The 72,089-nt window shown below is 43.4% G+C and overlaps 1 protein-coding gene across 1 annotated transcript; it reads left to right on the top strand.

Annotated features, from left to right (window-relative positions):
- Positions 1-27,515: 27,515 nt before the first annotated feature.
- Positions 27,516-62,450, top strand: PTCHD1 (patched domain containing 1). Its single transcript, XM_061355138.1, has 3 exons — positions 27,516-28,360; positions 41,409-42,069; positions 60,749-62,450. The coding sequence occupies exons 1-3, from the start codon at positions 27,932-27,934 to the stop codon at positions 62,401-62,403; spliced, it is 2,745 nt and encodes a 914-aa protein (XP_061211122.1). The 5' UTR covers positions 27,516-27,931; the 3' UTR covers positions 62,404-62,450.
- Positions 62,451-72,089: the final 9,639 nt, after the last annotated feature.

Genomic DNA, 72,089 nt, shown 5'->3' with positions numbered 1-72,089 from the left:
CATGCTTGCTCCAACGCCACTAGCATCTCTCAGCCTCCCATGGTTCACTGACGCCCTGGCTTGGGTGCCACCTGTGACCCTCCCCCATCCCTTAACAGGGTAATGAACACCTATGCTGTTATATCTTCGAAAGAAAAAGAGGCTTCAATTCCAAAATCACCCAACCAGTGAAATCCCCAGGATGCCACTTCTGTAATCTAACTTCTCCTGGTCCCATGAGGACTATAGAGCACACTTTGCTGAAGACTACTTTCTTACTTGGGGTCTCAGGGTTTTTACGGCTTGTCCAGCCCTTTGAAAACCCATGCCTAAGGGCTGCAGTACTCCCAGTGTTGTAGCATATTGCATTAAGACTTGTCATAGTTGAGACATCTTTTTGTCTTACAGTTCAGAAGCACAGTCTGATGCATGTCAGGGTGTTGGGTGACACAGCCCCAGGGATCAGAAAGCTCCAAAGTTTCTTCCACAATAAGTGGAGGAGGGGAGGAGCCAGGCACAGCAAAGCAGATCAGAGAGGAAGACCAAGTGGTTTAGAAGATGGGAGGTTTTGTTTTCCTTGTGACCAGAGAGCTTACACTAGCCACTGCAGGACTGAGTCCCTCGACCAGCCTTGACTGCATACACAGTCAGGAGCAGCAGAATGACTCGCCAGACCCAGCAAGCACTTCACCAGAGGCAGAACACTTTACTGATTTTGTATTAAATGGGAGGCTTGTCGCTTGGGATTACAATTAACGTTAGAAGGAGATCCAAGAAGTTGTAGAAGTTTAAAGGGATGCCTGTCACGTAATATTCTCTTCAATTTAAATTATATTAAAAATCTGGAGCATATGCCCAATAAGTAAGAGCAGAATTAATCCCCTAGCTGTCAGCACAACTGGTCTGAAATGGTGACTTACATCTAATTGTATTTCTTCATAAAGCCTGGTTGCAATCAGTTAGCTTCTGCCCTGGCTCACTCTGAAAGGAACCACTGCTGTGATGTAAGATTACATATACAGCACTATGGGAGTATTTATATCAATTTAGCTACTTAAAACAGGAGGCTAGTCTCCCTGTATTGCCCATGGAGAGATGTAGGGTGCCACAGAGGATAATCCAGAGTTGAAGCTGGGCATGCTGTATTGCCCACTGAAGGAACCTGTCCTCAGGAGAGAGTCTGACCCCCTCATTTGTGTTAAAATAGCTAAATCTGGATGGAGTCAGCATCTCCAAACTCACAGACAGTAGTGCAAAAGTGATAGCACGCAACCAACATCCACCAACACTTTGTGCTCAAGAATGCACATAGGAAAGTTTCTCTCTTTAATGCAATCCTATCACCAATTACACAGTTCAGATCTCTTTCCTTTTTAGCCTCGCTCCCAGCATCTCTGGTTGCCAACACTAACTGTCCAGGCCACACCATAGCAATGAAAGCTGGGTAAGAGACTTCACAGGTTTAGTTTGGGTTTTACAGGGAACCTCTAATACCTCCTAGTAAGGGAGGTTACATAGGAGAAGCTACAAGAGAGCATACACTTTGGCCTTTGTACGGTATTTTCAATAATTTTGTGTTTTCTAAGACATTGCAATACTGAAGCAGTCTAATCATCTAAGAAAAGCCTTTCTGATTTTTCTTGCCTTTTTCTTCTACATGAAAGGAATTTATTTTTCTGGCTTCTTGTGTATTTCCATACCAAGCCCTGGGGGATATAACTTTTTAGCTCCATTTCCTGTTTCAAATGCATGTCAGTAGCAAAAGACCATATCCCTTTATGATCTTTCTTTGAATTAATATTGCAGTAAACTAAAAGAATTTAACCCACGAAATACCTCCCACATTAAGCTAACATTTTGGGTCTACAATTTCAGACTTGTTAGCACCAACCCTCAAAATGGAACTGAGACAAAAAGAACAGTATCAGACCTAAAAGCAATTATTAGCCACAATTAGTCTCAGTATTAAGGTGTACCAACTCAGCTTTCTGTTCATTCCTAGCGGTGTCAAACCGCATCTCGTGGCTGACTTGGCCCACTCTGTTCTTCTGCACACTCAGATAACCCCAGTGAAATGCATTTATTCCAATAAGGCCTGCTGAGATCCACAGTAACTTTTTATAGTGTGTGAAGTAAAGCTGGTGGGGGTAGCCTCTCCCTCCAAGTCACACCAGACAACATTAGATATAAGCCTAGATGGAAGAGCCACTCAAGGGATTCACATTGAAAAATCTGTCTCATTATTTTTGTCAAATATAGTTTTTATTAAATCCCCTCTAGATGCAGCTGATTGGTATTTTTAATAATGTATTCAGCTTTTCTCCCATCAATCATCAACCAGATTACTTTTTTTTTTCATTATTATTAAAAGATCAGCTCTATCAAGCAGCACTAATCAGGGAGGAGGGTTAATTGAAAAGGCAGCATTTCATTGAATAACCATTATTCCCAGTTTTTGCCAGGTTAAGGCAGGCTTCTGCCATTATTTTTACATAACCTAGCCCTTAGAGATAGAAGCAACATCTTGCAGAGAACAGAAATTACTTGCTCAGGAATACGTCTATAAACCTGACAAGCATCAGCACCCAGAGACTGCTCCAGCTCCTGTCCGCGATCTTTAAAGTTTTCAGCTGAACTACAGTGAAGATGAGTTTCTGCAGTGCTGGATCCCAACCAGAGAGAAGAGTTGATACTGCAGGTTTTCAGTCACGAATCTTCAAAAAAAGGCAGCAACAACAACAAAACCTGCCTTGCTTTTATTTGACAAAAGAGCTTGTAGGAACTGTGTAAGAAATGTTATTTTTCCTGGCATTGAGAGTGTAAATGAAAGTTTCCAGTGGGCAGTTTTATCAATATGAACTGATTTAATGTTAGAAGTGTTTTCTGTGCCAACCTGGGAATGCTAGGGGAGAAGTTGCCCACTGCAGCTGACCCTGCACCTAACCCAGGTGAGAGCAAAAAAGATAGGCTATGGGGCTCAGACTAGGCATGGAAACCCAGCACTTTCCCTCTCCCTCAAAAGTGAGAAAGCTGAAGCTGGAATATGGACACCTGGCCACAAATCACACAGGAGCAGTACCTCTGTAGCAGACTGAAGTAACCCTGAAAGAGATATGCCCATTCATTGGTATGTGCCATTGTGCCATTCTGCTTTTACAATATGGGTTAGAAATGCGTCCAAGATACAAAATCTTGCTATCGATTTGGCCTACCTGGCGGGTTACGACCCAGATGTACCAGTAGCTTGAGAAGTCTAAGTTAGGCAAAATAAATTCCTGGGAATGCCTATCCTTCTGGACCTGGCCAGAGGAGCTGCATCAGCCACAGGAGCATCCAGAAGCCCCTTCTGAAGTGGAGGTGGACTGAAGGAGAAATTAAAATAAAACTTTCTGGGAAATAAGGCAAGTTCATAAGGACATCTTGCATTACTTTATAAGGACAAGAGAGCTGAATGGGTAGCCAGTTTAGATCCATAAGTCACATCAACAGCACTCATTCCTAACAGCACTCTGAAAAACTACTCACAGATCTTCTCCCTTGAGTCAGTGGGTCTTCACAAACAAAGGGAAAAGCCTAGACACTCCTAGTAGCTTTATTCCAGGGTTTAGCCGAGGTGGGATAGCACTGCAGTTTATCGTTTGTTCAACGACACAGGAAGAAATTCTCCCTCTCTCAGACAGAAAGCAAGTAGCTGGGATCCAAGAGATGACCAGAGACATTCTAAATACATAAGAAAATGGTAAACAGAAGGACCAGCAAGTTTAGGCTGAAACTAGCCATTAAAAGGAGCAGGTTGCTCTCTGTGTATGTCCATTGCTAAAAATAGATGCCAAATTTCCAACAGGGTTTGCATCACATTACCTTATGTTATACTTAACTATTAATACAAGCAGTTTACATCTGGATTGATGGGGAAATACCACAATACAGATAATTTCATTGATTTTGAGAAACAACGTGAAAATTAATTTCATTAGGGTCAAGGAAGAGCAGATTTTCATTTTTATGCTAATTTCTCCACTTCCTGAAAGCAGGTCCTCCCCATTCACGTACATCCTGAATGAGTCTTCTTCCCACTTCAGATCAACCAAATCACACCTGGCTTTTGCTGGCTCAGGTCACCAGAAGAGAGCAGAGGAATGGAAACACAAGAGTCACAGTGTTCATGTGTCCCTTAGGATGAGCTCTGAGTCTGTCTGTAGGTGGCAAGGAGGCCAAGAATGCTTAACTTAGTTTTCTGCCTTCATAAGTTTAAAAACCTGCTGAGATCACAATATGCCATCAGTTGACATGGCTCCCACTATCTTCAATGTACTCTGGTTCAGGCCTCCAGGGGTTTGCATGTTCTATGCCATTTGTCTCCAAACCTCAGCATCTTTTTTCCCTGAGGCACGTTGTGATCCCCTGGGCAGTTTCCTCCTCTTTCTAGAGGAATCCTGGCACATTAGCTCCATGTCTCTGCAAGGCTCCTGAAGAAAGTTCTTTTGTACAAAATATTGGTCCTGATAACTGCAAATGAAAGACAAATTCAGCAGATAAATGAGCTGGATATTATTCTATTGTAATTTAAACAATCATTTTTGAAGTGTGTAAGATTATATAGAACCTGTAATCAGAGCCAAGAAATGTCACTGAATAATACATGACATGCTATAAATTAAGGAAAGAATGATTATACGTAATAAAAAAATAAGAAATTTCTTCTTGCAGGAAGGATAGGAACCACATTATTACTGAGCAGAGAGCAATAAAAAACCCAACTTTATGAATAAAGCAATGGAAAAAGGAAGTACCAGAGACATTGGAAACAACCAAGGGAAGCTTGGCCAGGAGTTAGTAAGCAAAGTCAGGGTCTTATAACTCTTCCACACAGAGCAGTGCAGTGACGCTCACAAATAATTGATTCAACAACCAATGTATAAACTACATATAAGAATTTTTGGTTTCCAAAGGGTTTTGCTTCCTACAGCTTCTTGTCTGATTAAAAAACAAAAAAAAAAAAACACACGAAAAAACAAAACAAAACAAAACAAAACAAAACTGCCATAACAATAAGCTGAGTGCTAAATAAAAAGTGGAGTGTTAGCCAGCAAAAGAGCAACTTCCCCTGTGCTGGTGTAATTAACCCTGCATAAGGAATCCTGGAACAGTGCACAAGCTACTTAGGGAGAGTGGGGTGACTCATCAGGACTGACACTGTGCTCCCAGACACTATTGCTCTACAGACAAGGTCATCTCCTTCTGAGTCTGCTAATACAGGCAAAAATGCATTCGTTCCATGGAAACTCATGCCTCCACTACGTCTTATATTGAATGGCCATATAATAAAATAAATTGCCTCTGTTCAACCATTCAAGACATGGTGATTACTCACAATATGATAATCAGTCACCTAGGTATAATACCAGACGCTCTAAGAAAGTGAATGTGGCAGCCTCTGACAGCAACAACACTGAGAAGCTTCTGACTTGTAAGGTCAGTCTTAATCAGGACCAGTTCCTAATAAGCTTACACCCCCAAAAACAGCATAAGTGACTGGTACCCTCTAAATCAGACTTGGTGATGGTTGAGAAGTTCTTATAGCATTGAACTACTTTTCACCCAGCTCAGGGGAAAAACAAGAAAAACATAAAGATTTGCCATACTGAAGATAGAAGAGAACCACAACTGTGACTCCTGTCCGCTGGTCTGAGCCTCCTTTGCCTTGCACAGTAAAAAACAAGGTGGTGCCTGTACTCCACCCAGAAATGCTGCCACAAAGGTGAACAGCAGGATCAGATTTGGTAGCACAAAGGGGTGCTTTCTGCAAACTTGAGAGACTACTCAGAGTGTGAAGAGATGGAGAACTAGACATTCATCTGCTGGGTTTGAAAACATTCACCTGAAATCTGGAAGAATTAAGCTCCTGCTAAAGATGAATAAACTACAGTGCTTCCAGACTAGACGTAAAGATGTGACTTCAGCTTAAGAATGAGCAAACTGAAAAAATCACTCTCACATCAGTGTTATTATCCTCATGTCTCTGCACTTTTCTGACCCTCCTATCCTGTAATATGTCAGCCCTTCACAAGTATTTCAGCATAGGTACAACATTCTTTCAATCGTTTTCTTTCTTTGCAGCTGGCAGCAGAAAAAAGCTTATTAGTTTGCAGCTTGGGATGGGAGTAGGAGGAAAAAGGGCTGCAGTGCTCACTGAAGAAAGCTAAGTCAGCAGCCTGAGCCTGGCACTGAGCTGGGCTCCCAGCTATTCTCCCTGGATGAAGAAGCAAGTTCTCCTGGTCCTAGAATATACATTGCAGTAAGTAAAATAAGTTTTATTTTCAGTGCTGTGCCATCAGAAGAAAAGGGAGAAAGGCCCTGTTAATCAGGAAAGAAATGATGTTACCACAGCTCTTTAGCATGAAGGATTGATTTCTAAATGAAACAATACGCAGATTGCACAACACAGCCTGAGTTATTTTACACACAGTACATACATCTCCAAAACTTTCTTAATTATAAAGTATTAGTTCTTTCAACTCCTACAGCCACATTCCCTGCCAGCTGCATATCCATTTTTCCTTCCTCATTATCTGTTTACAATGCAATGTGTTCAACAGGTTATCTGCAAAATGCTATCCTATTTTCCTCCCCACTAATGATGGGGAGTTCTTCCAGGAAACAGAAAAATTGGCATTTACACCTCCATCTTTCTTCATACGTTCATCATTTCTCACCTTCCGCCATGCTTTCCCTTGGCACCGGTGAGATTGGCGTTAGTTTTCTGGCTGCTCTCATTTCCTCTGGTGTAAACCTTGAAGCAACCACAGCAAAACCCTCACAGCTTGCACTGGCGTAAGGAGAGTAAAGGGTAATCTTCAGTGGATGCAGCTTCACATAGTTTATAGTTTATTATTTTTTACAAAGAAGTCTAGACAGAGATTTTTCTGACCAAAAATAAACATTTTCATTAGAAAAATTAGTTCTGTGAAGGCAACTTCCTATGTCCAAGGACGAATTTCTGGAAAAAAAAAAAAAAATATAAATGCTTTTCTGACTACTTCAAGTGGTTGCAGTCTTAAACCCTACAACCGCAGAAATGCATGAGCTCAGTCAAGTACCTTGCAAATTCTGCTTCTCTTTGAAGTGACTGAAACTTTCATTTAAAAGATAAGAAAAAAACCTGGAAATTGTCTTTTCTGACCAGCTTTATTTACTGATCTTTTTTAAAAATCTTCCTTCTTTTTCATGGTAGGCTTGCAAGCTAAAAACATTGAGAATACCTTGCTAAGTAATGCAAATATGAATTTATTTAAGCTTCTTTGAAAGACTCAATGTCATACCATGCCTAAAGAAACCCATTAATCACTTCTTGAAAATTTTCACCCCTTTAAATATCCATGATCCTAATAACTCTCTCCAGGTTTTCTTCATCTCTACTTGGTAAATATTTTGGATTTAATCCTGTTGATAGAACCTAGTAAATCAAAGCAGGTACAAACCAAGTTTAATAATTGAATTATCCTTCTAAATACTATTCTGCACTTGCCTGGTCTCTTTAAGCAGAGATTCGAAAATATTTTATAAGACTGTATTAAATGATTGATAAATTAAGCCTAATAACACCCTGGGAGGCAATACAGTTAGACAAACAGAAACATAGAAAGGTTAATTGTCCAAGGTCACATAGCAACTGATTTGCAAAACCAGGGCAAGCACCTAAGGAGTCCTAACTGCAGTTGCTGCAATTTGCCCTCTGAAATATGTCAAGCCTGATTTTCAATTGTCTTCATCTTTGTGTAATTATTCACTGCAGTGCAAGACAAGTGTAAAACAAGAGTAAAACCAGTGCCAAATCAAAATAACATGGGTATGAAACGATGAACAAGGCAGAATCCCTATATTTCTTGTCCGTCATGACCAACTTGTCTCTGGTCCATTAACTCTCTTGTTTACCTACCAACTTAAATGACAAATTTAATAGTGCTCTGTTGACAAATGGGCTGGCTAGTTATCGTTTTGCTGATGGATGAAACCGCAGCAAATGAGGTGTACTCTAGGTGTCATACCACCTTTTCCTTCTGTTTTTTCAGCAACAACATGTAGGCAGAATTAGAATTCAGGCTTTTTTAGTGCATTGTATCATACCAGGTAGTTAAAATTTGGGTCTTAAATTTAACAGGATTTTTTTAAATGTAGGAGTATATCACATATATACTTATCTGAACTCATATCTTCTTATACAGGCCTAATCTGGCAGTTGTATCATGCCAGACAATATTATATCCAACCTAATTTGAACAAATTAGAGAATGATTAAGGTAACACATTAAAATACTTTTCACTGAAATACAAAATGACTAATTTAGCAAAATGCTTCCCATAATATTATCCTTCCCTGTTATAAGATAGATAATATTATAGAACACATTTAACAGTGACTAAAGTAGCGACTAAAAAATATGCTGAAGTATGGGGGGGGTTAAGAGACAGTCACTACACCCACTGTATTTTGGATTCATCCTACCTAGAACTGGATTAGAAACTTTGTATTGGAAAGACTTTTCCAGCAGATAGCACACATCCCACATAATAAAATATTGGTGGGAAACGGGATATATAATGTTACTTTTTGTTTTCACTAACCACAAAAACTTTTAGAAGCATCTTGATTTAGATAGTACTATTCAGATGTAAATATTTTATTTTGACACAAAATGTTTACATTCTGAAGCAGTCTGGCTGGATTTCACTGTAATGGTACATGTGTTCAGTTCTGGACCCCTCATTATAAGACCTATACTAAGTTGCTGGAGCAGGTCTAGAGGAGGGCAACTAACCTGGTGAAGGGTCTGGAGCACAAGTCTCATGAGGAACAGCTCAGGGAACTGGGGGTGTTTAGCCTGAAGAAAAGGAGGCTCAGGAAGGACCTTATCGCTCTCTACAACTGCCTGAAAGGAGGACGAAGTGAGGAGGTGGCTGATCTCTTCTCCAGGATGAAATGAGGAGGTGGCTGATTCCTTCTCCCAAGTAACAAGCAACAGGACAAGAGGTAACGACCTCAAGCTGCACAAGGAGAGGTTTACACTGGATAGTTGGAAAAATTTCTTCACAGAGGGGGTGACCAAGCATTGGAACAGTCTGTGCAGGGAAATAGTAGAAGCATTGTCCCTTGAAATGTTCAAAAACTCTGTAGACAAGGCCCTCAGTGACATGGTTTAGTGGTGGTCTTGGCAGTGCTGGGGTAATGGTTGGACTTGATCTTAAGGGTCTTTTCCAACCTGGTTGATCCCATAATTCAGTGATTTCCCTGCTGTGAGCTATAGGTCCCTAGCTCACTTTTGTTTGGGCCAGTATTCCTGAGACTCATCTCCCCTGTCACAAAATAGCCCTCTCCCACGACTTGCAAGACCTACATTTTGCTCTGATTGAGGCAAAATAATGACAGTAACACTTTCAATAGCTTATAAAATTTAGAAAAACTGTAATTCAGATAGTGGTTTATACATTCATTTCATTGTTTCCCTATCAGAATTGATTTTCTTTTTATTTTGATAATTTTTCACTTTTTTCTTGTCTCTATAAAAATTAATGTTAAGGAAAAACCCTTCAATTTTCATCGAGCTCTAATCTTACATCTCCGAAACATAAAATAAGGAAAAAAAAATAAAAAAGGCAAATTATTCTTTTATTAGTCTTTACCAAAAAAATAAATAAATAAATAAAACCAAGCCAGCAAGCAAATCACAAATCCAGAAAAGACATTGCAAGTCACTTTTAAAATACCAGCAACTGTAGCTCATACTGCAGAACATGGCATTAAGAAAATCTGTTTTAAAATATAAACACAACTAAGTATTTTTGTGATGATCCTTTGACTAAAGTGCTTTTCATGGTACTGTCCATCCAAAGATCTCACAGCAATTTTCCAACACTGATGTGCTGACTCCCGTGACACTGACCTGACACACCGTTCTTCTGTTTAGCAGTCATAGAAGCTGAGTCACAGAAAATAAACTCTCCCACAGAAAGCCTTACAAGAAGTCAGATTCTCCTAGGTGCTTGTTCTGCAACTCGACAAGCAGGCCACTTCCTCCACCCTGCAGGTACCAAGTTCAAACTCTTCAGTTTCACCTTCACCAGTGTGGGTCCCTCACAGCGCTTCCTTCAAACCTCTGTGACATGAGCTTTTCCTGCAGCCCTCACCACAACTGCTTTGTCAACATTCCCAACCTAAATATCCTTATTTTTTCCTCAATAAATTACGTCTGCCCATAATTCTAGAAAGTTCTAGGTTGAGCATTTTATGTACTCTACTTGAAAGCCACCTTCAGCTGCAGACCAACTCTAGGACAACTGCCTGTTCGTGTCCCTACACCTGGTACCTCTTCCCAAGCTCTTGCATTTTGCTCCACATGCTTCTTTATATTCAGTTCACTCCCAAAGCATCTCTTTTGCCTCACTCTAATTCCCACGCAAGTTGTCTGGAGAGGGGGTGGGAAAGTGAAGACAGGGAGGAGGAAAGGCTGCAATCAAATGGACCCCAAACTTCATTCATGCTGCCTGCCCATGATCTTTATCATAGATTAGGTAACAGTTTCGCAGGGTAAGAAGAGGGACTGTTATTTGGCAGGTATCAGTGGTGCAGCAGCAGCTCACAGCTCTCTCCGTCACCCCAAGCCATGGCTGCTCACCCTGTGCCCTGCCCAGGACATCCCCAAGCAGGTGGTGCACCTTTGCTTCTGTACATCAGGTACCTTGTGTGTTTGGGAGCACAGAGAGAAGAGGCAAGCTCTTCAGCTTGGCAAAGATAGGACTGTGATGACAGAAGCTTGAAAACCTATAATGCTGTTTTCAGTGTTTAACCTTTTAAACTGGCATCAGCCTTGCACCACAATTAGTTTTTAATCTATCACTGCCTAAATCCTTGTATCTACATCCCAGGCATTATATTTGCTTGTAGAAAATGTCTTAAGATCACCTGCTACTACGGAATTACATAACTGAAATGCATTCCAGGGTGTACCCATCCAACATAATAACATATCAACATTTCAAGCAATTTTCATCTCCAAAACAACTTCATGTGTACACAAGCTATGGAGTACATACACCTTGTCAGAGGTGACACTAGTCTGCATAAACCACAATTAGGCAATAATCACAGTGAATAATAACTAGGGCCACAGTACAGACTCATTAGTCTGAGGGAAGATGACAGTGACCAGGGTAAGAAAAAGACACTAATGCCAAAAACCCTTTGCTTGTCCTGCCAGCAAAGGCTGGCAGACAAGGAATACAATGAACTCAAAAGGTACAAGAAACTAAACCTATAGTTGGTTCTTGTAGGCAATGTACAGACAGTAAAACCCCATGGGAGGTGTGTTTGGAGCATGCAGGAAAAAAAAGGAGAGGGAGAGCCTCCCATTAGGTAAATCTTCCTGGGCCATGCCTTGTTTTCCACAAAGGCAGCTAGAAGGGTTGGAAATGAGCTGTGGAAGGCCAGGTCTTCATGCCAGAAAAACATGCAGCAAAACAATGTTTCTTCCCTCCTTACTGGAAAAAAACAGACTTATAAACAAAGCACAGACAAGGGTTACTCCTCAAGGCTTCCTAGCAGGGCTGTGGGAGCTCCCTTTCTGTTCAGTTTTACAGAGCCATGCAGGAAAGGGAGGTGATAATCCCCTGGCGACATTTCACTTAACACTTCTCTGGTAGGCAGAAATTCCTATGTGCCACAGAAACCAGCATAATGGAAGCAGGCTCTGTGTCAGAAAAGGGAGTTAATGTATTTTGCACACAAAGGCACTATTATGAGCTTAATCCAAGTCTTGATGAAAACAATGTAAAGCTCTTATAAGGCCTTTGTGACATTAGGCACTTTTACTTCAGAGCTGGTGTTTGGCAACATCAGCACTGAAGACGCCGAATAAAAGGAAACTCAGGACTGGCCCGGGAACCAGGTAGCAGGATTTCTGCACACTGCAGGTAAGTAAGCCACATCCCTTTCACTGAAGGTGCAGGCAACAGCTGTGACTTGAGTAAATAAGCAAACTTAAGCACGTACACACAAATCCAAAAGTAATAAATGTTCACACTGAAGCTTTTCTAAATGAGGACCATACGATGAGCTTCAGTTGCTAATTAACAACAGCAGATTGAGAACACAAAAAAATGGGGAACTATCCCTCAGCACTTCCTTTTAGGGGCGACTTATTCCCTCCCCAGACATCCCTCAGCAATTTGCATACTCATTCACCTTGCGGGCACAGGTTCTCCTGAGCTTCTTTGTACAACAACCAAGTTTTCTTACAAGCTGATTTCTTTTCACAGTCAGTAACAGTGGTGCTTACTGCAGCCCACAGGCTAACATACCCTTATGCATTTTTAAGGGCTGCTGTCACTAGGACATGTTTCGTGAATAGATAGAGAAAAGAAGAAAGAGCAGGAAAACAGAGCTAAGGGAAGTTGGAAGTGTTAGAATACCAATGCAAAACTGTATCTGTAATGGCCTTTGCTATTTTTAGCTATCATTAGAGAAACAACAGTAATGATGAATACCACCTTTGTACCTCAACTCCTTAATGGCAGGTGCATCCCTTTTCCTTGTGGTTTTACCACTGCTGCACAAGTAGATTATCTTAAGCACACAAGGAAAGCAGAGCAGCTATGCATGGGACTGTGCCCAGCAATTTAGCTGCAGAGCTGCCACTCATTTTGCTGTCTTGCTGTATATAAGCTAATTAGCCACATTGAGAGTCAAGCTTTATTAGCCTGAGTGCACGTTTGTTAACCTTGTCTTACCATCTGGGGACACTGCCTGGCCAGCACAGGACCAAGGGTCCTTGCACTAGGCACTTGCACATAGACATGCCACATGTACTGGGTCTGCCCTGGTTTCCCATTTGCAGTGGCCAGCTGGGGAAAGCAGAGGCATGATTCACTTTGCTTCCCATGTCCTTCCCACCACTCTCATATGCAAGCATGGGAGAGGGCATACACCAGGTCAGCAGAAACAATGTTCTGCCCTATAGCTGCTGCTCACCATAACAGTAAACATACTACATTACAATAGTGGTACTACTTCAAGTTTGGCACAAAGCAGAAACTTACACCCAGTAAACACTGTCACCATGTATTGCACCTACATTCCTGTTACTTCACCTGCTGTTTGGACCCAAAGTGCCAAAGTTACTACAAGCAGAACTTAGGATACCTGGTGATGGACCATGCTTTAAAGCACCTTGCCTGGAGCCTGCCTCTCTGAACTGGATGCAGGCAATTACATGCCCATGGCAAGGCACCGAAGGTGCTCAAGCTTGCTGAATTTTGGTTACTCCCCATGAGCTCATTTTAGTTGCTGAGGATTTCTGGAGCCTGTTGCCCTTCTATACGGAATCAGCTAAACGGATCAGGACCTGGCAACAGAATCCTCTCCATGGCACTTTGAGCCTGCAGGTCTGATTATGGTCTGCCTTCTCCAGCCATCCTGGGTTTGAGTCAGTACATCTCTGCAATGTCTCTAATAGGCACACACTGTCTCTATGGCAATGAGAGACAGGAAGCGCCTGAGAAAGATACTGCAGAAAGGACTGTGTCTGGCACCAGGAGGAGACAGCAGAATGTGCAGAAGCCCAGAGGGAAATGTTCCCTGCAGGCTTAAAAAAGTGATGTGACCACAGGATGACATACGTGACCCAGAGGAGGGTAGCAATACATGTCTGTTTTCTTCAAGTCATGTTTTTTCTTCCCACTGATGTTTTTATTACCTTTTATTTATAACAGATTAAATTTTAATTATGCAGTACTATGAAAAGTGCTTACTGCACATCGCCCAGCTCAATCTTCATCAGGCTCCTGTAAACTAGGAAATGCAACCTTTCCAGCTTTCTAGTGGAGAATTACACAGCACGTTATGTACTTTGTTGTAGCGCAGGAAGGGATGTTACGAAATAACAAGTACTGCATAAGAGTACTTTCAGGTGCTCTCTGTATTTGTGTCAGGCTTTTCCCACTCCAGAACTGCAGTTAAAAGGCATTGCATTAGCATAAAAACCATATTTAACTAAAAACAGATCTACTATTCTGTTTTATGACTGATGATTCAGAACAGGAAAGTAAAACTTCACTCTTCCCCATTTATTGTTTCAACACTTCATTCAGACATGAACAATGAAACAGCCTTGTCAGTCTCAGCCTCTGCTTATGGCTACCTTTCAGCTGAGATGTTACTAGTGCCATCTTGTCTCATATATAGGAACAAGGGAAGTACGTTTAAAAATTTCCGTGTTTTAATTTTGTGAGGATTTGACATGTCACTAGAGAAACTGCAATAAAAGTCTCCGAGCTGCTGTTTCTGCTATAAACTACTGCTCATGATCAAGACAATATGACAGATTATTAGTCATAATAATTGTTATAATTCATATTCAGAAATTAACTTTAATCCTACATATACCTATTTGCTTTCAAAAAACTATCAAGAACAGAAAAGCCTCTTTCATATTTATATCCCTAAAAAGAAGCTAGATACCTATCTAAAAAGCTGCTGCAATTCACCTCTATAATTTCAGAGGGCAGATTAAGGAACTCTGCAAAGTTTTACTTACACCAAATAAAGGATGAAGCAATGCAGTATGTATTTGCAAGTTTATTCACCTGTGCTGCATTCCTACTGTGTGCTCTTTCACAGCCACGTCAAGTGGTGAGGAGAGAGGAGAAAAGTGGGAAGGAATGAAAAACTGGGATGAGGAAAAAGTATATAATCCTGAAGTCACTGGAGAAATCAATGCATTGGTAATATATTAAAGTACCATATGTGTGTAAAAACAAAAGAACAGGAATAAGATATAAATCTGCATATGGAATATGGAACTTTTTCTGGAATGACTCCCTGAGAACATACACTGCTGCCCTACTGCTGCAGTTCTCAAAACCCACATCTTTTCTAAAAGGGAAAATGTCTGCACCTTGCAGATTCGAACTTCGTGTGGGTGTGTAACCGACTTGGTTACCAAAGAAACTAGTCCATGTTCTACCCCACTTAAAACTAATATTACTATTAGAATAAATTATTTGAAGGCGAGGAAAGGAGGGGAGGGAATGACTGCACTGCAGATTTGTAACAACCAATTAATGGCTAGAGAGAGGAATTCCATACCCTTTGTCACAAAATTTTTAGTCTCCCTACACCGTCCAAACAAGCCTTTGCTTTCGATGCAAATATTTCAAAACCAAGCCTACACTGCCGTGTTCACGCACCACTGCACTGCCTACATGACGTGTTTTCTGCATAAGTGAAGGAAAGTTGCAGACATCTTGTACTGTTGCCAAGACACTCTGACACTTGCTCGGAGACACTCTACTGCTGCTGCCGCTGCCTCTGCCGAGCAGGAATGCCCTGACTTCCCACACTTCAGGGCCATACCAGGGCTGTCCCTCACTGCTTATACCTTCAGTCTTGCTTTTCTGTGGCATTGGAGTTGCCTTTCTTCTCTGCAGCAGTACCCACCTGTATCTGATAGGTAAAAAACAAACAAACAAACAAACAAAAACACAAACAAACGAACAAACCCAAACACCTAAAGGATAGAACCTGACCATTTATTTTGGGCTGAAATATCATACTGCTTTGTAGTATTTGATACGCTGGCTGGGTAGCACACAAATGCTTAATGCAGCCTCACACCTGAACAGCAGCTTCTTCAGCTCAGGAGCTAAAGCATCCGATTCGGAGATTCAGGCTTGTTTTCTCAAACGACCCAAGAAGTGCCACAGCCGCGCTCACATCGCAGCCCGCCGCGAAGGCCACGCCTGGTCCCCCGCCGATGTTCGGCGGCCGTTAGCACGCAGAAAGGCATCGCCCGCCAGCCAGCGCTCGTCTGCGCTGTCTGCATAGGGATTAACTTCCACGCCCGTGAATGCAAAGTGGGAGCCGAGAGCGGGAGCCAGAAAGCCGCTCACGGCTGCCCTCGTCGCTGGGCAGGGCCACCTCAGGAGGTGCCACCGGCCCCCGCGGGCATGTAATGGCGTCGCGGCCCCGTGAGGCCTCTAGGCACCGGACCCTCCGTAGCGCCGTCCACCGGCGGGGCAAAGCGGGCAGGAAGGGTGCCGGCACCACCGCCACCGAGCCGGGCAACGGCCCCGAGCCCCGCCCGGCCCTGCTAAACTCGCGGGAGCGCTGCGCAACACCGCCGCCCCGTGGCCGCAGCCGCCCGGCCGCCCTCCGCGACCTCCTCGGAAGGGTGGGAGCCGCTGGCGCCCTCCCTCCCCACCACCCCTTTTTTGCCGTTGTATGCCCGGCAGTCGAAGAACGATGCCCGTGGGCCGTGACAGTGTGAAGGACAACAAGGAAGAGCAGAAAACCCAGAACCTCATAGTGATGTAGGGTACAACAACGGCCTGTGCACAAGCCCAGCAGAAGCAGGGATGTTGTCTTGCCACAGGACTTGGTTGGGTGCATTCACCAGCAAGCTCCTTCGCAGGCTCTTTCCAAGAACTGGAGGCAAGGAATCCACAACATCATAGTCAGTGTACATGGAAGGCACTGTTTTCTTTACAAGAAGTAATAAACCTTTTTTTTCCCAGGTAATCCTCTGTGTTTACAGTCTGTGGCAGCTGATGCATCAGCGGGCTGGTGGCATCCTCCACAACCTCTGAAAGCATCAGAGCCTCAGAAACAGCAAATGGGAAGGAATTATGGAGCTTTACCAAGAGATGGTGGAGTTTAGCAATCTCTCTTGACCTTGAACTCCAACTTACTGAAGGTTTCCCTTTCTCATTACCTTTTTTCCTCACGTCTGTGAGCATGATTGTGCCAAAGCCTGGCCACTCTTCATATTCTGCTCCTTTTCCTCCTCTCTTGATCTGCAGCCAGTTTCACCTCTGTCCAGGCCATTCCAAACCACCTGGATCTCTGGCTACAGACCAGCCACCCAGGGATTAGTGTCACTTATCTTGATTGTCTGTTTCACTCAGAGGATTTCCCAGCCCTGACAAGACAGATAAGAAATTTCAGAAGTCAAGGCTGAGATCACCCACCTTACTGAAGCTCTTCCCCACTCAAGACCTTTCCTCACGTACTTTGACCCAGACAAAACCATACTCCCCAGCTCTCAAGTGCCAGAGTCCTCGGGCAGTCAGAGGGAAGGACAAAATCTGGTATACATCTACGTAACTCATGAATCTTTCCTCTTTCCTCTTTGTTCCACTCACAGCTTCCGTCCAGCACCTACAGCAAAGAACGCAGTGTCTGGCCTCCAGAGAACAGGCTCACTCCATGTGCAATACTGACCTGTTCCTTAATTGATCCTGGACACCTAAAAAGGAAGGGCTTAATCCTAAAAAAACAAACAAACAAACAAACAAAAAAACCACTAAGGTGATACCATGTAAGTAAAATGTGTGTGCACATTTAGGCCAGATGAATGTTAAATTGGCATCTCAAATTAGGTGTTTCTGAACATTGCAGTGCTTGACTCTGCAACCTGAATGCTCTTTAAAAGTAGATCTGTATATAAATTAGGGGAGTGGGAAGGTGCAATTTTAAAGCAAATAGCTTCCCCTCCCCAGCTGCATTCCTGCATGCAGTGTTGACCCATTGGCAGATCTGAACTCCTAATATACAGACTTTGACCTCACAAGCCAAGAGGGAAACTTTCCAAGAGAGGATAAAGCACTCCCCTTTACTGTGATTGTCAATACTCCAGCAGCAGAAGAGACACAGTAATACAAAGATGAGGGATACATAGTAGTGGTTACAGACACATCTTCCTGTTCCTTTGCTGTTCCTGTAAGTAACGTGTTCCCAAGGTTGGGATTCACTATCTTACTGTTATATCCCACCTGCTCCCAGGACCCAATTCCTCTCTGCAGTATTATTCCCCTTCAGCTTCTGAAGACTTCTGTATCTCCATGTTATATTCCACCTGCTCCCAGTTCACCTCTGCAGCATAATTCCCCATCAGCTTCCTGAGGCTTCTGTATCTCCATGCACCTTTGTTCCTCGCCACTCCAGTCAGACTAATTCATCTTCCATGATACAAAAAAATAGAAGATGAAAACAGGAAAACAATCTCCCTCAATTTAACAGAATTGCCAGGAACCAGAGCAGCCCCTGGCTTCCAAAAAAAGCAATTGCAAAGCCCCAAACTGAGCATGCTAAATAGTGTGGTTTAAGCAGCCATCTCTTAGGAACCATCTGCTAAGCATGTGCAAATAGTGACTTTTGAGATTATTATGACTTAGTGAATTTGGGAAGAATTTTATAAGAACAGCAAGAGGAGGCTCTAAGTACTACTGTGACATATTACAGAATAATGAAATACTGATTTTATTCTTAGGAATAACATTCATCTCTCATGAACCAAAATGTAAGCTTGCAGCTGCCTTGAGGAAAAAAAAACAACTCTTAATGATTTCCTCAAATTTACAGTAAATTTCATTGAGATAGATGTAAAGCAGTCTTTCCTCATATGATATTCCCATGCAGTCAAAGCATGTGCTTTCAGGTGCAAATCCAAACTCAATTAGCATTATACACAAACCAGAATATACCCTGAATTCTGATCAGAGGCAAGCTGATGATTCATACTGCCATGGTCTGTACAGTCGTATTTGCTAGGAAAGTCAGTGTACGGCTTGATAAGGGGTTTTGATCCAAAAATAGGCACATATGCGATTTTAAACATTTGCCTTAGAAAATTAGGTTTTGACACTCTGCTTTAATTGTCTGTCATCTAATGCTGATGGGCACTTACCCAGGTAGATCACCAGCTCCTCGATTAAAATGTAGAATAACCTATTAGATTTGCAGGAATAATTCTATATTCATGAGCAGAAAGCGCTGTTTGGGATGCAGCTTTCATAGAAAGCAAACCCCAAATCCCTATAAGGACCAAATGTACATTTTACAGTAGCACAATTCCCTGCTTCTGTTTTTATCTCAGGAACATCAGGATCAATTGGAAAATCAAGCCACTCCTATGTATAAAAGCATGTAAGGTAAAAACGCATCTGATGTTTTCTTACTTGGAATACACACCTCCTTAAATATCTAGTGCTTCTGAACTGAAAATGTATGCCTTAAGAATAAGTGCTTTCTACCAAATGCTCTATGCATATCTCCTGCTCGTAAAATGCACACCTGTGACTTACTGCAGTGGGTTTCTTCCAGCACAGTACATTCCATGCTTTGTCATGAGAGATTTTTAGTGCTTAAAAATACAAACAAGCAGTCTTCCCAAAATTCAGTCCTCAAAGAAATCTTCAGCCTACTGTCTTGCATATTCTTTACATGGCAACCTGGGGTAAGCAAGTAATGGGACATTTTTAAGGGCTATTCAGATATGGCTGTGGTACATTTTTAGTGATTTCATGTAAAATAAGGGATGATGTATGAATGGCAAATCCCCTGCTGTAAAATAATGTGGCCGGTCTGGTTTGTTTGTTTTGCTACTTGTCCTAACTGGTCCTTTTCTACTATTTCCTCCTGACTGATTGTAGCCAATACCTGACTTCATTCATGGGTACTTGCAGCAATGCAGGGGAAAGACATATTTGTGACAGATAGAAGGGACAGCAGCAGCTCCAGACACAGCAGAGAAACAGCATGGAGGTACATACAAACTTTTGCCAAGCAGGTATCTGGTGCAGTTGTCTGGTGTATGTTGAGAAGGCACTGGGGCAGGGCTGTGACAATGGCCATATGAGATCTGTATTTTTGCAGGGAGCTGAAAATTGGATGGTTAAAGAGTAATTACAATTCACCTTCCCTTTATTTTCATTGCATTACTTAGCTCATTTTGACATTGAATAACAGTTGATAAAGCATAACAAAGCATAACATTAAAAATTATCTTACAAGTAAGGGTTTCTGGTCTGGATACTCTATAACTCTGCATTGGTATATCATAATGTATTTCCTAAGTGCTGCTAAATTGCTGATTATGCTCATTCCATTCCCTGTGAGAGGCAGACAACCTTTATCATCCCAGTTATAAAGATGGGGAAAGTGAGACAAGGGAGATTACAGTGAATTGTGTGTGACCATACAGCACTAGCAAAACGTGATGCCTGCAACTTTCAGTCCTTGGTCCATTGTCTGTGCTGCATCCTGTAAACAATAGAAACCTCTGATATTTTCTAAAATCTAGTCAATCTGATATCAGTTCATACACACATTCTGAAAGACTGGAGAAAAATTAAGAGTTGGTTTGGGTTTTTTAATGTCCTTTACTGAAGGTCTTTTACTTTATAGCCAACTACACTGTCAATATGACTCAATGTGCAATCTAGATGCAGGTGGAAGAACGTGACAGAGCAGTATGCAGACAATTCTGAGTCAGTGTGCTGTCCCAAAGCTGCACATCAGTAATTTATATTTAGATAATTGTCTTTACTAACAGCTTTAGAGACACAAAGCCTAGCCAAGGGCTATAAAGTCAAAACATGAAGCAGTAAAGCAGGGGAGAACAGGCTGACTGGCACTGTCTATACAGCTTGGCTGCTCTGCTAGGGACTACTACCAAACCCATGTTTTCTCTTCTTGTGGGTGAGCTAAGGAGGAGCTGTCCTCTGTGCTCAGTAATAAATGTCTCTGCATCTGCAAATCACAGGCTGTTTTCTTACATTCCATCAGATGTGGATGTGTAAAACCTCACCTACTTCTGGGCTATATCCTAGAGACACAGGAAATAATGCTGACTGCCAGAGTCCTCCTTGACACCTAGTCCATTCTTCTACCCCAAGGTGGGATTAGCAATATTTATGTCATACCTTACACATTTACCCAACTTGCTTTTAAAATTCTCCAATACTGGAAAGCCTATACTCTTCCCAGGTAACCCTAGTGCTCCACATTACTATTAGAAAGATATACTTTTAGAAAGCTTTTTTAGTGTCTGACTTAATTACTCCTTTTCACTGAAGCCTCTCTAAGTAAATATATATAAAATCTACATTTACATATGTAAATTTATATGTAAAGCATTTACATTTGAGATCTATATATATGGTGCACTTGAGTGTGTATATTCACACATACATGTACATATCTGTATTTCTAAATCTGAAATCAGATGCTAACCTATTTCAATAATATCTCCCTGTGTTTTCTTCCACTTTCACTTGCAACCTACTTGTTTTGCTGAATTTTGCATGCAGGCACATAAACAAAAAAGACACATTCACACTATTCTAGGAGATGCACTCTGCCAAAAGCCCAGTGCCTGTAGACATATTTACTAAACTCCCAGTTAATGTTTTGTTTTATGCTAAAACTTGTTTGTCTTTTAAAGCAGGGCTTTATTCTTAAAGCAAAGAAGCCATACACTTCATACACTTGACTGTGATAGTGAAATTATAAATTCCTATTTTCCCCATATGATTTATCCACAAATTATACCTCTTTTTTCTTCTGTTCCCTTGACTCCTGAATAATATAGTTGTTTTTCTAGTATGATCAGGGTTATTCTAGCAGGATAGCACATACACAGCTATGCTTCTTCATTGGTTCACAGACTTCTTTCCCAAACAATACATTAAGTCTGTCCTCTTTCTTTAGACAAATTCGTGATCTTGACAAAATTTGTACCTTTTTTTTTTTTTTTTCAGGTGGGGGTAGGGTGAAGGAGGAAAGCTGCATCATCCAGTTATCTGATATAACTGCTTTCAATTAACATCAACCAGACTGGGACACCAGGCAGATTTATTGTGCTGTCTTGTCTGCTTGTTTTGTTTCTTAAAATGTAGTATGAAAGCTGTAAATTGACTCGTCTGCTTATATTAGCTGTAACATTTCAGTACATCAGGGCCATTTAGGCTGCATTTCAAAATAAGAACTTAATCCATCTTTCTGCAAGGAAAGGCTTTTTTTCAGGCCATTATTGTTTACAGCAAAGGAAAGACCCTTCCTTAAGGCTGACAGAAGTGTCAGCAGTCACTGTTTTAAAACAGGTGAGAGACCATGATTAATAATCTAGTCAATAGCAAGTATCAGATGGCCTGGCTGAAAATACAGACAGGGAGAGATGATCCAATGGTTTCAGCTTAAGAAGTAAATCTAGATCTCATGTATTATAGGAGAACCCTAATAAAAGCAGAGCTGTGTTTTGTGCAGCCTATGCCAATATGCGAGGGGACAGACCCATCCTTCATTTCTACTGAGTTTTCATACAAGCAGGTTAAAAAAAAAAAAAAAAAAAAAAGGCACAGGCTTCCTGTAACATTCCAGGGTATCTTTTTTTTCAGTCTGTTCATGTTAATGGTACAATAGGGGATCTCCAGTTTTTGTCATCACTGCCAGCAGCAGGCTAATGGAGCATCTCAGAGACAGACCACAGATCTGCAGCGCCAGCCACAGAGGGCATTTCCCTCTTTTTATTACACTCTATAAAAGATGTCACACACGCTTTCCTCATGAATCAGCAAAGAGCTGCCGAAGAGTGACCACCAGGGCACTTGGGAGAGAATCAGGTGCCAGCTGTCAAAGTATTTCTTGGTGATTTCCATTCTCTTTTTATATCTCTCTATCCAAAAGTAGGAACAGGCCAGCAAGGAGCATTTACATATTTACATTTTACAAGAGAGGCTGCAAAAGAGATGTTGTTATGCAGGAGCAGGAGCAAGGGTTTCTTTCCTTTTAGCTGATGAAAACAAAAGACATTCCAGTTCCTGTGACTTCTCCCAAGATCTGCATTAGCAAGTCCAATTAGAGTATGTATGCCCTGTGACAGGTGGCAGAACGTCAGGGCACTAGGGAGTACAACGCCAAAGCGCATGCACAACCGTAGCTTTCTGTCAGCTTTACCTCTCTCTTCCATTCCGTTTGGTGAACGCTAGGGGCTTACATATGCGGAAGGAAAAATTCCAACACAACTGATTTTGTCAGTAGTCTGTTTCAGGAGGTAAGAAATCAGCCATCTTGAATTCTGGCAATAAAATCTGTGGATGCCTACTGCAAAATGTGTGGCCATCCCTCAGCAGCCTATTGCTTCATGGTTTGTACTTTGGGTTAAGAAGGAAGCTATTGTTCAGATAGCCCCATCCTTCATGCCCCAAAGCACTTGTTCAGAGAGAGATCACACATGCTAAAAATTCTGCTTTGATCCTGTATTTCATTTATGTTCTTTCTGGTTCTAGAGTTTAAAAAAGCACTTTAGTTTTGAGGTTCTCAACCTGTGATCATGCTGTTTGTGCCCATGATGCCTCACTCTTTTTTGCCAGCCAAGAGAAGGTGGGACTGAGAAGATTTAAAGATAAAAGTGAACAGTTTCATTGATTAAATTATATTTTATCTATTAACTATTAGCTAATAGAACAACTAGTTAAACTATTGACTGCACTGAAGCAGTGCAGTCAATAGTTTAACTGTTTTCCATGGTTGCTTCTAGAAAGGCCTTTTCAGCAAATGCAAATTGCCATCCTTGTGAGAGAAGTGCTGCATGTATCAGGGAAATGAGCGATACTTGTGGGTAATCTTCCCACTGTGATGGGATGCAGGCTGGAAATAAGGAGGAGGCCTCCTGCTTTGCTTTTCTGTAACTGCAAATGGACAAAAGCTACAAGTCTGAGGTTCCGTCACCAATCAGCAATGGGAGATTAACTTTATCGTTAACCTTGTCTGTGCCCTAACCGATTTAATTGACATTGGCCCAGGTCCCAGATCTAAGGCCAAGAAAGACAAAGTGGAGCTCAGTCGGGTGATGCAATGAGAGCTACTGCTCTCCCCAGCTATCCTGGGCTGGCTACCTGTCATTTTGTTCCCTTGGCACAAAGCACAGTGTCTTTGGATGTCACCAGCCAGACTTTCAGCAGGTATAAATGAGCATAACACAGAGAACTTCACCGAAAAAGGATTTGCATCCCTTAAGAATCAAGCCATAATTATTAAACTCTTCTTGATTTTTCTCTTTTTAGATCTCTTAAAAAAAAAATAAAATAGCAAAGCCTTTGTTACCCATCTCCTCACTGTGGGTAACCTCATTCTCTCCAAGCTCCAGCTGGAATCTACATCACACATTGCTCAGTGCGCTGTGGCAAAGATCATTCCCCATTCGCAGCACTAAATCCCCTGCACACACTCCTAAAATATCTTCTCTGGTTTCTCATGCCTAACTAAACAACACAAAATCCTTACTCTATGCATACCTCCCACAGCCATCCCAGCTGCTCCTGCTACCTTTCTTTTCCCCAGGCCCTCTTCACTCTGCTGAAGTTACTCATCAGGAATCTTTCCCTCCATCACTTCCTTCAGCTTTTTCTTTCATTAGACCACTTTTGGGGAGGCAGGGGAAAGAGGATAATTTAAATAAAACCTTGTCCACTTCTTACTCTCACATGAGTTTTAAGATTTGCCATCATAACAAGATTCAAGCAGATGAATAGTAGATGCTCATTTCTGGATGCTCAAAGCATCCTGTTTGTGCTGGCAGACAGCTGAAGCCCTGAGGCCTGGGCTGTGGGGTGCTTGACCCGTTCTGGCCTTGCAGACCCCAGGAATGACAGCATGGCTTCATGCAAAGCACCAGATCTGTTTGGCCTTGAGAGCCCCTGAGCATGGGCCAACGTGTTGTCTTTGTGTGAGCCTGAGAGTCATCAAACGTTTCATAGCAGAGAGGCTGGCGCTTGGGAGCAGCCTTGAACCCTGTGCAGGTGCATTCTTTATGACTTCCCTATCTCCCTTTAACACTTTGCCCCCAAAAGGAGCTGCCCTGAGGCGTTCACTATGAAAGGACATAATCATATTGCCCTCCCCTCATTATCCCTCTTCCCAGCATCTGCACCTCATTGTATGGTCATCTCTTCCCATCATTCTCTTCTTAATTTAGTTTGGAAACTCTAGAGCAATGAGACATCATTATCTATTTTGTAAAGTGCCATTCAGAGCAGTAGCAGAGTAGCACATATTAAGTGATGGAAATCCTACCCTTCCATTTCCTCCAAAAGACAGTCAGAGCTGGTCAGTGCTCAATAGGTTGATACACATTGCCTGGCATGTGATCCTGGCAAAAGCTTCAGTCACCAGAGCTTTCCCCTACAACAGAGGTAAGATCTCAGCCATGCTTTGCTCTCCACAAAGTACTGCAGGAGGCCTCCAGCTGCTCCACTCTGGACGACCATAATACCACAGAATGTATTTTGACAGAAATTTTTTGAATACTAGAGCAGTAACAAGGTGATTTCACTATCTGCAGAGTCAGGAGTACATAGGAGGTCTTGCCTTTGGTTTGGTAACAAATGCAAGATGCTCGTGATGTTGCAACATTCTCACTCAGTGTGGTTACAGCACACGCTGCTGAGCTGTGTTTCCAGGAGCATGTTGAGCTGCCTATCCCACTTCTGTACATCTTTCCCCTTCAGGCGCTCCCCTCAGCGAAAAGGCAGGCCAATTCCCTGGGCTAAAGGGAGGCAGAATTTCTGTTAGATAAAAATCGATGACTACCTTTGGAAAGACATCATTTCCACTGCAGCTAACAGCTCAGTCTGATGCTGGTTACAGTAGGCAATAAAAAAGACTCTGCTCTGGGAAGACAGAGGAACACCCAGCAGAACTGCTGATACATTGGCTTTCCTCTCTGCCCCTGCAAAATGGATATATTCTTCATTCATTTTACTGGGTTACCCAGTGTTAACATGCTTGGAACTGGCTGGATATCAGGTCCTCAGACTAGTTTTCCAGAGGTACCTTGAAGGCCTGTGTGTCAGCTACTGGGTGATTGCTGAAATAACTAATAATCCCCTTCATTTTCAATAATGATAAAAAATGTTTAATGGAAACAAAAAAAAAAAACAACAACAGAAAAAAATACCACAAACCAGCACAGGTGATACTGGCAGCAGCAATGACAGCAGCTCTTTACTTGTTGCTAATGACATAAGGCACTCGGTGTATTCTGGTGTTTCTCCTTGATATATAGCAACATGTCTGTGCTTGTGTTGTGATCGGTGTGCAGCTGGAAACAGGCAGCGAGGGGAGAGCACAGGACTGGGAGGCAAGAGATCTGGGCTCTGTGGCCTCACCTGGTACCAAGATTCACCCAGACTTGGCCCTGCTCCTCTCCCACGTCTGTGCTTCCCTTTCCATTGCTGAGGTTCTCTTCCAACTATGTACAAATGATTTTTACTTTTTTTTTAAATCTTAAACTGATGGAGGACCAACACAAGCAGCAGGCATGATCGCGTAATAAACCCCAGCATCCCTGGGTCAGGCACACCAGATGGCAGCCTGCAGGTAGAGTACTACCAGGAGCATTTTCTGGACTTGGGCACAAAACCCAGAAGAACCAGGGAACATGGGGACCTTAGTGGTCATAATGGGACCACTCCATCGAGCCATTCACTCACCATAGTAGAAGCAGTGAAACACAGAAAGAGTTTAGCATTCTATCTGGTGACCCAGCTGCGAGCAAGGAGACGGGAATGATGTCAAGGAGGTTTTGTGCACGAAGCATCTGTGACAAAACATTAGCTTAGGTCAGACACTACTGAAATGTAAAAGGAAGGATGACTGTCAGCTTATCAATAATCAAAACAGGGAGCTCCTGCTGTTTCAAACTGCAACACGTGTAACAGTTGCCAGACAGAAACTTCCTTTTCACCGATTTGTAAAACCACCGGCCCGGGTGGTAAATGGGCTCCCAAAACGGCACCTTCACTCTAACGAACAACAGCTAAGGTCCAGCTGACAGCGGCATAAGCCCGCGTACCCGCCTATGCCAAAGGCCACTGACACGACCAACACGAGCTCTGCCGCTCGTTTCCGTTATTAAACTGCAATTTGCGTTTACGAATGAGGCCGTCCCCCGCGATCGCACCCCGCGGGGACGAGTTATACCTACGCACAGGTGGTAGCCGGGGTTGCCGGCTTGTGTTTAAGGGACCGGCAGTGCGCTCCGGTACCGCACAGCACCGTACCGCATCTCATCGCATTGGCAGGAGCGGCGGCGCTGGCGCGCGGGGCGCTGCCGGGGCAGACCGGGGCGGCTCCGGGGCCGACGCCGGGTGGCGGGGGTCTGCGAGATGGGCCGGGGGAGCCCCGCCGCCGGCTACCGGCTTCCCTAATGGGCATGTGCGGCGTTCGCACATGCCCACTCTGGCCGCGCGGGGCGCGGGGCTATACCGCGCTGCCGGCGCCGCCGCGGTAGGCTGCTCGGCGGGAGCGCAAGGCGCGCCGTCGGGCACCCCGGTCCGCGCCCTCCGCTATCCCCGGCGGAAGCGCGCATACGTCTCTGGCGGCGAGTCCCCGAGCCAAAGACCCCCACGAAACACACCCAACTGCCCTCCACGGGAGGCGGCAGCTCCGCTGCCCCCGCTGCTCGCCCGTCGGGGGCGCGGGCAGCCTGCGCTACCCGGCCGTCCCGGGGGCGGCGGTGCCGGCGGCGGCTGCGGCGGGCGGAGCCGGCCGACAGCCGGCCCGGGCGGGGCGGGGCGCGCCGCCGCGTCCCGAGCGCGGCCCGCGGGGCGGCCCCGGCGGGAGGCGCGGCGCTGCGCCCCGCCGCCCTGTGGTAGGCACCGCCCGGCGTGGCCCCGCGCCCCTGCGCGGAAGGCGGCGGGGGCGCCGCGGAGGGCTTCCCGCGCCCGCCCCGCCTGCCGCGGCAGGGGGATTAGTCAGCAGTCTGCGGGCAGCCCCGCTCCCGCGCGAACTCCGCGGTGGGGGCGGGGAGCGGCGGCGCCTGCCCCTTCCCGCGGCGAGGGGCGGCGGGGCCGCGGCGGCGGGGCTGCCCCCCCCACCTGCTGTCCGCGCCGCCGCTCCGCGGCCGCGGCGAGGGGTGGCGGGTTGGCAAGTGAGGCAACGAAGCGCTGGAAACTCCTCCCGGGCACGGCGGCGTTGCGGGAGGACGAGCGCCCGAGCCGCCCCGCGCACGCAGCCAAGCGGGAGCGCACACACTCGCGCACACCCGCACACTCGCGGCGGCGGCCCCCGGCCCCCCGCTGCCGTTGCCGGCAGTGAGGCGGCGCCCGGCGGGGCTGCCCCATGGTCTTGCGGGGGCCGTGGGGGAGCTGCGGGGGCCCCGGCGCGGCGCTCGCCCTCCTGCGCGCCCTCCGCACTAGGATGTTGCGGCAGGTCTTGCACAGGGGGCTGGGGACGTCCTTCTCCCGGCTCGGCCACTTCGTCGCCAGCCACCCAGTGTTCTTCGCCTCGGCGCCTGTGCTCATTTCCATTCTGCTGGGCGCCAGCTTCAGCCGCTACCAGGTGGAGGAGAGCGTGGAGCACCTCCTGGCCCCCACGCACAGCCTGGCCAAGATCGAGAGGAACCTGGTGGACAGCCTGTTCCCGGTGAACCGCTCCAAGCACCGTCTCTACTCTGACCTGCAGACACCGGGGAGGTACGGCAGGGTGATCATCACCTCCTTCCGCAAGGCCAACATGCTGGACCAGCACCACACCGATCTCATCCTCAAGGTAACCGCGGCGGGTTCCCAGCCCCGGGCACCGCCACCCCCGAGCCTGCCCCGGCTCCCCGCATCCCGCCACTCCCGAGCTCGCTCTCCGCACCTACGCCGGAGTGCCGGGCTCACGGACCCACCCGTGCCGAGGGTGCTGCCACCGCGGATACCCGGTCACCTCCCTGCAACAGTTGGGATGCCTGCCCGTCCGGGAGCCGGCACAGCGCTCCCTGCCAGCGCAGCGGGCTCCGCTGCTTTTCCCCTTCTCTTCCCCCCCCCCTCCCGGTTTTCCAGTCTTTTTCCCCTGTTGTGATTTGACTCGCTTTGGGTGAGCGAGAAGGGCAGGCTGCTGGCTGGAATGATTGTTTGGTGCCTCTGTACTCGCCCTGCAGCCGTGTTCCTGAGTAAGGCGACTCGGGCTTTGATAAACTTCAAAAACAGTTAGGTACCAAGATGCCAAGCTGCCTAGAAGGGGGCTGCTGCTGTGCCTGGACTGCACTTCTACCTGGAGAGGGATCGCACAAAACCCCCTTCTCACCGCTTATGAAGGCAAATGACATAATTCAGCTGATTATTTTTAGCGGGTAGTATTTTTCCCCCCTCCGCTCCCAACCCACCAGCACAGAAAATGCTGTTTTTGTAGCTGAATTAAAACGCAGCTCAGCTGTAGGTTGCAGGCATGGTGCAGCCTGCGCTGCCGGTACTAGTCAGAGCAGGCAGCGTCTTTCCCTGTCACTTGAGCGGCTCAGAGTGTGCGAGTCACAATCTCACAGGACATCTCACCGTACTAGATGTCGTAACATGTCGGAAATATGCATTTTTCTGGAGCTGGTACTGTAGTTTACACTCTGCTAGTTTCGAACAGCCTTGGAAGGAAAAGCAGGGAGGACCGATGCAAAACCTGGCCATTAAGAGGGTCAAGTTCACCCGAGAAAAAAGAAAGGGACATATACAAATAATCAGAGGTGTGGCTAGCGCAGTCCTGCACGTTCTCACTGTTGCCGTGTGGAAACCCCAGAGACTCAGCATTGCTGCTTTCTTTTTCTGTTTACCCCTGAATGTCAAGCTGTCAGCCCACACAAAAAGCCAGGGTTAATTCCTTTTAATCGCTTCAGGGAGCGTCTCTTATAAAATGGGAAAATAGAGGCAAATACCTATTGTAAGAGACTTTGGGGAGACCTCACTCTTTACTAAATAAGGAGATAACTATTACAGTGGGTTTACTTATATTTTATTTCCACTGTATGTACATACAGAACTACAGCACAGAGCCACTTAGTATTTTGTCTTCCTTTTGACATATTACCCAATGGTAATGAGCAAACAGATTTAATGAGCATCGACTCGCTAAGTACAGTAACAGAAATGTTACCAGTGAATGAGGAAACTCCAGAGAGAAGATTTTCATTCCTTCATTTTCTTGTACCATGAATTGTATTCGCATCCAGTATGTGCACATTTACTCAGTCATAGGATAATAATGATACTGGATTTTTTTTCTCTGTACTGCTTTCTCCAGAGATCTGTAGTTTTGTCAATAGCATAGTGACACACAGATAAATGGTATTCAGAATCTTTCCGCAAGCAAACTTCTGCATAAGATGTAGCTCATCAGCGGAAGTACTGTAACTTACAAAGTTCTGTCAGTATTTAACACTGCCTCATTTTTAATAAACAGAATTTGCTAACAAAATGGTTATTTTTCAGTTAGTGATGTAATGAACGTTGCCATTTGACTGTTTACTCTTACTGTTAATCCGACATTGTCAGGCGTGTTTGATGCATTATTTCTAACTCTTATCTAATTAATTCCAGTATGTCTTGTGTAAAACAAATTATGGCCTTTGTCCTAATTATTTTTCTGTTTGTGGGCAAAGCCAGGCTTGGGCAGCTGCCTATCCAACCCTGTGGACACCCCGTGGATCAAAGCACAGGAAAAGAGGAGGGAGGACTCCTATCTCCCAGTATTCTTACATCTGTGGTGATGCAGGGCTACGTCATTTTGTATTAACGTGGCTCACCAAGGGAAAGGTGGCCACCACCATTTTTTTGTATATGTGCAGTTGCGTGAAGGGGAGTGAGGAGCAACGGCATCCCCAGCCTCAGTCCAGAGCCAACCAACTGGAAGTGCAGTGCTTGTAAATAAGTGTCCTAGGTGAAACCATGGAGTAATCCCACCTACATTCCTGAAAATGTGGCTGTGTAGGCAGACTCAGGGCAGAGAAGCTATCCAGCAGCATTTGCTTCTCTTTCATAGAGAAGGATGACCTTCCCAGGGGAGAGGCTTTGCTTTAGAAGAGGCGTCAGGTTGGACACTAGCTCCTCCTGAATGGTTGTTGCTGCATCTCCACCCACTAGCAGGAGGATGGGAGACCCAGGAGGACTGTTGCCCCAAGCAGGCACCAACTGCTCTTGCAACAGTTCTTCTCAGCTTTCTTACCTGCTGTATCCCACCTCATCAGCCAGGGAGAGGAAGGAATGAGCCTTGAACAGTTTCAGCTACCTTAGTCATGTGGCAACGGAAGAAGATTTCCCCTGGTTTCAGCAGAGGAAGAAGTCAGCTTCCTGTACTGTCCCCTTAGTAAAGCGATACAAAGTTTTGGGGTCTGAGCAGTTGAAATTGAAGCATAGCTGGTACTGTCAAAAGTTAATTACTTTAATATCCTAATCAATTAGTTAATGAAATAACTTATTTGGTGGCATCTCTAAAGTACTCTGTCCAGCTTACTGCAATTTCTCATGGGCATGTTTCAGCCCACAAAACTCGCTGTTACCACAACTAATGATACCCTGTTGGTTGCCTGGGAAGACATTTAGGGAAGGGCTCAGCCTCATGGCTGTCTCAGGTGTAGATCTCAAGCAGCACTCCTGGAGCAGGAGCTGCTGTAAGACTCCCCACTGACAGCATGCGTCTGCCAGCACAATGCTGCTGGCACAAGACAGCAGCAGCCCTCTCTGAATGTACAGGCTGCTCCACACAAGGTCTCTCCTGCTCATTAGCGGGGAGGTGTGTGGCTGCTTTCTATAATAGATTTGACTTGGAGATGATGACAAGTACATTTTTATTTTTATTTTGTGTAAATCTCTATCCATCATTCTCGTAACTCCCCATAAATGCTTAAACCATTGTAGGTCTACCATCCCAATGTTGTGTTTGAAGGTAGCATAGTCATTTGCATAAGAAAGGCAGAAACCTAATCATGTCCTGAATCGCTGGCCTTGAAGAGATGATCCAACAAAAAGCCTCAGTAGAGTCTTGGGTATGCAAGAGATGCATCCTGAGACTTGAGATGCTGTGGGAGGACAATAATGAAATTTTACGCACTGCTCAACCTGCTCTGTAGCTGAGCGCAGGGTACCGGCATCTTGTGCTGTTGATGTAGGACTTTCTTCCTCCAGATTTCACTCTTTCCAGAGAGAAACAAGAAATAAAAACGCTTCACTGAATAAAGTGTGCTTTTACCCCTGTATTTCCAAGAAGTACTTGGAGAAACAAGCGTAACTGGGTTATTTGGTGTGGACCATCGTGCAGAAGTTCAGATGACTCAGATGTAAAGTTTGTAGAAATAGTCAAAGCCTATATGCCACATAAATAGTGTTAGAGCAGCCCCCTACCATTTCATTGTGGTATTTCCACTTGCGGCTAGAAACTTGGTAGGTTGAAGGCATACAGAGCACTGGCAACACAGGTCTAGCCAGATTTTTGAGCCCCAGAAAATATATTCTGATTTAGCCAGAATTTGAGGCACCCATCCTTTCGAGCCTGTTCATTCCTCTATACTTACAGTGAGTTAACTGCATTATACTATAAAAGACTTTTTATTTTTTAATGAAAGGTTTCCTTTTCTTGCAGAAGAATATCCTCTCTTCCCTTTATGTTACTGTGTTTGTAACAATAACACAGTACTAATTATTTCTTTGGCAAAAACTCCACTTAAGATGACAAGATCCAAAGATGAAAAGAGATTGAAATGTAACATGCTTTACTGAAGAGCATTGTATTTGCAGTTTGCCTCTATGAAAATCTGTAGATGAGGGTTTATTTTATTTAAAGTAACTTCTGACTATGTATATTCAGACAGTGCTTACACATGGCCTCTCTCATATAAACTAGCCATCAACGGATCTGTAAAACTGATTAAATATCTATCTGAACGTGCAAGCAAATAGTAAAATTGCTTATTTTGTTTTAAGGACACTTTTATTTAAGAACTGCACAACTTCTTTCTGCAGAACAAAACAGTTTAACTTCAAAATTTTACAGACTTCATACTTGTTGGGGTTTTAAATCCTCTCTCTACTCCTTAATTACTATGTCCCTGCATGCTGTCTACAGTCTTCCCAGCTTTCCTCACTTATTTTCTACATGTGAGGAAACTCATGGAGGAAATAACCATATTTATGTTCCCCTGCCTGTATTTCCAACTGCGCTGCTGTGCAAACATGGCATGCTTAAGCCATTATTTTCCAAGTCGGTGGAAGTGGGTTCTGGTTGTTCAGCAGAGCTGAAAGCTGGGTCTGTCGCAATCCTGGCTAACACAAGGTTTTTCATTTTAAAACTTTGACTACTTCTGAATGCCTGGACACAGGCAGGCAACTGTGGGTCTAGCAATAGACATAGTAGGTTTCCACCTTCTCTAGGCACCTCCAGTGCTAAAAACACTTACGGGCAAGCAGTCAGCAGAACAAATTTTGCTAAAAAAAAAAAAACAACCCACAACAATAAAGGATGAAATCATGTCTTTACAGCAAGGCTGGAAGATGAGGGGAAGAGTCCTAATACAAGAAAAACAAGGGTGTGAAAGCAGCAGAAGTGCAAGCCTGTTGTCATAGCAGCACAATGCTGCAGGGCTAAAATGTATCTTATGCGAAAACAGATGAGAATTAAGATACGCAGGTAAAATCTGGGCACAGCCAGGGAAGGGGGAAGATAAATAGCACACAGAGAGGAGAGCATGAAAGACTGTGCAGAACCCCCCCCCTGAGCTCCCGATGTCAGCAGCGGCAGCTCCTCGGTGTGGTTCCTGTGGGCAAGAGAGTTTGATCTCACCTGCAGGCACTGGTCAGTGGCTGGAGCAGAAGTCCTGAAGTTGCTTGTGCCTGGGAGGACAACCGCATCCCACCGGTCCCCTCCACCCCACTCCCCTGCTCCAGCAGTGCTCGCTCGGTTGGAGCCCCTCTGCTCTCCCTCCTGCCTTATGCCATGGTGCAACGCTCCCCTACAACCCTGCGCTCCAAGCTGCTGCCAGCCTGGCAGCCCATTCTAGAGATGCCCAGCACCCCGTGTTGCATCTCCTTTCCTGCCTTGGAAGGTCAGATCTCACCTCACAGCTAACAAATAGAGCGCATGGGGGACAGATTTTCTTAGTGCATGCCTGGACAGTTTACATCATCCCTCCAGGAAAGCACAGCAAGTGGGCAAGGCATTGGAAGCCCCGTGGGTCACAGCCATCAAAACCAGGCCACTGGTGCCGCAGGCAATGCTGCAGGGCTTGAGAGAGCTGCTGGAGCTTCCCAGCAACCACTGCTGGGCTTCCAAAAAGCTGTGGCTGTGCCTTGCCTTTTAAGTTGGGGTTTACAGCAGGAGAACTCCCTCTCTCATACTGGAAGGGAGAACCAGGAGCTGAGTCATTATTTAACACGGTGGGCTGTGACCTTGTAGCTATTGAGGTTTCCCTGTGGTAAGGAAGGGACTGTTTTTCACACTTCTGCTGGAGGAGCCCTTGGCAAGAGCCCACACCATGTCTCCAGCCCCCTGAGAAGCAGTGTAAGGATGGAAGGGTGTTTATGGAGGGATCTGGGGTACATGGGGAAGGCAACTGGTGGTGGAACTGCTGCAAGATTAGCCGCAGGAGCAAAGTTTTCATCTTTTTCTACCATCATGAAAGGTTGCTCTCACCAGGCTGCACAGAGGGGTTTCTGCTGCCCAGTCTCCCTGTCCTCCAGCAGCAGTTGGCCCAAAAAACCAGAGTGGGCTTCTCTCGGTGGGACAAATCGAGGCAAAATCACCATGGCAGTTGTCAGAAGTAAGACGGCATTGATTGGAAAAGCTTCTCCACTTCAGATTAGAAAAGAAAAATCATAGCTAGCAATTTTCTGTAACTACCAAGAAGGCAGATGGAAATGTAAATGCACCAACATCTGCCACTTCGAGCACTAATAGTTGTCCCTCGTTTGATGACTTGTAGTTTGAACAATTTTTAGATTTTATTTACATGAAAATTTTTTGAAGAAAATATAATTCACCATGTTTTGGCAGCTAAAAAAAGTACTAGGAAAAATACATAGCTTGCATCTTAACGTCTCTTCAGGAAACCTGATTGTAGGACTGCTAGAAAAACAGCCCAGCTACCCACAGTGATCCTTGCTGCATGCTCTCCAGCTGCAACTTCCAAGGTTTATCCTGAGCTCTTAGGATCTGCTGGCTTCCTCCATTGGCTGTGTGCATGCTCTCCATCCCTTGGCCAGGGCAACTTGGTCAGGAGGCTGCTGCTCACCAGCCCCCTTTGAACCTCTGCCATGGGTCTCAGACTGATGGCAGGGCACAGCCACATTCTGGAGCTCCCTTGCCTTCCTTCCCTGCATCTTCTTCTGATGAAAATACACCCTTAACAGTTTAATTTTGCCCATGTTTGCAGAGCCCACAATGTTTTCTTTTATCAGTTAAGCTGGGAACTGTTCAAGTCTTTTCCCTCTTACAGCATTTTCACATTTTGACTGAGGCCATCTCTTGAATAAAAAAAGCACTCTGCAAAGATGCAAAATGCCAGAGATTACTGATATCGTAGAAAAAGTGGAGACATTTATAGCTATCCATTAAAGGCTTTTTTTCCTCTTCATTTTCTTTGGCACAAGTTACCTGTAAAAATTACCCAACTAGCAAACCACCTTCACATGAAAATGAAATCTATATTTAAAGTCATTGTCTTCATGCTTTCTAGTTTTTCAGTCCTGAACCCAAAACAGTGATGAGATTTTAAGCAGTAATAGATAATGAGTTCATTCTTCACTTTATTTTTGAGCCTTCTCAGCCTTTTCCTTTATAACCATGAAATCAGACATTTTTATTTTCTTTTAATGAAAACTGAGATTATTATTTTTTTCTTTTAAATCACAATACTCCAGGCTCCAGGGCTCAGAGGAAAAACAGACTTGGTGAAAACCGCAGTAAAAGAATTGTAAGAGTTCACAACACTGAGTAGAGTGATGCTCATTTTTAATTTGAACCATCAGATGTAGACTGAAAGACTAATCAGAGTCAGATAATATCAGGTAATAGCAACAACAAGAAGTAATACAGCATTACAAAGATCTTACTCCTGTGAGTAAAACATATCTATGTGCCAGATCATCTGCAGTACAGGAGGACATCCCATATATCTATCTAGTTTTGTCTAGCTGGCCATTGATCAACTGTATGTCACAGTCAAGTCCCTACAATGAGTGATGTACCCTATAAAACACACCACTTCACTACTCAGCAGCAAAACCAAACACAGTTTTGCAGTATGTATGATAAGTAGAAGGTAGTTGTACACATCCTTAATATTAAAAAGGGTGGCTGTGACTCTGATCCCACAGGAGACGGGAATAGGAGCTTGGCAAGACTGAAATGTCCCTTTCCATGTTGCTGTCACTCTTGCCACAGAGTTTCTGTGGGAGCAAACCTGTGCCACCAGACCCACGTGGGACACCAGTGGACATTGCACTGAGTCCTCATGCCTCGTCCCACTTGCCCATAGCTTTGATGGGGGTAGCAGATTGTATAATGCGGGTTTAAAGGGTTTCTGGGATTGGACCATTTTGCAAATGAATCAGCAGTTTCTAACCTCTCCCTGCTGGGATGGGATCTGTTTACTTCACAGGGAGGCTGCAGACTTTTTTGTTACCTGGTTAAACTGATAGAATTCTGGTAATTCCTGCTCATTTTTAAACTAAAGAAAGGACTTCTGAACAAAGCAAAGGAGCTTGAGGTGTTCCTCACCCTGTTCTTGCAGCTCCCTGCATCTTCTGCGTGGACTTAAGAAAAAAATCAAGCTTTCTCTCCTAAATATACATCTCTAGGTACAACACTGTCGCCTTCAGCTTCAGCTTCAGCTTTGCTGCCACAGCTGAAAGTTGTGCCAAGCTCTGTATAGGGAAGAGCTATCTCACAGAGCCCAGTGCAAGGCTTGGCTATCCCAGGGCAGCCAAACTGAGCCTCCTGTGGGGCTCTGGTTCCTGGCGCCTGCCTTCCTGTGCTGATGGCAGAGGTAGGAGGACCAGCAGCCAAAAACAGCTTGAAGAAATCTTTACAGCCACGGCTCTCTGATGCCCTGGAGCAAATGGCTTAGCCCAGGATAAGTGAAAGGATTTCAGCTTTTGCTTCCTGGCATACCCTCTGGGCCCGCAGGAAAAAAGCCAATGAGGCAGTTCGATTTAACCACCTCTCATCTGTCAGCTGTGCCACAGGCTGAAATCTGGCTTGGTGCGGAGGCATGAAACCAGCACAGCCCTCACCTGGAGGTATTTGCCGAAAGGGATTTGTCTCCTGGTTGAAACCACCTTTCCTGCCTGTCTGAAATAAATAACTAAGTGAGGATGGGACTTAAAGTAAACAAAGACCAAGGCCAAGACATTACCAAACGCAAACAGCTAAAGTCTGAAGGAATAGAAAACACTGCTCTAGAAATCTGTGGTATGATACAGGACACACATACACACCATTTTCGGAAGGGAGAGGGGAATTTCAAGTGATGGTCATTGTTTAAGCAATGATGAAAGGGAGAAGTGAAAGTTACTATTTCATGCCCGAGTGCTTTCAGGGACAGTGTGCCACCGTGGCAAGGGAGCTTAGGCAATGCTGTGCAGTTCTCATACTGCAGTGCTCTGTCATCTCAGCAGCAAACTGCTTTTTGGTTCCTTGCACTGTTAGCTAGCTAAAAAAGCTGTGAGTGATGAGCAAGCAGTGCATGTCTCCCTTCAAGGAAAAATGTTCATTCAGCTCTTGTTATTCTTTTCAATCTCCCTTTCTTCTAATAGGATCAGTAAGGACAAGAAAACAGCTGGATAAATGAGAATCTGGTGGTCAGTCATTTGTCCCAGTACTAGGTGCCAGGTTTATTCAGAATATGGTTACTTGCCATTAAAATCTGCTGCACCGAGGAGTGCAATATGCATTGTGCATTAGCACTTGCTAATGCTGTCCCCATCATACAACAGGCTTTACCATTTCCTGTTAACAAACTGAAGTTTCCTGGGGGACCTCCTGGTGTACCATAGGCAAAACAAATTGCAGACCGTGTAATCCCTTGAACTGGTAGGACATGCCCTTGTAACCTCTCAGACCTCCTGTTTTCTGTGGAAGGCAGTCACCCTGGGCTTTGGGTGTGAGCTCTGGATGCAAGTGGCTGCAGCTGAATCCCCGGCATGGCAGCAGAGAGGAGAGTGCCATGGGACTGCAGCTCTCAGTGCGGAAGAGGCAGCAGCCCTGCAGCACATGGGCTGCCACAGGCAAGCAAAGGGAGAGAGACAGCCTGCAGCCACACTGCAGCACGCCCCTGTCTTGCAACTGAGGTGTCAGAGGAGTTCTTCGAAGGATCTTGTCTGTAAAAGCAAAGTGCAGGTGAAGTGATGCATTTGTCTTGAGGATGAAAGTCTCAGTCAGGCTTCCCAGAGCCGAGTCCTTGGGCATGCTGGGGCAGTGCTCAGCATGCTTTGCTGGAATGGAGGGAATGGCAGGTTTTCCTCCTCTTTGCTTGCCTCCAACTCAAGGCAACCAATTGTGGCCACTGGCAAAGCTCAGAGTACATCTTATAGCTGCTCTAAACTGCACAAGCTTGCAGCCGGCTCTGGGGGCCGCTTGGCTGCTGGGATATGCCATGACACAGAGCTGGCTGCCTGCTCCCCTTTCCTTCCCAAAGTCCCTTCACCAGGAGGTGCGATGGTCAGGTCACCCCCCCAAGTCCAGCCCAGCATGGCTTTGCAGGAAGCACGGGGCCACTGCCGCAGAACGGGCTCCTGCATCTGAAATGATCATTTCCGAGAAGAAATGAGTATTTTAGGTATGACATTTAGCTTCTAGCCTTTCACTAAAGATGAAGTAACAGCTGTGACACATGAGGTTATTTAATAACCTGAATATTAAAGTGCTTCAGATGTAGAAGGAAGCAAACACAGCAGTGAGGCAAGGTAGGTAAATAGCAAACACACATTGTTTGATAAAAGTTGCATTAACAGTTTCGTTTCTTCTGCATTGTGTCACTCAATGGATCCTCTCTGAAGAAGTTGTATTGTGAATCTAATACAAGCAGGAAATTTTTTCTGTTCCTCCTAGTTGTCCTCAGCTGTGCTTCTTCATATGACATCTCATTTTACAGCCATTGTCAATGAAAACATACAGTAGCTGCCATTGTAAAACAATTAAAATCAGATACCTGTCTTTGATTCAGTAAATAAGGGCATTTTCCCCGAACTGTAATAACATACATTTGAATTTGTGTGCCAAAAAAGCACTTGCAAAGCAGAGCTTTCGCAGACACAGACTTGAAAGACAGGAGGAATTCCCCATACAGGTTCATTTCTTTGGCATGTTCCTGAAAACCTTTTAATTTGCACAACTAACTTCCCAAATGAAACAAAAGCTCCTAATCTGTTGCACAGACAGTTCCTTCTTCTCCCACCACGACGGGGAATTTTGCCTCTCACCATGGCCCGGTACTGTGTTCTCACAGTACCATGAAAAGATTGCTTAGTTCAGTTAATTTCTCAAACCTATCTTCCTAACGTCAATATTGAATTGTTGTTCTATCAAAAAATAAAAACTTCTCAGATGGGGAAAAATACACCCCAAGCTAACAGAGAAACAAGTTGAGAATATAGGAATTTTGTTGTCTTTGCTTATATGATGTCATATCATCCTGAGGAACTGAGGCAACATAACTAAATTTATACCCATCACAGATTATGCAATGTCATCACAAAACAATCAGATTCATGGTGTTGTATTAATGTTGGGTTTTTTTCTATGATTGGTCATAAATACCACACAAAAGACCCTATGACTATTTAATTTCATCAGATACATGATTTTGGCTGTGAAACATTTTGTCCATTGCCACCAGATGAGTATACAAGCCCTCCTGCTCTCCCTGTGTTCTATTTTTTAATGAGTGCTTGTCTTCAGAAAGGAGCTGGTTCCATTAAATGTCACCTGATCCCAGCCTCTCCACTGGGCATAAGATCCTCCGTGCCCTTTTTGGATTACAGCAGAAAACAGTATGTGCAATTAGAAAAAAAGGAAAAAAATCACATCTGTGTAGCGAATTCTCTGTGTCTTGCTCAAAATCTGAAGACATAAAATAACTATATCCCCTTTAAGGAAAAGAAATTAGAGGAGTTCTTAATTTGGCTCTTCAGCTCCCTGAAAGAGCTGTGGTCTCTCCACTTTGAAGGTAATGGAAGGCTTCTCATTTATCAGCCCTGCTTTTGTCGCCACACCTTTGCAATGCTCCTTCTGTCATTTCCCTGGGTGTAAAAGGGACCAAAGGATAAATCCGTGCAGTTCTTCAGAGCAGATCTGTGATCACAGCAGCAGACGTGGCGACTCAAGCAACTGGGCTGTACAGACTGCCATGTCCACAGGGTCATTTGGAACAGGCAGCACAAGGGCTGAACATCCCTCTGCATCATCCCTGCTCACACCTCGAGAGGATCGTATGACTCACCAAGCCATGCACAAAGCACATCTCCAGCAGCATGCAGGGGCCTCTGGCATTTGGGATGTCGAGTACCCCTGTGTCACCTACAAAAGGGCAGAGGGGGCCCCTTCCTGAACTTTTGTGGTTACCCACCATGAAGGACATGACAGCCACAGGGAAAATCTGCTCAGGCTTCTGGTGGTAGTTAACGTAGTCTTGGCCTCAGCAGCATCCTCATGGAAGGTCTTGGTACTCTACACAACTGGAGTGACATGGACTTAAATGGTGATGGTGATGGGTGAGGCCTGTACATTTTGTAAGGAAAATGTGCAAAAAAAAAAAAACAGTTTGCACTTTGCTAATGCTCCCAGTGTTAGAAAACTCAGTATTTTACTTTTGAAAAGCATTGCAACTCCACCTGTTAGGGCTATTCTTTCAGATCTAGTCATCTTTCAGATTTCTTGCCTCTTCTGACTAAAATGGTTTCATAAAAGGTTACAAGAGTTGTCTGTATTTTTTCAAGAGGTGAGGGTAATTTTTCTGCCTTCCTGATGCTCAAAAATAAGCGAATGTGCTTTAGGTCAGAGCTCAGGCATGGCAAATTTCAGAAGGTTGACAAACAACTTACAAAGGAGGCTGCACTAAGAGCTGCTAGACCAGGCAATAAGTGGTAATAACTTGCAGTCCCTAAAATTATGGGTCCTTCCCTGATTAACTGAACCTCTCAGAGCAAGAAAACAGTCTCTGCCATTGCTTCCCACTATCAGACTTGTTGAGGATTTGATGGGGGAAAGAAGGAGGGGAAAATAGGGCAAGATGAATTAATGCCAGTTATCCCTGCTACACGGACAATCTCTACACTTAGGACATGTCTCAGAGCGAGTGCTAGTCCCTTGCTGCTGCCAGGTTGCCGGTATACACACACAGGTGGCATCCCTGGCCCCATTACTGTTATGCCTTCCGTACCTGCAGTTTATCTGTTAGAGAGAGTAATTCAGCAATCCTGAGCACGACAGAGTCCCCAGAGACGGCCGGGATGTAGCTCTCCCTTTGATGTTCACCCTGATCACTTGAAAGTGGATGTCCAGGCCTTTTGAGTTTGCTTATTTAGAGAGGCCAAACAGCAGGTGTACCTGGCACAGATGCAAATCACAACCCACCCAAGTTACCAGCAAGGGATGCAAGGGAATAATCCTGCTATTTTAATGCATGTTTCTTTTTTTTTTTGCAATGAGTGTGCTATTAATGCTACAGTCACCAGAACTTCTGTTGTTGTTGCTTAGATCAAATAGGAAAGGGATGGAGGTGAGGAGCCGCTGTTGTTCTGGCTGCTGCTGCGTGAGATGAACTGATGAATAACGTGTGTGATTTCTCTTTCCCTTGTAGTTGCACTCTGCTGTGACCAGGATCCAAGTTCAAAGACCTGGTTTCAATTACACGTTTGCCCATATATGTATCCTGAACAATGACAAGACATGCATAGTGGACGACATAGTGCATGTACTGGAGGAATTAAAGGCTGCTCGTTCTTCTAATCGAACTAATTTTGCAATCACTTATCCGATTACTCACTTAAAGGATGGCAGGGAAGTGTATAACGGGCATCAGCTTGGTGGGGTTACTGTGCACAGCAAAGACCGGGTGAAGTCTGCAGAAGCCATTCAGCTCACCTACTACTTGCAGGCAATCAACTCCTTGAATGACATGGTGGCAGAGAAGTGGGAATCCATTTTTTGTGACACTGTTGAACTTTTCCAGAAATCCAACAGGAAAATCAAAATGTATCCTTTCACTTCTTCTTCGCTGAAGGAGGATTTCCAGAAGACAAGCAGGGTGTCAGAACGCTACCTGATCACAAGCTTGGTCCTTGTGGTCACCTTGGCCATTCTCTGCTGCTCCATGCAGGATTGTGTCCGCAGCAAACCCTGGCTTGGCCTGCTGGGATTGCTGACCGTGACCCTTGCCACCCTGACTGCAGCCGGGATCATCAATCTCACTGGTGGGAAATACAATTCCACCTTCCTGGGAATTCCCTTCGTCATGTTAGGTAACTATTTCCTATCTCCTCTCTCTTTTGTGTGTTTTGTGCCTCCCTGACGCATCTCCCAGCAAGCAGAGAAGCATCACTGCATGGCTCCCGGTGCCTTCTCCCTGCCAAATCCACACAGCCTTTTTTCCTAAACTGTTTGTGCTGCGCTGGGGTGTTAAAATCATGCCTGTGGGCTCCGGTGCAGCATAGCACCCTGCTGTAGGATGCAGTGCCTGTGCAGTAGCAAGGAACAGGGATGCACAGATGTGGAGAGAGGGAGCCCAGCTGCTTTTCTGTGAATGTTTGATTCTGGGTTTGGTAGCCGGCATTGGAGGGAAACATTTGTAGAGGTCCCCATGCCACAGTGACAGTGTCAGCTGTTCCAGTAACTCAAAGGGGCGCTATGTTAGGCATTAAGAGAGCTCTGGGTCCTTCAGAGGGCAGAGGAGTGCTGTCATGGCTTGCCAGGCACCTGTCTGTGGGATACGGGCAGTGGTCGGTTCTGGATTGCGTCTCTCCTGATGCCCCTATGTTGGCTGAGTGAAAGTAGGGAGGGTTTCACAGCACTGGCATGGAGAGCATTGCTTCCTTCAGTCAGAACGGACCCGTCCACGTAGTGCTAGAACATCCCCTGGTGGAGGGCTATGAGGGGAGCAGCACTGGCCGCTCCCTGGCTCTGGTGCCAGCAGAGGCATATTCATTTTCACGGTTGTTGTACCGCCTACGCTCACTGCCAGGTGTGGGGTAGTTTCATGTTGTTTTCTTTTCCTCAGGGCTAGGGAAGAGGAGGAGAGAAGGTGGTCAGCTTGCTCCCAATCCAAAACTGGTGCCCTCTTTTGTTGGCACCAGAGCATTTGTGGGGATGCCATGCATTGTATCCAAACAGGCAGGAGGACTTCACAGGAGACGAGAGCTCTGGAGAGTTCACAGCCTCTTTGTTTGTGTTTGGTTCATAACCAGTGTGAAAAGCTTTGTGAACTGTAGGTGTTTAATATGTCCTCATTCATGCCATTATTCATTTGTGGAGAATAATACATGCATTGATTTGATCACAGCTTCCCCAGCTGAAAATCAGTGCTCAGTAATACTTCAGGTTTCAAGTGTAAGAGTGTCTCCACTGACTTAGTCACATCGTGTAGTGATATGACAGGTTTCAGCACAGCTATTTTTATATCCAGTGCCATGTTCCTATACCATGCTCATACTGTAGCTGTGGTATTGTTGCACTTTAATTAAAGACTATGCTTCAGTGCATCACACTCCCAGTTAACATACAGAATATATTCAGTGTCAAAGAGAATTCAGCTGTATTGCACCAGCTCTCATTTTCAGATGACATCCATGAAAATTAAACTCTATCATAATCTGGAGGAAATGCAGCATGAGAAAGAGTCAAAAGAAGGCTATCTTTCTGACCTATGTCTTTGGTTTCTTTTGTGGGTTTTTATGCCTGTGCATTGTTATAAAATTCAATTCCTCAAACTAAGTAGTGTATATTACATATGATATTAGGGAGGTGTATTGCAAGAGCAGTAGAAAAGCAGTCTACAGTCCAGCCGTACAAAATGAAAATACCTGGGGAAAGCAACCCAAAAATATGAAATATTAGCTCTGCTTAGGGGTCAAAGCATCTGCTCGCTGGGACAACCTTTCACTAATAGTGACTATCTTAGGTTTGAAATCCTTAAAGAATTACAGATAACTATGAAAAGTTTCACACTTTTATTTTAGTGCTCCTTTAACTGCCGAGCTGTACAACCAGCTCTGCTTTTCTTTTCCTTTTTTTTTCCCTTGGGTTTTTTTTTTGGTCTTGCCTAATTGAAGTATTCTACTCTTACAAGGAGTAAGTTTCAAATACGGAGCTCAGCTCTCACTGTGAACAAGTCAAGACAGCGCAGTCAAGCTCATATGAATCTTGCCTGCTTCCCCAGCTGCATAAAGTCTCCCAAGGGACAGGAATCTCAATGGGTGGACAGAAGGCACTAAAGACATACATACTGGAATTTTTAATGGGAGCTGTTTTAAACCAGCAGAGAGCTAGGAAAGGAGGGTTTCTGGGTTTTTTTCCTGCAGTGCAACAGAAAGGTTCAGTATGCATTTCAAAATTTATTTCATTCCTCTATGTTGGTTTGCTTATAAAGGATGGTTTAACTCAAGGTAACTGAAGGCTGGAGACACAAACCACCTTCTGTTATAGCCCACTGAACTGCTTCCACTTAATTTCAGTGACCATCAGATTAGATCATAGATAAACTGACCTTTAGAAAGCTAAAGGATTTCTGGCTAACAGTGTAGCCCTATTGCTATTACTCATACTCTTATGGCTAAAAGCAAAAATTAAATAGAAAAAAATATTACACTGGACACATTTCAGGCAAGGCCCCTTTACTGCTATAAATCATTAATGAAGTTTATAGCAGCTGAGGATTTTTAAGTTTTTGTCAGCATCGCGGAGCCAGGGAGATACAATCCAGACATCATCTGCTCTCTTCCGCAGGGCCAGATCATGTCTTTCTTAACAGATACTTCTCACCTCGCGTGTTGTTTCCTCCTGGGCCGCTTCCCCCTGTGTTTCACTGCACTACTGCTACAGCATTTGCATCATGTCTAATGTGAATTCCTGTTTTGCAACTCAGCTGTTCTCTTGATTTATCCACTGCACCTGGAAAACTATTTTATTTTTCTTTGCATCTTTGGGACCACTCTCACTTGCCCAGTTCTATTCCCTGTCATCCCAGGTTTCCTTACACTATGCCTACCAGACTTTCAGCAGTCTTCTTGCTTTTGGCCACTCCACATCTTCCATGGAGTGCGGTGCCTAAATCCAGGTGCAGGATTCAGGCTGAGGCTTTCAGCAGCAAGTAGAGTAGGAGGATGATTTCACACATCTTGCATATGGCACTCCTGTTCATACATCCCCATATGACATTCATTTTTTTCTCAGCAGTATGAAATGGTTAGCATTTGGTTGATGGCACATGGCAATTCACTGATCCTCCATGTCACTTTCTACTCTGTTTACACGATTAGTTATTCCAACCAACATGTAAAAGTTTGCCTCTTCATTAAGTTCATCTTGAGACCATCACTGCCCTTCCAAGATGCATTAGCTGAAGTTGGTCAGCAATGTTTTGCAATTATTGACTTTTCATACTTTCAGGAATTGTTTTCTGAATAGTTTAAGTAGTTTGTCCAGTCACAAGCACATTCTGATAATTTGGGAGTATCTCTGCAAAATACTCTGTTCAAGGTGCTTTGTAATACTCAATTTTAAAAATCTGTTTTCTGTAACATCCCTTCTGTACCAATCATTTCAAAGGGCAAACAAGCAACAATGAAGGGTACCAGCATCTGTAGGTGTTGAATCCTTAGCCTTTGCACCAATAAGACAATTCTAAGTTACTAAACTATCAAGTTGCACTCTTAAGCTCAGGCTGTGTAAGTGTAGTCAGGAACATCTTTTGCCTACCAACCTGTTAAATATGACATACTGGTTTAACACTTCATGCTTTGGTTTTAATCACTTTCATGGTAGTTTATTCTAATTTATTTTACTTTTTAATGAAGGCAGGTTATTGTACCCCAGCTCACAAAAGGTGTCTCATTAAGTCAAATAACTCAGTCACTGATGACTGACTACTGTAACAATTTGTATGTTGTGGCAGGTTTCTTTTTAGCCCTCACTGGTTGCTAACTGAATGGCAAAAATTGAAGTCAGCAGAGGTGTTGCCAGAAATCTCTTTCCCCAGCAGGCACCAAAAAAGCAGAGGTACCCTTTGGTTATCAGTGGTCACTAGCGGAGAGGGGAGGGCAGGCTGGCTGCAGCCACTCTTTTCTCTAGGGGCATCTTGTCAAGTCAAGCTGGGAACTGTTCTTCAGCTCTGGATTTATATAGGTACTTCTAACATGAAAGTGAAGCCTAAAACCTGCAAAACTTGGCAGGCTCTTACCATTCGTCTGGGCATATTTTGAATTAGCATATGCCTCTGGTTTTCTTTTAAACTATCATCTGCATTTATCAGTGTGTAAACAAGTAATTTAAGGACAAGATTATTCACATGTCTAGTTCATGTGGAATCGTTTGCTCAACAAAGACTATTCATTTTTGACCCCAAGAACCGAAAAGTTTAATTCTTCAATTTGGTTGAACTTAAAATAGCTGATTTATAGTGTCAGATGAATTGCAGAATGAAAATTCCAATTTCCTATTGCCTAACATGTTAAAAATTACAGATGTTTGGTCTGGCACAGATGCTAATGTATTCATCGTAAGTTTCCCTTACGCATTAAACGTTGTTTAATAACTGCCAATCCTTTAAAAATACCAGTTTCCTCAGAAAGAACAGTGTTACCAAACAAACCACTGGGCAGCAAGCAACACTGGCTGAACAAGTTCTTGGCATGACTTTTCACTTCCCAGAGGTGGAGCACAACAGCTAACTTAGGGACTCAAACAAAAATTGCAACATTGCCCTTTGCACTGAAGAGAAAACTAGCAGTCTGTTTCCTATTCCTTCAGGAACTCCTACAGCTTATTTGGGGAGAGGCGGCTCTCTTCAGCTGCCAAGTTCGTGAAAAGCATGGGCTCAGTGAAATCGCGGTGGAATGCCAGGCACTGCCAGATACGGGCATACAGGAACGCAGGGCCGGCTCCATGGGCTTATATTTAGCCTCTGATGCTGGCAGGGTAAAACCAGCTAGCAGTTATGAGAGCAGCTTGAGCCTGCAGCATGCTGCAAACGGAAATGATACCCAGCCTGTGTGAAACTCAGCAAAACAGGGATGAATGCAAATACCTGTTCTTACAACCTCACGTCCCTGTCAGTACACCCTTTCTGGGAAGAGAGAAGGGGAAAATGGTCAACAGAGGAAGTCCAGGGAGGGCCTACTGGGAAGGAGCAGGTGGAAGCACTGGGAAGGACCAGGCAGGGTCCTCCTGAAGTTCAGCCACAAGCTGGTGTAAGTCAGGCAGAGAAGAAGACTACACAGAGCTGGATTTGGCAGGAGTGGGCACAGGAGCAGGAGAGGTACAGAACACTTTGGGAGGTACTTGGAGGTACCAGGCCTCCTAGGAGCACCTTGCAGATGCAGGGACGCATCTGCTGCTTCTCAGAAACACAGACTGTTGGGTGCATGCCTTCCACACGCTTTGCTGATGGAGAGATGTGCTGGTGAAGGAGTGAGCTGAGATACCTGCGCAGGGGCTTTATGGATGCAAAAAGTTGGAGCAGCAATGATGGGATTTGAGGTCAGAGGCAGTTGGGAAAGGTCAGGAGGAAAACATGAGGAAACAAAAGAATAGGGGAAGTCAGTGTGCTTGATGATGGGAGTGAAAAGCACAGGAGGGAGAGAGGATTGCTAAAGGTTAGGGACCATGAAGGCAGCAAGTAACTAAACCAAGGAAAGCAGCTAACAACCGGCGTGAAAACCCTGAGAGGACAATTGTGCTTGGGCCAGAAGGTACAGCACGTTTGCTGGAGCTGGGCTTCTTCAGTTCTCTGAAAGAATGTGCTGGTTAGGAATTGCAACATATGCCACATTTGTACACTCTAAAAGCATTCATTATCCTCCCTATCAAGCACCCAAGTATTTGCTATATTCAGTAAAACTGAAGTGTCAACACTGGTTACCTGCAGAGAGTTTCAAAGAGAAACAGCCCTGCCATAGGTCTCCCTGGTGCCCTTCAGTCCACACTCAAAGGTGGCACTCACACACAAATGTTTTAGTTTGTACAGTACTTTTCCACTGATTTTCCTGTTGCCAGTTAGTAAAAATGTGAAGTTTACCAAGTCTCTCTTTTTTTTTTTTCCCTGAGCTAAGCTCTCTCACTCTCCCTGTCCAGCTGTCCCTCTTTGTGCTGGGAAGAAGTTTGTCCTCCCTCAGCTGGCTCCCTCAGCTTCCTGCCTCCCTGCCCTTTTCTCCCATCTCATCCATCTCATTTGCAGTTTCCGGCAGCCTCCTCCAGCAGGTCTCGCCCATCTCCCTGTTCCAGGCCACAGCATCTCCTTCCTGATGCCTGCACAGCTCTCTGCACCTTTTGCTCCTCCCAAGCTTCCTTCATCTTTCTCCTGTTTTTCGCACCCCTGCCAGTGTGTCCCCTCTGATTTATTTTTTTCCAGTTTCTCTCCCCTCCTTCCCACTCCTCAGCCGCAGCTGGGCCCATTGTTCCTGCCATTTTCCCTATATTCTTCAATAACTTCCTTTGTTCACAGACAGGTCCCTACCATACCCTGCAATTGTATCTCAGCTGCTTCAGATTTCCCAGTTTTCCACCGTTCATCCTTTTTTTCACACCGCTGAAGGACTGCAGTTGTGCCCTGGAAGTACACTTGCTTTTTTGTCACTCCATCTGCTCAGCTTTCCCAGTTCAACACTGTACAGTTCAGTTATAGTTCTGAAACATTCTGGGTTTTGTTCTTTTCAATCTTCTTCTAACAAATAAATAAAATTACCTGGGTTTATCTACCATGAGCAGAATCCCAGGCACATCACTTCCTTGATTATTCCTCTTTCCTCTCTTTTAATGCCTCAGTCCCTCAGTCTCTTCCTGAGCTCTCTAAGCAGCCATGCATGTTCTCATACATTATCCAGCATTTCTGTTCCTCTTGGGGAAGAAAAGAAGTAGGCTCCCAGGCCACCCCTCTTCACTCAGTGTGTCAGAGAATCATCTCACCAAAGTCAGTGTTTTGCACACAAAAGTGAGATGATTAACCACTTCCTCCACCTCCTGGTCTCCCTCTCTCTAGTTCTGAAGGATGATGCCCCAAGCCCATTGAGGAACCCAATCACCAAGAAGCCACAAATGCGTGGGAAGGAAATAGGCTTAAAATACAAATAGTGGCAGAGTATTTTAGGCACTTCTACCAGCCCTTGCCCATGCAGCAGAAAACCAGCAAGTAGAGCTTGCAGCTGGCCACGCATGATGACAACAAATGATGTGTCCATGTTTCCCCTCCATCACCACAACCCCCAGTGAAATCCTTGCATGCATACATGCTTCTTGGCTTCAAAACTGTGTCTATGACTCAGTAAATATAATGCTTTTTGGAAGAGAGAAGCAGTATCTGTAAGAAGTCAATCTAGAGAACAGTTTAATACTGAAACCAAGTGCTATACAATCATTATTTCTCTTCACTGGTGGTGCTCCAGTATACACTTGTTGTACATAAAGTGTGTTAGAGGTGATGCAGTATGTTTAATGAGCATTCATTTATGCAAAGAGTAGCATAAAGATGTTATACTTTTACTGTCTGTATTCTTTTAACTGCAGAGAAGTCAGTTCATGCGATGGTTTAGTGGAGGGCCTTATCAGAGTTGTCCCAAACAGTCAAGGGTACTGCAAGTTTGGCTCTGACATCCTCATTTTCTTCAACTGGAGAAGTCCCTCAAGAGAAACTACCATATATATGAAAATAAACTGAAGGCTCAGTGGTAAAGAAAATCAACCCTTTGCTCTCTATATATGTAGGAATATTATATATATGTTTATGGTATACTTTACATACTGGACTCGTGTGGTCAATGAAGACCTGGGGAAGGTCAGCAAGAACCAATGTGACCTTTCATTTTAAGTCTTTCTGTGAGAGAGATGGTCCACATTTTGGGCTTCTAATAAATTATATCCTTCAAACAGGCAATACCCAAAAGGCATATGTGGCCAGGAAGGAGCCTGCCATTTTCAGGTCATGAGACCTTTGCATTCTGTCACATGATGCTGGCAGAGATGGATAAAGTTAACTTGGATTAAGTTAATCTTGGTGCTTGATGGAAAACCCAGGTAGAGTTCCAAACTTGTAATTTTTTTCTTTTTTTTTAATCAATAAAAAGAATAGGTTGTATGTACTTTAACTGAAGTTTTTTGAATGTTGTGTTTCACTTATAACTGATCTATATATCATGAGCAACAGTAATGACAAACATCGCTTAAGCGGGAGAATTTAAGCGTATGTCTGTGATGTTTTAGTTGCAGCTTTCTCACCAGAAATGAGGAACTTGAAGTGTGGTAAAACAATCCATATTCCACTGGCCCATATTCCACTAGGACAACACTCCTAGAAGCCAGTGTTATTTTGCCTTGTGGGCTTAGAAATTTAAAACATTTTAAAACGTGATTTTGCTCAGATATACTCACTGTGTTATACTCTTGTCTTCAGGAGCTGTCATGTACTGTATGTCACTTGGCTGTTCTATAACATGGCATAAACGGTAACCTTTCACAGGTCACCTCAGGTAGCTTTCATTTACCTTCAAGTAATTTTTTTACACAGCAGGCATATAATCTGCCAAAAAAAAAAATTGCGGAGAAAATCAGTTTGCAGTTTTCATAGAATCAAAGAATGGTGGGTTAGAAAGGACCTTAAGGTCATCGAGTTCCAGCCACCTGCCATGGGCAGGGGCACCTCATACTAGGCCAGGTTGCTAAAAGCTCATCCAGCCTGGCCTTGAACTCTGCCAGGGATGGGGCAGTCACAACTTCTCTGGACAGCCTGTTCCACTGCCTCACCGCCATCACAATAAATAACTTTTTCCTTACATCTAAGCTAAACTTCCCCTGTTCAAGTTTGAACCCATTACCGCTTGTCCTATCGCTACAGTCCCTGATGAAGAGTCGCTGTCCAGCATCCTTGTAGGCTGCCTTCAGATACTGGAAAGCTGTTACGAGGTCTTCACATAGCATTCCCTTCTCCTATTTTGTTTTCTGATACAAATCTAAGCAGCATGGTGACTTCATAGCAGCCTTCCAGTATCTGAAGGGGGCCTATAGGGATGCTGGGGAGGGACTCTTCATTAGGGACTGTAGTGATAGAAGAAGGGGTAGTGGGTTAAAACTTAAACAGGGGAAGTTTAGATTGGATGTAAGGAAGAAGTTCTTTACTGTGAGGGTGGTGAGGCACTGGAATGGGTTGCCCAAGGAAGTTGTGAATGCTCCATTTTCGGTGGTGTTCAAGGCCAGGTTGGACGAAGCCTTGGGTGGCATGGTTTTTTGTGTGGTGTCCCTGCCAATGGCAGAGAGGTTGGAACTATATAATCATAAGGTCCTTTCCAACCCTAACTATTCTATGATTCTATGATTCCATCTCATAATGCAAGACGACCCCAGGGGTGCTCAACATAATAACTCTATATCTAACTGCCTTTTTGGCTAGTGAGGCTTGAAGTACATGCATCGGTGGGGAATTCATCTTGCTAGCCACATCTGTCATTCCTTTATTATCCTGGCATCAGACTCTTCCCATCCTGGCAGATTCCCTGATGCAGAGGGTGGTCGTGGCTCCCCTGGGGTACACCCTGGGGTCTGTATGCTGCCAGCAGTGGTGGCAGGCAGCCACAGCCCTGTGCCCTCCTCCTCTTGTCATCCTCCATGCAGAAAAACTAAGCTTTGGTCCCTGTCCCTTCAGATAACAGCTTAGGCAGGGCACTGTGCTTCCTGGGGGATTTTCAGATGTTTCCAATTTTAAGACAAGGAAGAGGCTTTTCTGGGAGGAGCAGGGCACTCTGGGGCAGGGAGACCCTTTGGAGGCCAGCAGGAGTTAAATGCTCCCCTGCTGGTTGCCCCAGAACCGTAGACCTGCACAAGGCCCAGGTACTCAGTAGGTGAGTGTGCCATGCTGACATAAATATTGCAGCAGCTAAAACCAGATTTCACTAATGCTCAGCAACTTCTGTTGCACTGCATAAAATAGGACATTTAACTTTTGCCAGGTCTTTCATGAAAACAGAGGAGAGCAAGTCAAACGTTTAAACAGAGTTGACAGCCGGCTATTTAAATGCCAAAACAAGCCTTTGCCGATTCTTAAGTGGAATTAAATATTCACTTTATATATAGAAAAGTAGATTTTGAACTGTAACTTGCTTTGCTTATGTCTTTTTCAAAATAAAAAAGCCACTCAAGTTTTCTCTCAGATGTATTTCTGTTTTTAAAATGTGCTTATCTGACATTCTTGCTACCAGTGTAACAACAAAGTCTCAGATATTACATTGGTTCAATACTGAAAAAAGAGTGATTAAAAAAAAAAACCCACCACCCCCCTCAAAAAAAAACAAAAAACAAAAAAAAAACCCCAGAAAAACAGCTTTTTCCAGAAGCCTAAATCAGTAATTTTTACTCTAGTGAAATCAATAGGACTGTTAAAGTTTAACCACATGCACAGTGAATTACACATATAATCTTTATAAGTCTATTAATTAGAATTGAATTTGATATAGTTTGAAAAAATTATTTGAAAATGTACTATTAAGTGAGTATATTCTTTTATTAACAGCTTTAAAATACACATACTCCAAAAATAAAAAGTGGCAAACCACGTCACTGCCATTGCTGATTAGGGATTGTGATGAAAACTAGAACTGTTAATACCGAGGCATTAATTCTACTTATTTAAACTACTTCTCCTTCTCTGTGTTTCTTTTCCCCTTACATAGGTAAAAAATGATAGAAATGTCTGTGTTTTGTGTATGTGTATGTATTTCTTCAGTTAAGGATTTATATACAGAACGATTTTGATTTCAGTAGTAATATGTAGATCGTGCTCTTAAAATTACCTTGTGATGTATATGACTTTCTGAAACATCATCTCACTATTGCTTGTTTGCCATGATAAAAGATAGTACTGGGGAGTTTGTAATTGTGATGCATCAGTTACCCCGAGCATCACTGACTGTGTCCCAACGACTTAGGGGAAGACTGAGAGCATGAGGATGATTTTGTCACAGCATTCTTTGTGCAAATATGTACTTTTTAGAATGACTCAGAAAGGGCTACACCTGGCCAAACCAGACTGTTGCAGAGGAGAACAGAGAGCCAATCCTATGTGGCATTTCCAAAATTTAAGTTTAGAAACTTAGAAAATGTAGGACATTATGGCAGACATTCATTGCCAGAAAACTGGAATCAAGATCACCCTGGTGCAGCAGATCCATATGAGCTCCATGAGAACCTTAAGAGTAACCTAACCACCTTTTAAGCCATGCTTGGCAGCACTACATAAGATATAAATGAGGCATCAACCTTGTGCCAGGCTTTCAGACGCACGCTGTTTTCCTGCCTGTGCATTAAGCAGTTTGAGCGCAGGCTTAACGGCCTAGAGAGCCTTTCTGCAGGATCTACTACTAAAAATAACATTGTGGTCTCACAGCGTGAAGCACTGAGCACCAGTTGAAGATTCCTTCTCTGCATGCACCAACCAATGCAGTGTGTTGTATGGGGATGCTTTATCTTCAGCAGCGCGCTTCTGTGGGCACAGCCGCCCACAGCTGTGAAACACAGCAGATACTGGGAGCATATTATCAAACATTTTGGTTTCTCTTATTTTGTTGCCAAGTAGATACAGCACAAAACAAAACTCTCTCTCTCCAAACACTGAGGCAGATTTTTATCTGGTATGAATGCACCAAGGAGCTCATGGTTTTGATCCTCATAGTTAGCTGAGGAATGCATAGGCATGCCTGCGGCTTTCTGACAGCAATGGATGGTGCTGTTGTAAGCATGGTTGGAGAGATCAGCCTGACAAGTGAGGGTGAATGGCTAATATTCAGATGTAAGCCCATCTCAGAGACTGATCTGCTGGTATCATGCCTAGATGCCTAACAGACTGACATACCTAATTTCAGTATGTTTCTCTTTCAGAAAGATCCCAAGTCGGATGTTAACATCTGCAGGCATAGTACACCTTAGTGATATATGTGTAAAAGTTAGTAGGCTTTAAAACAGTAATTTCAAATACTGAACCCATCCAACGGCATTGTCATATTTTTGAGGCATGTTGTCATACCTGTAATTCAGTTAGAATACAGGTATGTAGGGCCTGTGTGACAGGAGATAAATAAAGTGTTGCAATATGTGCAGCCTACACTTACACCGGTACATCCCGTCCTGTGTCATTCTTGGTGGGTTGTTAATGCAGGTACCATGCCTGCACATAGAGTTCAGGCTTATGGGGCCTTTGAACCTGTGCTTGGAAGTATGAAATGAAGTCAGGCTGCACTTGGGTGTCAGGGACTTTGCAGATGAGGATGCTTTTGAGACTGCTCAACTGCCTACAGCCCTCAGTCCCCTTGCCATAATTCTTCTGATACAAACACTGCTTCCTGGAAACACAGTTCATCAGATGAGTACCTTATAGGATGTTAGGATCACATAGGAGTTTAGTCTACACTCTGAACTGAGCTCCCAGAAGTATTCAGGCAAGAGTAGGGAAAAGCAAGTAGGATTTGCAGTGCATTTTCTTTGCTCAGCAGAAATGTTTGGGATGCGCAAGTCTGCACACAGTGTCTGATGTCCTTGAGGTCTGACGTTCACGCAGCAAAACTGTGGTGTTGCAGCACTGTTTATGTTCCACAAAAGTAGACATTGGTTAGAGTAACCCACAGTTTGTTGCAACACCATGTTAACAATGATTTACCTGTTTGGCTCAACCCATGCCGCTAAATTGCTATAAACTCAGTGAAAACTGCTGTATAGGTTATGCTTAGTGGTGATTCTGTCTGCATGCTACAGTTAGCTGTAGTATTTTAATATTTTAGTGAGAACAGGGTATGAAGCCAGGGGTTTCCTTTAGCTGAACGCAAATTCTCTTGCTGTGCCTGCATATTCAGTAGCACTTTGAACTTGCTGTATGTTCCAAGTTAAAATCGTGCCTGCTGGGAGAGGCCGCATGAGGCAGGTTGAGTATTTAGCCCACAGCTGGTTGATTGCAACTCCTGTGACAAAGGGAGTCTGGATTAGCAGTTTCGCTTGGCTTTTCAGAAGATGGGAGCTGCTGAGCTCACTGATCTAACTGGAAAAAGTAAGTCAGCAGGGGGAAATTATCTCAGCCTCTTTGTTGACATTACTGTGGAAAGTAATCCCTGAGTTGACCACTGTAACATTGTTATTTTTAATACTGTCAGCTAGGAAAATTCATTGCACCTTCATTATATCATATGTTATTACAGGTATCGTTTTGGAAAGGGCAAATCCTGCAGTATGATTCTGATCTCATATGTACTAATTGTGTGCAAGCACAGTTCTTGAGACCTTGCCTGCATTGGCAGAAAGCTGGGATATGAATTTATAGTATCCTATTTCATGTTAATTCATCAGGTATTTGTCTCTGTGGATGATATTTCACTCCACTTTGCATGTGAATCAAGCTGTCCTTCACAGATTTGCACAAACAAAGCTGGTGCAGCATGGTTGGTCCTCTGTAAATTCCCACACTTCTTTACAGCACACTAAATTCCTCTTGCAGACAAGTGCTCCTGTTCAGTGGGATGATTTCAGGCTTAAATCAACCTAAGTGAGACAGCATTCATCCAGGTGAACTGGTAGTGTTACAAGGATGCAGCCATTACAATACAAGCAAAAATCTTAGATCCAAATCCAGACTTAACCTTGGTAACTCTGTCAGAGCATGCTTCCACTTTGATTTTTTGCCTACCAAGTTACAAGGCTCCCATACAACCTGCCATGACTCATTCCCAATTTCAGCAAGTCTTTTGTGCTAGCACTGTCAGGAAAAGATTTCAGGTTAAAAAATAAGCCTAAAAAAAAAAAAGGTTGCTGATGTTTCAAATCCCAGCCATTCCAATCCCAACCATTCCTTTAGTACAATTTGGATTAGAAACAGGTGAATTAATAGTAACGAGGGAGCAGCAAACTTCTGTAGGGAACAGGAACCAGTGCCTGAGAAGGGGGAAACACCCCATACCCCAGCTTTGCTGCTACAGAAGTCTGTCCCCTTAGGAAGACAGTTTGGTGCTTTATTAGCCTTAAATCTGGCAGGTAATAGGCAACATACGTGCTGGTGCAGCATTCAGCTCACTGAAGTGGAGATCAATCATTATTAGTGTTTTGTGTGCCACTGCATTAAAATAGGATGAATAAAATTAATTACCCCTAAAATGCGACCTTCCCCAGAGAAGGCTGTAACTTCACAGCCTGTAAGTGGTACTTTATTCAGAGAGATTTTACTCAAGCATCAAACACACAGAGAGACATGCAACCTTCGAAACAATAAGAACAAAAAAATGAGACCAACAGTGTAGCATTATTCTCTGCTTTCATAGATGGGTAAAATTGAAAGAAGAGTAACCCAAACCTTTTTCTCAGTCATTCCTCTTACATTTTCTTACAGAAGAAGTCTATTTAATACCCCAGCCTCATCACAATAAGACCAAAACCTCACATGAGTTTAGTGTAAAATTGAACATATCCCTTAATCTCTAAACAATAAAAGCGGGAAGCAGTCTTTGTTTCAGGGAAGTAATTAAACCAAATTAATAGAGATCTGGTCTGTGACTCCAGTGACAGGGAGGTCACTTCACTGCCCTCTCACAGGCTTTGGGGCTGCTTTAAATCCCTTCGCCCCTCTCTGCTTCAGTCTCGCAATTTTCCAGGCAGGAGCAGAGCCAACTTTAAGCCTAGGCTGCCGATGCCCCTTCGTAAAGGCCTCTTGCTTGAATAACCACTCAGCAGGAGAAAGGATGCATTTATTTTCTGAGATTTTAAAATAGTACTAAAAAGAACAGTTTAAGTGGTGCACATAAATAGTGTTTAAAATTAGGTAAATAATTTGATAATTTCAAGGAAGATAAAATAATTGCCTTAGTTTTCACAACTTCCTGCAAGTGCATTTTCTCTCATGCATGCTTTGCATTGATTTTGCAGAGCGTGTGTAATTGTAAGACTTGAATCTGAAGGAGGCAAATGAAACTCTTGATAGCATTTTCAGACTACTCATAAAAGCACTGTATTTAAGCTAGGCATAATTTATTGGTTTTATTGCTGGTATTGTTATTAGCTTCTAAAGTTAAAGATAGCCCACATCAGCCTGTTAAAAAAAAAAAGAAATTAAGCTCCCCAGAAATAACAGTGACTATCTGGTTCGTTTTCTTTGGCTACAAAAGCCAGAATTTCTGTTCTCGGTCATCCAAGGCATGTGGTAGGAGTATGTCCTACAATGCAAAGCCATGGGAAAAAAATAATAAGGAAGAAAGGTCCCCATTTTATCCAATACCTTTCTCCTATTTCCATAACATTTTCCTTTGCCCTTTTAGAACCCTTTTTCCTTAAAAAAAAATAACTCTATCTTTCCACGTACTCCTTCTTAGCTCATGGTTGTACAGCCTGACTGTAGGGCACGACCAGTGAATCATAATAGCAAATGTCAACAGGAAAAGATCTCCAATAGCCCATTAGCTGTGTGAGTTCATATTTATTATTTACTGAGTGACTGTGAATAATGAATAAATTGCGCTAAATCATTACAGATTTGTGGCTTAATCTCTATTAAAAAGGGAAAATTGGTCAAAGCAATTACAGAATTTATTTGCAAGGAAAAATATGCCTTCTTCTCATTTGTATATAGAGTAGACAAAGCACCAGCAAGAGGAATAGAGGTAATCACTGCCTATCATTTAGGGATGCAAAAAACGGAAACTCTGAAATGACAGAAAACTGAAATAAATTCTCAGAAAATGTTTCCATGGGGTTATCTGCCATAATCTATGTGGATTACACTTGTATGAGCATCAGTGAGTTAGATGACGTTGGAGGTTGTCACCCCATGTTGTGCTTGTAGTTGGTATTTGAAGGAGTAAATTAGGTTGGGTAAATCCCATTCTAGTTTAAAAAGGCTAGTCTTTGGACTGCCATGCCTAATTTTTGCACAAGATTCGGCTTAAAATTTTCCTTAGAGGATGTTGTATCAGATCAGTAGTGCCACTGATGCAAAAAGGGTGCAATTTTGGCAATTTAGGCTTGTGTTCCTAAAGGTAAGTGAGAACATTGTAGCTATTATACAAGTGGACAGAGGAATCACAGACTCTACAGTTGAAGAAAAATCCCAATTCCTACCATGCAGATTGTGTAGCAAACAACAAAAGGAACCTGTCCTAAAATAGAAGAGTATCTAAATGTTTTTCAGTTGGCTTTGTGGAGCACATGTGGTGACGCCTCTTCATGCCTTTACTTGAGCAGTTCTCTAAATCAGATTCCATTTTAGGGTAGTCTCAAAGGTTGTGTAAGAGCAAATTGTGGTTTTATGCTTCCTACTTAAAGAAAATCTGTGGTATCAGGAGTCATGTTATCAGACATTACCCAAAATCTTATACCTGTTAAAAAGTCATGCTCAGCATCGTATTTAATTAGCTCTAAATTCTTTTTATCATAGCAAAGTCAAAAGCTTTCCAAGTTAATGTGGCTATTTGAGCATTTTTATGCAAGAGCCTATTAACACTGTAATGTTTTTTTACAAAAACATGCCATAGCTAAAGCTCACGATGGAATTTGTAATATTCAATGACTTCATTTTATTCTGTTTTGCTCACTCTAAGCTAATGCGTATGATGCTATATGAAATTCTCAGACAAGCCTGTCTGCAGGACTTATGGGAGCCATAAATGGATTAAACCTCTCACTCCCTGCTTTGGCAAGTGATCAGTTACATTTAAATAAAGGTCAGTCTGTCTTTACAAAGAGCACACTGAAAGCAAGCTTAATAGCTTTCCCTACCGGGCCTAGAACACAACTATTTGAAGCATAATTAGCAACAGGGTGCCAGTCACTGATCGTGCTTTTTCACTTGATTTTACATCTGGGGACTTCCAGTATTCCCCATTAGCTTTAAGAGGGGGCACGGTGCTAGTTATCAAATTGACAGTCTTGACCTGGCCTCTGAAAGCAACTGTAAAACATTGCTTCAGAAAATTAAGATGAATGCCGAATGCCATACCAAAACCGGGACTGTAATATTGCTACAAATTGGACATTCATGGTCCATGCCATGATTCCAAATGACAATGCAGGTAAGATATCTAATCTACATGAGAGCACAGACTTTGTTATTCTAAATACCAGATGACTGTGATAAGGAGACACACCAGCTGTCCTATTATCTCATCTTACGAGCTCTGTGTTTTGAATTCTTTATAAAATACCCCATACCTATTTTTTTCAGCATTAACAGACTGATCAACTCTGCCATCTGTTAAAATATAGATAGGATATTCCTTGCAGGAAGGGTGGAGTGACTCAGCTACAGAATCCACTACAGTAAAAGGTACTGACCACAGAAGGGTTATTTTCACAAGTCAATTAAATATTTAACCTACATGATATATTTAAGAATAAACATGATCATAGAATCACAGAATGGCTTGTGTTGGAAGGGACCTAAAAGATCATCTAGTTTCAGCCCCCCTAACATATTCTCTGTTTTTCTGGTTCTTCACAATACCTCATTAGTTTGGGCGTTTCTTGATTGATATTGTGGCAAAAGTGATAATCATCTACAGGCAGAGAGAACAGAGCCAACAGAGCAATTTTGGTACTCTGCAGACAGTCTGAAATTCTAAGACATCTGTAACTTACCTTGACCTGCCTGATGAGCATCAGCTTCAAAAGTCCAGTGGTTGCACTTTAGGGTCATCTGCAACTAATTTAGCATTTATCATTTTATCTAATGTTATCAGGGAATGGGTAAGAGCAAAACACTGTGGACTGGCTTTTGGGAATTTCTGGAGATAATGCAAGAGCAGACCAGAGAGGTAGCAAGGGGACAGCAAAACCAGCAAAAGAATAAGGAGGAGTAACTAAAAGACAGTAAAAAAGGTGGGATTAGATGGAAAGGAACTATTAAGAAAAAATGAACATGATGTGAATTAGTATGGGAAAATATTAGTGCCTTACATTTTATGTGTAATGCAAAGACTGTACTTTTTTGTTCTTCTCTGTGTAAAATATCAAACTAGTTTTATCGCAGCCATTTTCACCTTATAACTGATCGATGGCTGCCTACCCAGCTCAGGTCCGCTATGAGAGAGCAGAGGTCTGTGTCCTCCAAATGCACCCTGGTTATCAGCCACAAAATAGAAACTGTAAAAGGAAGATGACCAACCAGGGATTAAGATAAACCCATGTACTTTTCCTGATTTACCTGCACTTCAGGGTTAAACACAGGATTCTAGGTCTGCAAGTCCATCTCTTTTCATGACTGCTATATCTGTTTTAAGAGTTAATTACAAAGTGTAGGAACTGCCAAGAAAAATAGAGCTGTATTTGGTTTTACAAACCCTTAAATATAGTAAAGTAAGAAGACTAATGCCTTAAGCACTTCCATATCAGTTCTACCATTCTGCATCTTTAAAATAAATCTTGTGCTTTTTTAGTGTGTTCTGTTTCTAGGATTTCTTTTTCCTGATGGAAAATTTGTTTAGGAGGTGGAAAAATCAGTGACTGATTTAACTGACAATTTTCAGCTTACATGGAAATTTTATTTTTTACAGGTTTTCCACAAAACAGCCAACTAATGCTCTGCTTCCAGCATAAGGCACTTCAAGGTTGTATTTCTTTGTTTTCACCACAGGTCATATCCCATCACCAGGAAAAACTAATTTCAAAGCATCTTCCATCACAGGCACACTGAAATAATGAAGTGAAACAGCCAATCAGAAAAAAAATTCCTTTTACTTTAATCCATCAACCCAGCGCCAGCGATGCAGAACTCTCCTCAAGCTCTGGCATTAAGGTTTGCTAGTCAGGTGGCAAATGCACTCCTGTGGCTTAGACCTCCATAATAATTTCTCTCTTCTTCAGGACATTTGCTTTAAGCACTGGTAACAGCCAGCTGTGTCTCCTTTGAGTGTTTTAGCATGTCTGCGTTATGTTTTTCCACGTTGATTTGAGTACTTTAAACACCCACTTTGTTCTCTATTGTAGGTCATGGTTTATATGGGACTTTTGAAATGTTGTCCTCCTGGAGGAAAACTAGAGAAGACCAACACGTTAAAGAGAGAACTGCAGCTGTATTTGCAGACTCCATGCTCTCGTTTTCTCTCACCACTGCCATGTACCTGGTCACTTTTGGAATAGGTGCCAGTCCCTTCACTAACATTGAAGCAGCCAGGATTTTCTGCTGCAATTCCTGTATTGCAATTTTCTTCAACTACCTCTATGTACTCTCCTTTTATGGTTCCAGCCTGGTGTTTACTGGCTACATAGAAAACAACTACCAGCATAGTATCTTCTGCAGAAAGGTACCAAAGCCAGAGGTATTGCAAGAGAAGCCTGCATGGTATAGGTTTCTTCTGACAGCCAAATTCAGCGAGGACACAGATGATTCAGAGGAAACAAACACTTACGAGAGTCATCTTTTGGTGTGGTTCCTGAAACGCTATTATTGTGACTGGATAACAAACACTTATGTCAAGCCTTTTGTAGTTCTCTTTTACCTTGTTTATATTTCCTTTGCCTTAATGGGCTACCTGCAGGTCAGTGAAGGGTCAGACCTGAGCAACATCGTAGCGACTGCGACACGGACTATTGAGTATACAACTGCCCAGCAGAAATATTTCAGTAACTACAGCCCAGTGATTGGGTTCTATATCTATGAGTCGATTGAGTACTGGAATACCAGTGTCCAGGAGGATGTACTGGAGTATACCAAGGGCTTTGTGAGGATATCTTGGTTTGAAAGCTACTTAAATTACCTTAGGAAACTCAACATATCCACTGGGTTGCCCAAGAAGAACTTCACTGATATGTTGAGGAACAACTTCCTGAAGACCCCTCAGTTTGCCCATTTTTCAGAGGATATCATCTTTTCCAAGAAATACAACAATGAAGTTGATGTCGTGGCCTCCAGGATGTTCTTGGTGGCCAAGACAATGGAAACTAAGAGGGAAGAACTTTATGACCTCTTGGAGACCCTGAGGAAGCTCTCTCTTACCTCCAAGGTGAAGTTCATTGTTTTCAATCCATCATTTGTGTACATGGATCGTTATGCTTCTTCAGTGGGAGCACCCTTACAAAACTCCTGCATTAGTGCTTTATTTCTGCTCTTCTTCTCTGCATTCCTCGTGGCAGACTCTCTAATCAATGTCTGGCTCACTCTAACTGTTGCCTCGGTTGAATTTGGAGTTATAGGTTTTATGACCTTGTGGAAAGTGGAACTAGATTGTATTTCTGTGTTGTGCTTAATTTACGGAATTAATTACACAATTGACAACTGTGCTCCACTGTTATCAACCTTTGTCCTGGGCAAAGAGTTCACAAGAACTAAATGGGTGAAAAACGCCCTTGAAGTGCATGGGGTAGCTATTTTGCAGAGCTACCTCTGCTATATTGTTGGTCTGATTCCTCTTGCAGCTGTGCCTTCAAATCTGACCCGTACACTGTTCAGGTGCTTGTTTTTGATAGCATTAGTCACCTTCTTTCACTGCTTTGCCATTTTACCTGTGATACTGACTTTCTTGCCACCATCCAAAAAGAAGAGGAAAGAGAAGAAGAATCCTGAAAACCGTGAGGAAATAGAGTGTGTTGAAATGGTGGATATGGATAGCACCCGAGTGGTTGACCAAATTACAACAGTCTAACTTGTTTGTTTGTTGCTTTTTTTACACTAGGTCTTACTGAGGAAAAAGAGGGGGAAAAAAAAAAAAAAGAAGAAAGAAACCAGTAGTGACTAAATATCTGAGGAGAGGAAGGGGTTTGGATGTTTTCCTTCCCCCCACCCCCACCCCAAGCTAAATCCAGGAATATTCAAAATGATGGGAGAAATTAAAGTATATATTTTTTTTTAAGAGCTGGGAGGATTGTACCTTGCTCAGCTCCTGTAACAGGTATTACAAAAGAATTTGCACACACCTGCAAAGGGGGGGTTGAATTTCAGACACATGAAGTAAGATCTAATGAGAGAAGTTGGGTTCTTAAGCAGCTGTCTGTGTGGTCTGTACTGCAGATGCTGCAATTATTGTGGCTAAACCCAATCAGACTGAAAGGTCAACTGTCAAGGCTGAAGTAGCACTAAATGTTCGCTGGATGTAAAGGCTTTACAGACTTTCTGCACAGCAATAACTCAAGTCAGTGAGTCAGCTCTTATAGGTCTTAGCCATCACATTTAATTTTTCTTTTCTCCCCTAATTTAAACATTTATGCAAGACTGTGTAAAAGATAGCAAACCATACTGGGAAAGAAGGCACAGCAACCAAATGCTTTCCAAACACTTTCATGTTAAAAAACACATTTTTCTCCTAAAAATAACATTATTTGAAAATGTAAATCATCCCTTGTAACATTTTTAATCATGGTTTTATAGTGGTTTCTTTTTCTTATAAAAAAAAAAGAACAAAAAAAAAGAAAAAAGTCCCAGTGACTCTCTCACTCTAGAAAAATATATAATTTTATTTTATACATGTCTCGCTACTAGTTAAACATGTAATCTGCTTTACCAACTGTAATTTTGTTAGCACTCTACTAACACATGTGAGTATATCTAGCAGCAGACAGAAGATGGTGTACTGAATATTTCAGCACCGAAATCCATGACAAAAACCTCAAATACTAAAATGTCATCAAGAAAGTGAATGTTAGGGCTCTTCTAGTGAGAGCCTATTTCAGGCCATTCACTGGTTATGCACACTAAGAGGATTAGTGGGTAGTTTTGCATAATGTATAACTTAATCCCTCTATCTTCCTAGTACCTGTAAAGCAATAGACCTTGCAGCTATGGGCTCTTCCAGAAGACAGTCGACCATCAGAGTTGTATGGAAAACACCCAAGGTTGGGACTGCAGTTTAGCAACTGTTTGGCACAAGTTTAACAACGTCTCCAAAGAGCCCATATCTAAGGGGCCTATTGAAAACATCATGTCTGAGAGAAGGAAAAAAAGACAAACCAAAACTTATAAATATTGCATTACTGAATCTTTTTGGAGCCGTGAGTTCTAAACCAATAATTCTGTCAGCATCTGTGATGTGGAGTAATACAGATAAAGCAGCATCTTGTTCCTCCTCTACCCCCTCCACCCTTAAGAGCAACAGGCTCATTACAGTAAGGTTTTATCATGAGATTGAACCCCAGTGGGGTTATAGAAGCCAATTCTGTAGGTTTTGCTGAGAGTACTCCCAACTATACATTGCTTGTCAAAACCCATTTGCAGAAAGCTGGCTGGTGGTCTCATGAACATACGATGTATGGACCATTGCTTTTTGATTCAAGATGAATGTATTGTAACCTGACTCCTTTTTACAGCTCACCCAGAAAGTAAGAGCACTGGAAAAGTTTTCAGCAGCTGGCACAGTGTTTGCCTCAATGACAGCATCTGGAGCATAAAGGGATATTGCAGGAGCCATGGGGCTCGGACCTCTAGGAGTGCTGTGGCTCAGGAGGCTGCCTGTTCCCCATGCAGTGATTAGCACATACCACAGGGTCACAAGCCCAGGGTATGCTTCATTGTATGAAACTTCTCTTTAGCATCCAATCCCAGTGATCCCCCAAAACACATTGTGCAAAAGCCACAAATGCCACCTAGTGAATATTCATTTTCAAGCAAAGAGGTACTTCTGAAGCTTCCTCCCTAGCAGAAAATAAGATAACCAGATATTTTGTCCGGAAGCAACATGTTACGCACTTTTTAGCAAAACAAGTCAGCGGTGAAGCTGGCAATGTTTATTTTCCCCTGGATAATACCCTTCTCTGACCAGAAGGAAAGGAAGCTGTGTCCAGGAACGCACAGGCTCTTTGCTTGAACAAACAACATTTGCTGCTGGGAAGCTGTAATAACTTCAGCCTTGGCAGAAATCAGGCGGACACCTTGAAGACAGCCAAATGAACGTGAGGCTACAGGAAAGATCTGTTTCCCCTGTTTTCTTTAGACTCAGGCCTGGGGCTATGTTTTCCAGCCAAAAATCTTTCCTTAAATAATACTTCACCGTAGATTTTATGTTATAGTTATTATGTCATTTGAATAACAGTCACCTATCTCCTGGCTGTCAACAGGCAGCTGCAGTGCTTTTTAAACTTCTGAGGGCATTAGCAAATTAGTTGAGAGTTACAAAAAATCACAAAATGCTTTTGGCAGCAGCAATCTACTGGCTTGTGGGACAGGTGGAAATAGGAGATGTGTGAAAGAGGTTGTTTGTACACTGCAGAGAGGAATACATGGCTAATGCTGATTTTACACCTCTGCTATCCCTGATGCTAATCACTTGCAAACACCAGATGCAAAGATGGCTACCATAAACCTCTTTACGTCTAATTGAAATGCATAGATAGGAGCATCTTTAAAGAGATGTCCAAAGACAAGCTTGTAGTTTCACAGATCTCATTAAATCTCAGCATGTGAGGCCTTCAGAGATCTTCAGAGAAAGGTGATAAAACCAGTGATAAAATTACTCCTCTATCTCCAAACCTGTCACAAAAAGGATGTGGAGGCACTCCTATGGCAAATTGCCACAGGGCATGCCTGGGAGTCTGAAGAAGACAGGGTGAGCAGACATGCAGCCCATTTCCTTGCCCCAAGGCAGAGCATGACATGTAAATCCTTTCTGAAGAATGTTTGTCCACTCCGTTCCTAAAAATCTTTTTAAAGGCAGATTCCTCCCCCCAGTGCCACCTTATCACATTGGTAACTAGTAACTCCTGCTGTTTGTCTTGTACTGGGAGGGGGAAGACAAGCTGTGCCTCTCTGCACAGGGAACAACAGGACAGGCAGGAGGCCGTCTGTGAAGCTTCCCCTAAGCAGAGCCAAAACCAACAACCACACATTTTTCACTGTGTTTCACCTCAAGCTGCCAGCCTACTCCCCACCTTCAGGCTTAGTGAGGTAAAGCCATGAAAATGGCCAGGCGTAGTGCTCAGCCCAGGTCTGTTTGATTTGTGCCAGAATCCTGATGTATCTGAGCGGTGCACCAAATACTCCTTCTCTACAGGAGAGGCTTGAATACCTCAACACAAACCAGAAACGGCATGTTCTCAAGGTTTCAGACTATGCTAAGCCACTTTGGCCTTCCTCCCCTTTGACTTTTTCCTCTGGAGCTGTTATCTTCACCAAAGTCAATTGGTCCTCACTGTGCCAATTGATTAATAGGTGCAGATACTGTGCTCTGTCTCAGTCCAAAGCTCCCCCAGTGGCTAACTGTGCATAAGATTTTATCCTTACTGGTGAACCTTCATTTTGGAAGACTACCTAGGCTTAAACATTTTTTTTGTCATACTCTTAAGTGGCTTTTTAGCCCAGGTATCACTGTGGTTTTATTTGCAATACAGATGACCCGATTTTTGTATAAATTCAGAGAGTAGAACAGAGTATTATACACTGTCAGGCACCGATTAAAATCTAACAGCAAAAATTTAAGCTAAGGCTAGCAAGACTGTATGGGACTGTGGCTCACTGGGCACATGTATCTTCTACAAACATTACAGTTTACATACAGTAAGGTATAGTGTACAGTATATTTTTACTACGGGGTAAGCGTAGGGAAAAAAAGAACAGCCTAAGTGAATATGATCATCAAGATCAGTCCAGTTTTCTTGTAACATAATTCCTAATGTTGTCTTAGCACAAGTTCATTTTCGATTTACAAGTATTCTAATTGGAGGAAAAAATGAAGAGTGAGAAGTTGGTATAACTGGAATAACTGCACTATAAAAATTAATTGATGAAGCCAGAATTTTCTGCCCAAAGCTTTACGAGAAAGTGTTCTAGTTAGATTAAAATTAGAACTGTGAAGGTGAGAAAAAGCTATCTGGCAAAGAACAAGAACTTCTTTTCCAAATACAAGCAAACACATTTATCATGGTCAACTGCATGAACCTGGAGAGAAAACAGTACCTGAGGTTACATTGAGCCACGTGAGGATTCGCATCTGCTCTCAGAAGCTTTCTGAGCTAGCGCTGAATTCAGGTAAAATGTGTACTATAAATTGAAAGGTGCACTTTTAAATGCTTTTCTCTAGGCTGACTGTCCTGTGAGCTTCCAAATCCCACCTCAGCCAACACCTTGTTTATTTTTATTCCAAGAGAAAAACAAAACAGAATGGCAGCACAACTGGGCAGAGTTCAGCAGAATTCAGTCGAGTCAGAAGGAAGACTATGCCTTTCCTTGGAAACAGTGAGAAAGACAGAAACAGCTCTTTAGCAAGTGGGCTTTGTGGAGAAGAACTGCTTGCTTCAAAAATCAGCAAACTGGTGTTTTGCTTAATTGTTAACTTTTGAAGCAGTTAGCATGTTCAAGGAGGTGCAGGGAAGCAAAGCAGGGTTAACAGGAGTTAGCCTGGAGTTCACTATGGACCCCCAATTACAGCAGCTACTCTTGTGTGTCTGGGAGTGCAGAGGGGCAGGGACAGCTCTGTTGTGTGGGCACGGGAGATGCCAGACCAGCTGCTGCAGCAGAGTCATTTCCCATGTCCCTGTCCCACAGTCCAGCGTGGCAGCTCTCAGGGCATGCACAGCCAGCTCCTGTGCACACACAGGTAGCTCCTCATGTGCTTCATGTTATGACAGTGCTGTTGGGTTTTCCTGAACCAGAGCATGCATGGTAAGGCACAAGCCCCATGGGAAGACACTTTTTGGAAGACCCTGGTCAGAAAAGATTACCCACAGCTTTCCCCCCCGACCCTGGCCTGTATGGGTGTTAAAACCCCAATACATACAAATCAAGTTGTACAATTAGCTATGTAGGGACAAAATATTTCTTCCCTGCCTTTATCACTAAAACTACTTGTCATTTATTTTCTTATAAATACTTAGAAATAAGTAAGCCTTCCTGGTGTACACACAAGTGCGATGAGAAGGGGGCATGGAGAGAAGAGAGCCCCTTCTCCTCCCCAAAGGTGAGCAGTATCTTCCACCCATAGGCCAGGCACCACACCATCACTGCAGGGCACCCCCAGGGGTCTCAGCCCAATGCAGGTGCAGGGAAACCTTACCTCTCTTCACCCCCTCCTCAATCTCGTTAGAGAACAGGGAGGAGCTCTAGCTCCAAACTGTGGGGGTGTTTAGAGAAAGACATGGCAAAAGCATTGCGGGAAGGAATTCAAACACATATTCCTCCCCATGGTGCATAGGTTGGGGCAGAGCAGCATGCCCCAGCATGCCACCACTCACCTTATCGTGGTCCTGGCACAGCTTCCTGCCTGGAGAGAGGGCACCTTAGCATCACCTGTGGCTGCCTGGGGCAGCCACTTCTCAGGCAAGAGATGGTCTGATGTCATTGGCGTTCTGCAAGTCATCATCCTTTTTTAATTTGAGAAAAGGAAAAAAATCAGCATAAATAATTCTAGATTATTTAAGATCCAAGAAGTCTTAATCTGTGCGTCAAATAAATGGCTTGCAAGATGTCAGGGGTTTTTGTTTGGGATTTTTTAACCTATTTTTACTATTTTTGTATTAATTTAGGAAAAAAAAAAATTGTATAATGAATCTCAATGTATAGCATAAGCCTAAAATAAAACGGCTGTCTCTCTGTTTGCTTCTTGTGCTCCCAAACTGCTATGCAAGTCCCATGCCATCACCAGCCTAACAAACTGATTTGCCTGGCCTAATCCAAATAATCAGTCTGTGCACTCTTTCCAACATCAGAGAGGGGTGGTGGAGCAGCTCAGGGGCAGCAGCATCCCGAAAACAAAGCGTGCCCTTCTTCTTCAGTACTCCCTTGTGTCCTGGGCTACATAATGCTCAGCAGCAAGCACAGTGAAAATACATTCACATCTGTTCATTTCCATGTCAGTGGGATCCAAACCCTTTTTGCAGGGAGTTCCTAGCTAATCCATCTAGGAAACTCAACCTAGCAGGTGACCAACATATAAGGTAAAATCTCAAACGGATTTGATCAAAAGTTTAGAATACCTACTGAGATCTGGTAGGTAAACCTGAAGTATAACTACTGAGCAGAATACTTACTATTAAAAGTTTTCGTATCAACACCTTAGCATCCACAAACTTAGGAAGCCACACCATCACTGAGAGACCCACCCCCTTACTCCCCAGCAGAACCACAGCCGCTGGCCCAGGATCTTCCCAATAACAGTGATTATCATACTTTTCCCACATCCAGGTAGACCACCCATTTACACCTTTTTGCCATATTTTGCAGGAGTGCAGCAACCCTGAACCAACTGTTTCAATGAAGAAGCAAACCACCATGGCTAGGGCTAAGGGTGATATTTGTAGCTGCTCTGTTACACCTGGTTGCAGCAATTAAATAAGAAGCAGTTTACTGTAAAAAGCAGGTGAGCCAGACCAAAATCCAGTCACTGTAAACAGCAGCATTCCTGAGAGCTAGTGGGGTTCTGCCTGCCAAGGGCTTTTGGCCACTTTGGTTCAGTGGGAAGTTCGGATCTGCAATCTAAAGGTGACTCCTGTCACCTTTTACAGGTCTTGGCCTTGTCCCTTCCAGTCATTATTTCTTGTGTTGCCTTAAATTCAGGATCCACAAGCACTATTGGCAAAAATTCTGGCTGAAACAGAAATCAAATTACATCCATTTTCTAATTGCTAATCTAATGTAAGAGACGCTACATCTAAGCACCGCGCCGGAGCTAAGAGGGCAAAACTCCCATACAAGACTGGTGTGCCTCATTTGTCTGTGTTAGTAAGAGCCCCTTCACACAGTTCTCCATAGATCTAATTTACAAAAATCAGGCTTTTCAAATGTTTAATCAGTATATTTTATTCTGAAAAATCATCATGATGTGTATATTCAAATTAGAGGCATGCTAAGTCTGATTTTTTTAGGTTACCGAGAAATGCAGTTGAGCCCAACAAGCATTCAAAAATGAGATGTCTGAATTCCATGTGTGCTTCTTACACTGCTGCATACAAATCAGAATATTCCAAAATACCACATTTCCTTATTTGTACCACTAATTTGCACACAGAAACTAAGCAGGATTACAGACTCAAAACAGTGATGTGTGCTCATGTTTACATTCACTGTAATTATCACTTAAAGGTACAAAGATGAATGAATTTACTGAGGAGAATAGGATTTGTTTTGCCGACTTCAGTTTGCTGGCAGACAGTAACTGAAATATATGCCAAGCACCTACCTAGAAAGAACTGGGGAATAAGACATCTAACAGTCCATCAGCAGAGCAAAAGTTCACTTAAAGATTTATACATAAGGGAAATGTAAAAATCATGTTAAAGACCTTTGTAGCTGGGTATCTGGACTATATGCAATAGAGTACATTATAAATGCATAATATTTTACTCTGATTCTCTTTGCCCACACTCAGTCCCCTTAAATATGCTCTATTCTGTGAGCAGGCATACTTTCGAGTAAGACTGACACTTGTCTTCCTGGAAATTGCCAAGTGCGCAGGTGAAGTTTGCTGGAAACAAAATTTTAAATGTATACAAACAAATTGATGCCAGAAAACACAATTTGCAGAAAACATGCCTTCACATACTGATTATATTTCATAATAAGCAATCTGTTCACTGATGCTACAAGTAAAAATGATTTCATATTTGTCATCTATATTCAGAAAAATGAGATACCCCACTAATGTATATATAGTACATACACCCCCACACCAATTATGTATTTTTTATACGCCCAGCTCAAGTTGGCTCCATATAAAGAGGAGGAAAAGCCAACCCAGCAACATAGTTGAAAGCTAGTAGGAAGAATAGTTTAGCTGTCCTGAAATTAGTAGTGATTCAGCAGGGGAGGAGCAACAGAGAAGTTGATGAGGAGTTTAGGAATAAAGAAGCTAGCTGCAGAAATGCAAAGCTGTTAGAAAGGGAAATACTCAGATTTTATTGTGTCAGGCAGATGGGAGAGTAATGATATAAAAACCTCAGAGTTGCAAAGGCAAGGAAGGGCTAAGGTAGAATGAGGGGTGAGCAAAATTATATGTGCATATGGAAGATTTGCAGCTGTACTGTATATGAAGGCTGTCTAATAAAAGACAGAGTCTGTCCATGTATGGAAAATAAAAATTCACAGCTGCCTAATTATATGAATTCAGATATAGATTCAGTGCCTCATTGCTTTGGAATAAAAGGTGGGTGTCATTCATAATCTAATCCGGAGCCCAGAACTGAAGACTTTAGCATGATATATATATAATATCATACAGAAAAAGAGATCAGTCAAACGGATTCTGGCTCGTAACTTACTGAAAAATAACAAATGGGCCCTCACTTTTTTATTGCAACTCTTACCTAGAGAAAAGCAGCTGACTTTTAATGCTTCTGAAATAGCCATATGTTCTGATAAAATGCTTATATGTTGGAGGGATTCATTTTCTTTTCTTTTGAAGATGAGATCAGTTTTCTTTCTGGACAAAGTGAGCCCTCAGGCACTTTACCTACAGTGAGAAGTGGGAAATGCTGGCTCTTTTAAAGTGATTCCTGAGTCAAGAACATCTGCAATTGAATTCCTCTCTTTTCTTTCCTCTCAGTGTGCTACTGCAAACTGCTCCAGACTTGCCTATTGACAGTTTTACCAATCAGTGTATGTTATCCCTGGCTGCAAGAGAGGTGGGATTCTGCTGAGCCTCTCCTTCTGTTGGCTCCAGGCGCAGTAGCCACATTACAATTCCACAATAATTCCTGTTCATTAGCCCCTCTGATGGGAGTCATTTCTGGCAATAGTTTGGGTCTTACTGCAGCACCTAGCACAGGAAAACCAGCAACATTTTGCTGCTCTGACATGCCTCTGGCATATACAAGTGACATAGCTTATATTATTACATCTAGAAAAGAGAGGCATTCAAAGCTCAGTGTCAGGACATCATATTATACTTAATATCACCATCTCTGTGGATGTTATACAGCAGATTTGTAATACCAAAGTTACAAAAACAGGGAGAGTAAAGAGTGAGAGAACACCATTTAAACTAACCTTCAGCACTCTCCAAACTTCTCCATCAAAGGAAGAGTTATTGCCTCACAGTCAGTGGTGACACCAAGCCTGGAGAATCTAATTTTCAGGAAAAAGGTTAAAAAAACTGGCTTAGAAAGGGGAAATCTGGAGCAAAGATATGTGACTTCAGAATTATGGAAAGGATTGCTAAGATCGGTGAGTTCCTTCTTTTGCCCACTGTGTGCTTCAAAAGCCAAGATCTCAGAATACAAAATGTTTGAAGTGAAAAGCAAATAATAAATTTATGGAGAACATTTCACAGGTAAAAATGAGAAATACATACTGGAAACTGGAAAGGCAAGGGAGACAAAAAGCTGACTCAGATGAGAAATGCTTTAATTTATTGTAGATAACTCCATAAAAACCTGCACAGAAGATCTCCCAAAGGTACTCACAGCCCTGTGA

The sequence above is a fragment of the Neopsephotus bourkii genome, unplaced genomic scaffold (genome assembly GCF_033783945.1).
Source record: "Neopsephotus bourkii isolate Nb327-2 ecotype Australia unplaced genomic scaffold, CSIRO-AGI_Nbou_v1 NB_780, whole genome shotgun sequence".
Lineage (NCBI taxonomy): Eukaryota > Metazoa > Chordata > Aves > Psittaciformes > Psittacidae > Neopsephotus > Neopsephotus bourkii.
This window is presented reverse-complemented; position numbering and strand designations above follow the sequence as displayed.

What these genes read in the sequence shown, in the direction of transcription:
- PTCHD1 (XM_061355138.1), top strand. Translation starts at nt 27,932, where the DNA reads ATGGTCTTGCGGGGGCCGTGGGGGAGCTGCGGGGGCCCCGGCGCGGCG. An exon ending in ACACCGATCTCATCCTCAAG is followed by an intron (nt 28,361 to 41,408) that starts GTAACCGCGGCG and finishes TTTCCCTTGTAG; the next exon opens with TTGCACTCTGCTGTGACCAG. An exon ending in AATTCCCTTCGTCATGTTAG is followed by an intron (nt 42,070 to 60,748) that starts GTAACTATTTCC and finishes TCTCTATTGTAG; the next exon opens with GTCATGGTTTATATGGGACT.